Source organism: Phalangium opilio, unplaced genomic scaffold, assembly GCF_054372755.1.
Source record: "Phalangium opilio isolate 3A_F unplaced genomic scaffold, DU_Popi_V2 ptg000352l_1, whole genome shotgun sequence".
Taxonomy (NCBI): Eukaryota; Metazoa; Arthropoda; class Arachnida; order Opiliones; family Phalangiidae; genus Phalangium; species Phalangium opilio.
In genome coordinates, this window is record NW_028324228.1 from 5,081,731 (window position 1) to 5,150,148 (window position 68,418).

Genomic DNA, 68,418 nt, shown 5'->3' on the forward strand with positions numbered 1-68,418 from the left:
AATGACATTGACAGATAATAATAATTTTTGGACTAGCGAATACGATGTGGATAGATTTCCAGAAGATCCCGACTATGCTGACCAACCGTATTTACCCGGGTCTCAAGCCAGACGAGTTGATAATTTCGCGTGCGAGATACCTCCCGGGGTATATTATCATATTAGCGATGTTTTAAGTGCTATGAGCGAAGCCATGTCGCCGACGCATAGAAAAAGTCTAAAATTTACGCAGAATGTAGACGGAACCGTGACGGTTTCAAAATTAAACGATACGGTCTCAATTTTGTTTCCCAAAACAACACCCGGGAGGGGGCTGGGGAGACTGCTAGGCTTTAGTGCCAATCAATTAGATCGGTATCTTAATAACGAGACTTCGGAGTATCCCGCTGATATCATGAGAGGCGTCGATGCCATGTTTGTTTATACCAATATTATCCGTCAACAAGTAGTGGGTGGTGGTCAAGCTCCTCTGCTACGTTTCATAAAAATGCCGGCTTTTTCGCTGCTAGACGAGGAGAACCAGGAAATATTTAATAATATCGATTTTTATCCAATTTCAACCAGCGATATACAAGAAATTGAAATTGAATTGAAATCCGATTACGGGGAAAATATTCCGTTTAATTTGGGCAAAGTATATATTAAACTGTTTTTTAGGCGTCGGCGTCAATAGAACAGGAGCAATGGTGCCTAATAGATACACTCTGTATTTCCAAAGAGGATCCTCCCTTCCGGCTTTACACGCAAACGTTTTCCAATCGGGGGGTCGTTTTAGTGTTGGCGGCATCTTTAATTCTTTATTGCGCAAAATAACACCCTTTATTAGGCCGGCCATTAGTACTTTAGCGTCCGAAGCTGTTGGGTTAACGAGTAGAGTAATTAGCGATGCACAAAACCCCGGAATATCACCTCGAGAATCGATTAAACGAAATGTTAAACAATCTATAAATTCCCTACTACATAAAGGCGTGGACCGGTTCGTCAACACTCAAAGCGGGACGGGCCGAAAACGAAAGAGGACTGCTAAAACAAGCCGGAGCAAACGTGTTAAGCAACGCACTAAACGCGATTTTCTAGACTAAACATGTCGACCTACGAAAGTGTTCTTTCCGACTTTGAAGTATTTGAAAAGCCAGTGGTGAATAATAATATTGTTGGGACTAAAACGACTGCTCATTATCCCATTGCCCCACTAACTAATGCTAAATATATAGAATTTATTATTGCTCCCTCTAACAATTATCATGATTTGACTAAAACTCTTTTGAGATTAAAATTTCGCGTTTTACACGAGGACGGCACGGTCGTTCCAGATGCGGAAAAGAAAGTCTCGGTAACAAATTTAATAATTGCCTCGCTATTTTGTCAAGTAGAATTATTTCTCAATGGCGTCGCCGTCCAGCAACCTAATAATATGTACCCATATATGGTCTATTTTAAAATACTTTTAAATTATGGACAAACGGCGGCCAATTCCTGGTTAACTTCTATGTTATATTATTTGGATACCATTATCGATCCGGCGACGGCTTTAGCGGACGCCGATATCAACAAAGAAGATAATGGTATTGGTCGTCGCGCTAAACGCGTGGCCCAATCAAAGACGTGCGATGTAATTGGCGAATTATTTTTGGATATGTTCAAAACGCCCAAATTCTTACTAGATAATATCGAGGTGCGAATTAGGCTTCATCGAAGCTCCGCGGATTTCGCTATTATTCACAATGAAACGGGCAAAAAGTATAAGATTGATTTAACGGAATGCACCTTGTTTACGCGCGAAATTGAGGTTAATCCCGAACTGCAACTAGCGCACGCTCAGATGTTAAACTCGGGAATAAACGCTCGCTACGAAGTAAACTCTATTGTTATGAAAAATTTCTTAATAACCACCGGAACGCAAGATTTTATTAGGGACAGCTTGTTTACGGGGCAATTACCCTCGCGAACTGTTGTGGCTTTCGTTACTAATAAAAAATTTGTAGGGGAAGCAACTTCCAACCCCCTGGATCTCCAACACTTCAAACTCGATTTCATGCAATTCTCTTTAAATTCGCAAAATTATCCCGATATCCCCTTTACGCCTAATTTTGCCGACGATCAATACGTTAGATGTTACAATTCTTTATTCGAGGGTCTCGAGATATTAGGTCTTGACCGGGGAAATATAATTTCTTACGATTTATATAAGAAGGGCTTTTTTGTCGTTGTTTTTGATTTGAGTAGAGAACATCTCGCTTCGTTAGGTCTAAATTCCATGCCCCAGACTGGTAACTTGCGATTATCGTTAAGATTTAGCTCCCCGCTAACCGAAAACGTCACGTGCATTGTCATGGCCGAATTTCCAAACAACCAATTAATAATATCTAAAAACAGAGAAATTATTTATAATCACCCCAACGTATAAAAAACTAAAACTTTATAAATACAATATCAGTCGCGAGCCAAGATGCACCAAGTACACACCGTCACGCCAAAGCTCGACATTTGCGTCATTGAATCGATTGAACCTAAAATATTAATTCAAAGATCGGATACGCGTACAAAAACTATATTAAAACCTAACGCCTGGTACGCTTTGTTTCGGTTTCAAAATGAACTCACGTCCTTTTTTGACGGAAAAATACCTCGCTATCATATTTGGTTGCCCGTCAAAGAGCGCATCAAGCTGGAATGCTTCGTCAACTCGAAAGATGAACGTCTAATCGATCTTCGATACTATGAACGAGGCAGCGGCAGTCGTTATTTCCTCAACTTTAGCACCAGACAAGGATTCAGCCTGAACAAAACAGGATGGCAGACATTGATCGATTTAAAACCGTTGATTGACGAGGATCTCAAGGCTAAGGGGATAGCTGTCTGTCGCATGCGCGAATTAATTTTAAACGAGCTCACTACCACTTTGTTTGACGTCACTTCCACTTGCGCCAACGTCGAGTGTCGAAAACAAATATGCCACTCTCAAAGCTGCTCGGAATTTGACACAAATTTCAGCGATCGAGTCGAACGTAATTTGCACGAAGCGTTGCCTCAATTGGATCGTGAGAAAATTTTGCATCAATTTGAGACCGACCATGGATGGATGGATGGATGATCAAGAGGATATTTACGCTTATTTTGTCAACAGTTTTGCCGATTTAAAGAATGCCTTGATTTATGGCTATTAAGATAAATGTACTGATATAGCGTATTTGTTTAACTGATATTGTTTTTATAAAATACCTTTGCGTGTATTAAATAAAGTTGTTTATTGGGAAACCATTTAGTCGTTATTTATACTTGTTAAGACATGGACGCTAAAATTAGAAAAACTTATTACGACGTGGCTAATCCGGCCGCCTATGGGTCGCTAGCCAGGTTACAAAAGGCCTTACCGGACGTGCCAAAAGCCCAATTAATCGCCTTTCTCGAGAAACAGCCCGCCTACACAAAGCATAGGTTTCGACGTTTCCGATTCAAAACCAACCAAGTGTACGCCTCGACTATCGATGACGTTTTTCAAGCTGATTTGTTGGATCTACCGAAATTAAAACGTTTTAATAAAAATGTTCGCTATGTTTTGTGCGTCATTGACGTCTTAAGCCGCTACGGATGGACAGTACCTCTTAGAAACAAAACATCTGGCGAGGTTATCGAAGCTTTTAAAAAAATATTTCGAGAGAGAATCCCTTTAAAAATATACACCGACTACGGGGGTGAATTTAGTTCGCGCAACTTTGCCTCCTTCTTGAAACGAAACAATGTGCAAATACATTTTGCCCGGAGTCAGCATAAGGCCAGTTTAGCGGAACGCTTTATTAGAACAATTAAGGAACAAATTGCCCGGGTTATTACAGCCACGGGGAATAAAAATTACGTTAAATATTTACCTTTAATTACTCAAGCCTATAATGAACGGGTTCATTCAACTACTGGAATTGCACCGGCTCATGTTAATATAGATAACGAATCAATCATTTGGAATAAACTGTACGGGAAATCAAACGGTCTTACTCGATACGCACCGAGGCTTAAAGTTGGCGACTACGTGCGTCTCTCTATAGCTAGTAGAGTATTTAGAAAAACCAGCTCGGGAGGCACCTTTACTGACGAAATATTTCGAGTTGTTGACGTCATACCCAGGTCACCACCCGTCTATCGCGTAGCGGATTTAAAGGGGGAGCAAATTTTGGGTGTTTTCTACAGCGCCGAATTACAAAAAGTCTCGTTACCCGAGACGGGTCTTGTCAAGAATAAATTATGAACACTTCGCAAATAAACGCTCTTTTAACTTGCGACAAAAGAACGCGACCCTACTATTTAGGATGCTTCCCAGTAGACAGACTCCCAGAACGGCCAAAAAGGTCCAAATTTTGCTTTATATTCAATAATGAAGCAGCTGGAGAGGCTGGAGAACATTGGATAGCGTGCTTTTCTAACAATGACACGGTGGAAATGTTTTGCACTTACGGAAATTCGCCGCGATACTATAAAGTTAATTTAAAACGATACGGGAAACGAGTTGTTTACAATAAACAACAAATTCAACATCCATTTTTTCAACTGTGCGGTATCCATTGTTGTCTGTACCTAGCACTCCGCTGTCAGGGCGTGGCTAGAAAGACGATATTAGACGCCATCTATGACCAGAATCTTAAACTTAACGACTATGTCGCTTTATTATATTTATCTTTACATTTAAAAAAACATGTACACAGATATTGTTCGCAATAAAACAATTTTTTATTTGTCTAAATATTACATTTTTTTTATTAATCAATATCGCGCCATTTATTATGCCTCTTTCTCCTCTCGTTAGATGGAACCAGCGGTCCTAAGTTTTGAAGTTCGTCTTTCTTTTTCCGAGGTTTTTTCTTTTTTTTCTTGTTCTTCTGTTTAGCGGAGGCCGTCTCAAACAGGTTTTCCAAGTCCGTTAAATTGTCCCCGTTTTCCTCCGCTAAATTCTCTTGTTCATCGACAATTTCCTCTTGTAAATCGTCGTCACGATTTGCATAACCGACAGCTCCTTCTTCTAGCTCTCTTTTTGGCGTGAAAAATGTGTTTTGCAAATGATTTGCCAGGACTTCGGCTTGCCGTTTCACCATATCTCCAACATAGGTCGGCCCATATTGCTGGTAAAAATCTTCTCGTGTTGGTGTCCCCGCAGCCGTTTCGCTTTTTAAAACCTTTTGCCGAGGCTCGGTTCGTTTAGGCGTAGTAAAAGAACTGCCCGAAGCGCTTGTTGTCGGTGATGACGTGGCATAGCTCGGCCATGACAATTGTTTTTTTCGCGGGGGCATTTTAGGGGTGACCGGTAATGGCGGCGTGGGGACATTTGGCATTGTTTGTGTTACGACCTCAAATTTAGGTAAAGGAATTTGTTTCTCGATACTTAAATATTTCTTAAAAGCGTCTAAATATTTATATAATTTATCGTAGGCATTCAATGGCGATTTTAAAATATCCTCAATCTCTCGGTCCAAAGCAGAGTGTTCTTGGGCAGCTGTTGAAGTTACTGCGCTAGCGGGCACAAGAACCATTTGTTTCATAGTTTAGCAGCTATGGCTTGGACAATTGAAGGCAAGATTGCGGCAAGCAACGTCGTAAGAAAACCACCTGATTGCTGCAACAACAGCTTTTTTTTGCTTTTCTGCGACAAGGTACTTGATCCGAGTTGTCTAATAATTTTCTTGTACTTTGCTAGCTTTTTCTTACGGTCTTTACTCAAATAAATACCTCCGCCCTTTAAATTCTTACAAATTGTCTGAATGCTCTTTAATTGAGGCGCGCTACTATTGTTTAAGAGGGTTCGCCGTTGTTTACAGCTAGTTTGACGCAAACTCTGTAAATAAGGGACAAATTTGGCAAACTTGGTCGAGGGACGCGCTACGACGAGCCGGGAGCGTTTTGCTGATCGACGTTTAACGCGTGGGGCCATTATTCAAATGACAATTAAATTTAATCGACATAGACATACATAGGTGATTCGTGAGGTAGAACTCGCGACCTTAATCGTAAATTTTCCGGAGTTTCTTGTTTTAAATCAATTAACAAATAGCTATAGGGTTCTCTAGTGGCTAGTCTGTACGCCTCCGTAATACGCTTCGGGTTATCTGGACTTATTTGTTGCGCCAAATATCTAATAGAGGCGACATCTCGAGGATTTTTCATTATTATAAAATAGGAAGAGTTTTGAGAAATTATCCGCGATTGGCTACCCTTGGGAAACAGTTGTTGAGTAATAATAATAACCGTATACCCTAAATGATGCGATGTCACGCACACTAAATCGGCAATATGAGTTTGTTTAAATAATTGACTAGCTAAATCGTCTAGTATCAAGTAGGAGTCGCGATTCATTTCCCAAAAGTCCGGATCCGCCGTTGGCAAGCCTTGAATAAATTGAATTCCCGGAATCAATTGTTTCAATTTTTCATAGTTTGGCTGCCAGGCGGCGTAGCAATAAATAACCTTTTTATGCGGTGGGTCAAACATAAGTTGATGATTTTGCAATAAGTTACTTAAAAGAAAACTCTTCCCCGCTTGCGTTGGCCCCACGATTAGAAACTGGGCGGGTGTTTGGAACTTTAAAGAATGCGAGACTGACTCGGTTAGCTTCATTTTAAATAATAAACATTTTATTATTGTTGACAGGTTATTTATATTAAAAACATAGATATTTAAAAAACATTAATAATCAAAAAAAATTAAAACACTATAAATCCAAAAACCCCAAAAAAACCCTTACATATTTAAATAGCATTAAAAAACAATATAAACAAAAAAAACCGTTTTACCCCAAAAAAAAAATCCCTATTAATTAATTGTTTTTAAAAATTTTTTTTCAAATTCCGTTATCCTTTGGCGAAAGCGTTGGTCGTTGATGAGGTCAAAGTTCACGCGAGACTCGGAGGGTAGTTGGTACACACGCACTACAGAAGAAAACACGACGGATTTATGCGCACGCGCACTTTTTCGTTTCCCGACCGCTCGTTGTTGGTGGCTGGGCATGTTTGGATTAGAGGCTCGCAAACATCCTCGCCCTCGCTGGTCGGGAAGTCGGGAAACCCCTGACGCAGTGGTTTGTTGTTGCACGGTTTTTTGGAAACCATCGGACACGATGGGCTGTGTTTCCGATGTTCCCTCGATGGATGGTCCGTGCAACGCCACTGGTACAAGGCGATGCCGCAAAAGGCGCAGCGCGTCGTCTGTGTTTCTACATCTGCAAGATAGAAACCGTCTTTGGCCAGGGCTTCGATAGGAACGCAAGATTCCCACAAGCCCTCAAAAGTATGTCTTCGCCTAGCCTCGTAATTCATGCGAAAGAGATGTTGAAGCGGGTGTTGCCTCTTTGAAACCGTAGGGTCGACTGGTTGTCAAATCGGCGTTCAACAATCTCTTATTCGAGGTTTGGCGAAATCTTTTGGTAATTTTAACGGCCTCTAGCTGCAGCTTGTATTTATCCCGTTTAAAATTAAAAGGGACATTGACTGTAACTTCCTTTTCCGGATTCATCGCTACACTTTCAAAGGTTTCAAAGTCAAGTTTTTCAAGATTTTCTCGATTTAACGTCAACCCTTTAATTTTCTTGACTTCTTTTCCTTTGCTAGTGCGAAACGAGTAACTTTTGGCACCGGTACTACAAAAGGAAGTTATATAATCACCGCCGAGTTCGTCCGCCCAGCAACCAATATGATTGCCAGTTGGAATGTCAAACTTTCCCGGTAGATGGCGGTAGATTATCGAGTCGGTGTCACAATACAAGGCTGCGTGGTCTAATTGAAGCAGCATCTTGTTCAATTCGAGTCGTCCGTAGCAAGAAACAAAGCTCCCCACAATGGCCGACCCCAGTTTGTAGTCCGAAACGTAATCGCTTTTGGCTTTGTACGATAAGAGAGCGATCGACTCCGTAACTGGCCGTAAGTCGACTAATTCCAGAGTGTAATCGCTTGCGTATCGTATCAATTCGTAATAATTGTTGATAAAGATGCTGCGAATCTTTCCCGTATTTAACGCCATGCGACCCCAAAGAGAATTTAAATTAATTTTAGCGATATTACGCAGTGAAGGATTTGATTGAATATCCGCCACGGTCAGAGAAAGCTTTTCATTCTTGTTTATATCAGCGATATACGCCTCTTTTTGCAGAGGCGTTTGAGCGTGAGCGGGAAATCCGGAATTCTTCACTTTTAGGGCGATAAAATCAGTCATGTACTGGGCGAAGAAATATTCCGTTTTTGGATAATGGTACACCTCGAATATATCGAGGAGTTTATATCCATGCTCCATAGCGGCATAGACTTCAACCGTTGGCCAGACTGATTCGAAAGCCCTTTCGTTGACAGTGTGATCGCAGATTTCCGCTCGCAATTCTAGACACGTGCGACAGAGGGCGTAGGCTAATTTACCACCGCTGCGGAAGGGAATTAAGGGGATGTGGAGATCTTGAGGGGGAAGCAGACGACAACTCATAACGCCAAAATACCACCCTGGCGATTTGTCAAAATCTCTGCTATAGATTATGGGGTGGCCGCTAGGGTACGGACAATCGCGACAAACTTTTGGGTACAAAGAAATAATATCCTTGTAGAAAATTTTCTCCTCACCTTGCACGTGGCAGTTAAGAACAAAATTTTCCGTTCGTCCCCCATAGAGAGCGCTACGGGCTGATATTTGAGGTCGAAAAGTTAAACTTTTGCAGAAAGCCTTTGCTTCGGCGTTTTCTTTTAAAAGCTTAGCAAATTGACACTCAAAGATCGAGGTATATTCATACCCGACCATCTTCTCTTTAATAAACAGCTCTCTATCTAGGGTCCGCTCGTACAGAAATCTGTTGCTGGCTTTGAGTTGGGTATTGTAGGCATTAAGTTTTTGGCATGGACAACCGTGAAAGTAGCAACCGTGGAAATCGTAGATTTTGGGAGGAGTTTCGCTATAGCCGTCGACTAAATAGCGACCCACGCGGTACTCGCCCCCGTAGCTTAAAGCAGTGCGCAATTTTATATTTTCAGTTTTCTCCACCCAAGCGAGATATTTTAAGCTAATTTGACTGTGATTAAATTTTGCGTTATAGCCGTTAGAAGGAACAATACCCATGCTGTAAGGTTTATAGTAATTGTTAAGATAAATAGTGGTTAGAGCACCCGCCAAAGTAATATTTTTTAAGCAGAAAGGGTCTAATTTGGTTAGATCTACGTAAATTTTTCTAAAAGCTTCGACGCCTTGTCTTAGGACTTTGACGTCTTGAATGCAATATTTAATAAGCTCCTCTTTGATGTTGTAAATAGATCCTTCCATTGACGCGTACCAAGTTTGAAAATCTCGATAATCATTGGCTTTCATTTGAGCTACGTTAAAGTACGAAGCTTCGGGGATGACACCAATGTAATTAAGATTTTCTTCGGTATGAAAATCAAATGGAAAGAATCCTTTCGCCACATCGCCGAGGCTAAACATGCTAGTGAAATTACGCAGAGGTTGACTAATGTAATTAAAGCTATCGAGGAATCTAATTTGCGGTCCCTCAAGATGAATCATTAAAATTTTACTACCGTCAAAAATAACGGCAGGGGTGACGTGTCTATGGACTAAAGCGTTAAGAATTAAGAAGTTATCAAAAGCTTTCGCGTAATGAGCTACGACTTGAGTGTTAGTAAAGCGCGGTTGGTACGTTTTACGCTTCTGTCCAGTCAAAACTACCTGCTCGACGCTAAATAAATAATTTAAAAATTGCTCGACGCAATTGGCGCCGTAAAAAATTTTAGTTTCAAAGCCCGCTTCAGTCTCTACGTCGCAAACTAGTAAAATGGGGACATGGATATTATTTCTCAGAATAGTCTCAATGTCGTAATAAATAAACCGCGAGGCTTTCATTTTGGTTTCCAAAGGCATAACAAAATGTTCACCTGGCGGATGAACTATTTTACACTGAGAGCATTCGGGATTGCAGTCGTGATCGTCACCCATCAGTCGCCCACACTCTAAACATCGTTTTTGGCTCGCGCAGGTGCCATTAAGTAAATGAGTTTCGTAGCAGGGGCCCGGGAAAAAGTAGCGGTGGCATTCGTCGCAACGTTTTAAAACATCCTCGTTGGTTAAATGAAAAGATTCACCTTGGCACCGAAAACATATATAGGGCTTTGTATCCTCGGGGCATTTATGCTCTTTTAACAATTCGTATTTGTAAAAAGATTTCAAGCATAAATCGCAAGAGATAACACCCCCCATCATGCCGTGCCAAGTTTTTGCAGGGTGGATATGGTCACCAATTTTAAGGAGATAGATAAATTTAGGAGCTTGGGGTCCTTTGAAAAATATGGTAAAATTATTCGCAGCATCAACTATCACTATTCTATAATGGGGAGCTAAATAATTTTGAAATTTTTGAATATCTTCTAGAGTAACGTAGCCCTCGGGGACTCCCGCTTTTCTGTGCAAGATTTTTGCAATATTACCTTGAAGGTCGCTATTGCGTCTCAGTTTGTCAAAATTGTTCCGGTTAAAGGGCGGACCTTGCTTATTTTGTCGATAAAAATTGCGATCGGCCATCTCTTTACCCAGAACTAAACTACGAGCAAAACAGAGATTATCATTATTCTCCATAAAAATAAATTGGTTATTTTGTTTAACGAAATAATCCAAATTAACCAAAGTTCTATTTTTTATGGATTTATAATAAACTCCTATATTCGCATCGAGGTTTAAAAAAATAATGTCAAACTGAAAATCTTCGCCATTAAAGACAAAGTCCCGACTAGATTGCGTTACTCTATAGATGGTGCGCATAATTCGCTTACTGGTGAATTTGTCAATTTTTATAAATTTAATATTTACGGGGGTCGTCAATCCGGGGGAGCTTAAAACAAATCGAACCCGATTATACCCGGGGTTCTCGGTTACTAATTTACGTATAACTTCGTCGAGAATTTTTCGAAAAATTCGAAAAAAATCTCTTGTTGCGATGTCATTCAAATTTTTAAAAGCTATACGCAAATCGATTTGTTTACAATGCCACTTGCGACTCGTTTTGTCAATCTGCCGCTCAATTGTGTAGTACCGGTTTACCTGTGCGTGTTCTTCTCCCTCACTACCCTCCGAGTCACTCCCGCTGCTGCCGCTGCTCGAACTCATTTTTTGAATCTCTATCAGAAATAAAAAAAATGGAACAAAATTTTGGTTTGTAAATTTATTATTAATAAGATACTTACTTTGCTTGGCGGCTGCTGCGTGGCCTGCGCGTCACCCTTTATGTCTTCCACCAACCGGTGGAAGGCGTTGAGGAGCTTGACCGCCTCTTTATCTTTCCCGTCAACGACTCGTTTCAGCCGCTTGTGGCTGCACTCCCAAAGCTTGTCGGCTTGGGAGTCTTTTATATCCTTAAATTTGTAGACACTTATGTCTACAAAATAGTCCCCTTTTCGCGGGGGGACTCGCGTCTCGAAGTATTGGCCGTCACTCCTCAGCCGATACGAGCCTTCAATGCCGTGAATGCCCACGACGTGTTTTTGTAGTACGTCTTGGACGAACGTCTCGTCGTCCGAGTCGATTAACACCTCGACAGGGTCGGGCTTCAAAAATTGAGTTATGGTCCGCTTACCACTGCTGGTTCCGGCTCGATCCCCAGGAGAAGACGGTGGAGAGTCAAACATAGACTGTGATTCTTGAGGATATTTGCTACTCATGGCTGGATTGATTGTGAAAACCCTATGCCCATGCTCGAGCTTTTATACCCAAAATCTCAGGGGCATTTTTTTTAAAATACAGGCCCAGACATGGTTTTTTTTTTATAGCACAACTTTATTCTATTCGTATTAAGAGTTTAAAAAATATAATTATGTCTGATACGCTATTTTTTAATTTAACCTAAAATACATTTTTCATTGTGGAGTTGATACTAAAGATTAAAGAGGACATTAATATATCTATCTATATAAAAAATAACCTCTTTAGTTTAATATTAATATACATTTATTTAGATTTAAATCATGTTAAAAAACAATTTCCGTCCCGCCCAAAGTAATTAGTTTTAACCTTCACTAATAAATTGTTTTTCTTATATAAAGCGATCTCGTGAGAATTATTCAAATTATTCGAAACACGCCTAAACAAGCTTTTGCATATGAATAATATTTATCCCCTTAGGCATTTATCAAAGTAACTTCTTTTTAACCTTCGCTAAAGGGTTTTTTTTATATAACACGATCTCGTTTGAATTATTTAAAACACACCTAGACAACTTTTTTGCATACGAAAAAAATTAGACCTCGAAGAGATTTTGTAATTTTATGCTTATATATCTAATTAACTTTTTGCTATTTATTGAATTTTAAGAATCTTGAAAGTATTGCCTAGACACTATTAGATTTGACCTCGCTAATTTTGTATATAAGCCCCAAGTTTCAAAATGAAAGTTATCAGTTGTTTAACTTCTGTTTCTGAAACACTATCCCAAAAACTTTAAGATGTCTTTCTCTACCGCTCCTCGTTTGCCCTGCCTGCCCGTGATCAAAATCCATCCGGCTGCGCTTACTCCCCGTCGTGCCACCCCCCAGTCGGCCGGACTGGACTTATATTGTCCAGTGGATACCGTAATCGACCCTCACGGTATCAAAATCGTGTCGACTGGGTTAGGCGTGATGCTGCCCGAGAACAGCTACGGCCGCATTGTTGGCCGTAGCAGCTTAACAGCCCAAGGGCTGTTTGTCGCCGAGGGGACGATAGGTATGTTTATTAGTTATTTTATAGTGCGTAAAAGTATAATAATTCTTAACACTAATAGACGCCGACTATCGCGGACCCATAAAAGTCGTCGTCGCAAATGTCGGGGAAACCCCCTACATTGTCAAGCGGGGTGATCGTTTCGCCCAATTGATCGTGACGCCGGTTATATTGCTAAGACCGGTGGAAACGGCGGTAAATATTTTCAATTTTTTAATTTAAGTTTTAACATGTGACACATTTTTTAATTTAGAATTCAACTTGTAACATGTTTTTATGTTGTTTCTAGACTTTGACCCCGACGTCACGCGGCAGTGGGGGGTTTGGGTCGACCGGTGTTTAATCTTTTTAAATGGTGGTGGTTTTTTCATATAAATATTTGTTATTGTATATATTATATTGTTTGTTATTAAAAATTTTTATTTCTATATTTGTTATTCTTGTCAGACTTATAATTATAGGCTTATTTTCTAACTCCACCTTAATTAGCCTATCCAATGATATTATCTCTTTACTTACGCTCCGCCTAATGTGACAAATAGGATCCAATTAAAACTGCCGCTTAACTCTCTAGTATGTTACATATAGCACGTACTAGCAATTTAAATATCATTTGTTATCATAGCCCTCGCAATATGTTGTGCCTCATTTTCTTTTTTGTTTACGGGTTAATAGTCAACGTTTTGTTAACTCTTTACGAAATTGAACGGCGAAGCAGAAAACAATTAGAAAATAAACCCAAACGTCCCTCCGCCGATTGCACTTCCGAGCCAAATAACGATACAGGGTCAACGTGAAAAATGAACTCTTTAAAACATGTTTGTTTATCCTTGTTGGTTGTTGATTATTTTGTAATATATATTCTGTATTTATTTATCACCCATATCTGTACATCTTATAAAAAGTAAATATTTGATGTCTTAAAATCTGTGCTTTTATTAACTTTAGGCTTACAGAGAAAAAAGGGTAACACCCAATGTCAGCAAGCCAGGGATGACGTCAAGGTTGACTATAGCTTTTAGTTTTAGTTTAAGTTAAGAAGATGATGTCATGAGGGTTGAAACTAACAGCTCGGGCTAGTCCAGACTTGTCTGAAAAGTTTGGTTTGAGTCTGGTGGATGGGGAGAGGGCGGCCATCTTGGGGTGGCGGCCATCTTGGATCCATGCGTATTTGTATAGTCCCTACTACTAAAACCAATAAATGTTGAAACCAGCATCAACCTATTCGCTATCAGTATGCCATTCTACTTGATGCCAATTGGATTTGCCATATCGGTGGCCGTGCTGATTCTTGAAATTTGGGCTGGAAATGATTAAGAGTAAACATTTTATAATAACAGAAGGGGATAATAGAAAAGGATGACACACACTCTGTATCCTCTTAATACTTTAGTTATGTAACGTCATTCTTTCCAGGCTCACCCTGTTAGTTTGCTTTCCTGCTCATCAAACTATAGATGGGCATCGCACCGTGGGGTCAATTCTATAACTGTTTGTTACTAAATCTTAGGCAATCAACCCACAAACCTCATCTTGACATGGGACGAAAATTCACAAGCATACGTGGCAAATAATCAAGCGTAATAGAGTAATGATGAGTCAACTATTTATCGCGCATCTGATTTGGTTTAGTAACCTAGCTCCAAATGTTCTGATGTTGGGAACAATGACGTTACACTTACCCCGCTTTGTGGTACACTTCTCTCGAAGAGAAGTATTATATACTTCTGATTATAATCAACTATAATTCTATTTACCCAATTTGATATCACTTGGTTGAAACATAATTTGATCATACTCAATTTGTTTTTACTTGGATGCAACATTACTTGATCAAACTCCATTTGATATCACTTGAATGAAACACTATTAGATCAAACTCAATTTGATATCATTTAGATGAAACATTATTTGATCTGACTCACTTCCTTACACTCTAAGAAAAAAAGGTTCTACTTTGTCGAGAAAAGGGTTCTTAACGCTGGTCCCCTATTTTAAACCCTATTTTGATCTACATAGAACCCTTTGATATGAGTTCTCTATAAAGCCCTAAGGAGTACGATCCGAGCTGGGGTTTTTCTTTGAACCAAGTTAGTTTCTTTTGGAACCGTATTAGGTGCCTACCTGAATCATGTGGCGTGTGCTTCAAAACCTTGTTCAGTTGTAATCGGAACCATGTGTAGTTTGACTGAGAACCGTGTTGAGTTCGACTCTGAACCTGGTTTAGTTCGACTCTGAACCCCACTTCGTACGGTTAAGAACCGTATTGCGTTAAACCCAGAACCCGGTTTATTCGACTCAGAACCCTGTTTAGTTCGACCCAGAACCCTGTTTAGTTCGACCCAGAACCCGGTTTAGTTCGACCCAGAACCCGGTTTAGTTCGACCCAGAACCCGGTTTAGTTCGACCCAGAACCCTGTTTAGTTATAATCCGAACGCTGTGTAGTTTGACTCTGAATCATGTCGAGTTTGGCTCAGAACCCTGTCGAGTTAGCCTAAGAACCCTGTTTCGTACGGCTAAGAACAGTATTGAGTTAGACCCAGAACTCCATGTAGTTTGACTCTGAACCGCGTTGCAATCAACCCAGAACCAGTGTAGCTCGACTCTGAACCAGGTTTAGTTCAAATCAGAAACTGATTTATTTTCACTCAGAGCCCTCGTTTGTTTCAACTCCGTTGGAATTATATCATATCATATGACCACCCTATAGAGGTTCTTATTTCGACAGTGTTAGGTTGCAATCATAACAATGATTTTCAATTTTTCTCTCTTGGTGACTTTTTTAAAACTCTTCACCGTGAAATATAAGTTTACACTATATATAAATGTAGTAAAGCTGAATTAAAGAGTAAACACCAAATTTGAAATATTAATATAAAAATAATTTCTTGGAATATTGAAATGAAACAGAACTTTGTAGCTACAAAACTACAAAAGGAATCGTAATGCCAAAACATATTTAACATATTTTCATTTAATATTCAGCAATAAAAAAATGTTTTGATTTTGTAAGAGATCATTTCATCCTACTCGCTTTATATTAACCTTGTGTTTCTATTCATATGCAATCATCATTACTCGTTCTATATAAACTTGCACTTGTGTCGTTCCGTAGAAAAGAAGATTATCTTAAATAATTAAATAAATATAACTGATATAATTTTTTTAATTGTCAGTATTTTTCCTTAATTCTAGTTAAGCCGTTTTAAGAAACGTTATTCTTAAAATGAATCTATACATAGCTATTTTTGACGTTTGACTTCTAGCGTACACCGTTTTCACAATTTTTGAAAATTTAGGGTATATAAGGCGATTCATTCACAAATGATAAGAATAAGCGCAATTGCGTGAGCATTTGGTGGATGCCCTGCCATTGGGAGGCCAGACGTTTCTCGTAATACTAGCCGCTCGCCGCGTACATCTTAAGACTAACGACGATGATGGAGTAGAAGCCAATGTTACAGATTGGTGTCTATGTGGTATAGACGAAAGACCAGTAGATGGTGGTGTTAGAAGCCAATGTTGCAGATTGGTGTCTATGTGGTATAGACGAAAGACCAGTAGATGGTGGTGTTAGAAGCCATTAAGAACAGATTGGTGTGTATGTGGTGTACACGAAAGACTAGTGCATGGTGTTGTTGTTAGAAGCCATTAAATACCGGTTGGTATTGGGTGAAACAATTGGCGGTTAGACAGCAGATGAAGGTGTAACGGCTAGTTAATGATTGGCGTCAAATAAGATGGATAGAGCAATGAAGTAAAATTTTCCGAATTTTTGTGTACCGCGAACGCGGTCCGGAAATTGCGAACACGTTTGCTCCGATTTGCACACTGCGAACGCGGTGACAGACACACACACAGACACGTCCAGTGTAAAGCCTCTCCGTGACGTCATCGTCACTCGGAGAGGTAAAAACCTAAAGGTGTTTCTACGTACCAGTGAATCGCCATTTCCTTTAAAAAATACCTAAAAAGAGTCAACTAGCACCTTTTTACGGAGAAAACACCATCTCAGTTACAAAACACTCTAAAAAGAGTATATAAACACCTCAAGGTATTTCCAAACACCCACGAAACACCTTTTTTTCTAACAGTGTTCTTTCACGAACCTTTAAGGATCTTTCAAGAACCCGTATTTTTTTCATGAACCCTCAAGTATCTATCGAGAACCGAAATGTTCTTTCACGAACCCTCAAGGATCTATCGAGAACTTGAATGTTCTTTCACGAACCGTGAAGGCTCTCGCAAGAACCCAAATGTTCTTTCAAGAACGTTCAAGGATCTTTCAAGAACCCGAATGTTCTTTCAAGAACCTTCAAGGATCTTTCAAGAACCTTCAAGGATCTTTCAAGAACCCGAATGTTCTTTCAAGAGCCTTCAAGGATCTATTAAAACCCCACACGTTATTACAAGAACAAGAACCCTTTTAATTAGATACGATCTGCTAAGAACCTTCCTGTTCTACTGTGAACCTTCATCCACCTCTGGGAACCTTTAGCGTTCCAACAAGAACGTAAGAGTTCTTTTGAAAACCATCGAAGAACCCTTTTTTTTACAGTGTATGACTTGGAAAAAACATTATTTCATAAATTTTATATCTGTTGGATATAGTTGGTTTAAACACAATATCACCCAACTGAACTTGATGTCAGTTTGATTCTCATTTGATTTAAACACTGTATGAACACATTTCAAATTATTGTTCAATAAAACACTATATGATCAAACAATTACATCATCAACCGTTGTAATATTTACGCAACAAATATTGTTTCCGCATATGTAATACACTCCTTGAAATAAATACACGCTAATATTATATATTGATAGATTTTTAATAGCGATTCTCAATCTAATGATCACGAATTCTTACTGTCCAAAGCAACGCAGACGCTGAATATACTCATTAAAAAATAATAATAATATCATGTTAAAAAAAATTCTTAAATAAAAATACCTTCTTTCATTCCAATCTTTTCTAACCGCACTGAATTCAATTCTGTGAAGTTTCGGGGTCATCCGTGACGCTCAGAGTCCACTCTAGCGATTTCTAATGACCGGGACAATTTCTCAAAGTGAAGTATCAGTCTATTATGAATTGTTGCGAGTAAGATTTCGAAGACAAAGTTTTCTGTTCAACTGGAAGAGACCAATTGGTTCCTTAGGCTTGTAGCCAGTATATGTGATTTATCAACATTTGAGGTTTGCGAAGGTGGTGACGGATGCTGAATTTAGTGTAAGTTACCAATGCGGAAACGGAGCACTCGGCAACGAAGGATAATCTTCATACACATTGTGGAAAGAAACCTTCTGGCCATAAGAAAAATCATAAACCAACCCTTGTAGTAACAAATTTCAGACTTTTAGAAATTTTCCTTGTGGTTTATGCGTGTTTAACCGTTCTTCCGAGCTTTCACACTATTAATATTATAGTCTGTCAAACGAAAGAAGAGCCCTGAGAAATTTGTCCAAATTGGTGTCGCCACCATCGACCCCATAGTACTTTATCAACTTGTTTTGTTTTGTCAATTGTCGTCTGTAATAAAGTCTGCTATTATGTCATTAAAATATATTGCAATGCTAGTTCAACAAAGATAAAACTGGTGTCTTGTCGTTAATTTTGTTTTATATTCTTTAATACTCGATGATCGTAAAAAACCATGAAACATAAACATATTAAATATATATTGCAAAATGTATTGGTTCTATAGCGATTAAGCCTATCTGTTTATAGTAGACTATACTACAGCCGACTATTGACAAAACAAAACAAGTTGATAAAGTACTATGGGGTCGATGGTGGCGACATCAATTTGGACGAATTTCTCAGGGCTCTTCTTTCGTTTGACAGACTATAGATCTCCCTATAAGTACTGGACGGTATAACATCGCTGTGCATCATCATTATTTTCTCCCAGCACTGAACGAAATATGCGAAACTCAGTGGTGAATGTCTGAACAAAACCAGAGGAATGATTTTGGCGCGAATGAATTTGTTAATAAACGGGGCAAGCAAACGGAAGCAAGTAGTAGCCAATAAGGAAAGGTTTGAGAGATATGAGTGTTAGGAAACAAGTTGTCCCGTACCTAGTGTTGGATTGCGAGGATAATAGTAGTAGTCTACCTCTGTTTACCTCTCCGAGTGACGTATGTCACGAAGAGGTTTTAATTTCGACGGGTCTGTCTGTTGTTATACCCCAGGGAACCGCGTTCGCAGTTGGTAAATCGGAGCAAATGTCTTCTCAATTTCAGGACCACATTTACAGTTCTCGGAAATTCAGAAAATTATATTCCACTTACACTGGCTCTAACTCCATTGTCAATCTAACAACACCATCCTCTGTTCGTTTGTCCAACACACATGGACACCAGTCTGTACTTACTGGCTTCTACCTCCATCATCATCGTTAAGGTTAAGACATACGTGGCGATCGGCTAGGGTTCCGAGAAACGTCTAGCCTCCCAATGGTGGGGCTTCCACCAAAAGTTCACGCAATTGCGCTGTTCTTATCCATAGCTAAGATTTGAAACCTTTATATACTACCAGGAATGAATGGAGGGGAGTTGGAATGGCTAAGGTCAAATCAAAATAGGCGTGAAATGATCTTGGAAACATCTGGCGTGGCTTATTTTATGTTAGCGACGTCATAGACTGGCGAAATACAATTATTTCCAGCTTAAATATTTTCATTGCTTACCAAAAAAGTGAAAATTCTTCCGCTAACTCCACCCTCTATCCGCTCGGTCCCTAGTTTGAAACGACTAGACATTTACCGCCTTCAGGAGATGGCTAAGCCGACGATGGGGGAGGAGCTACACTTTTCCAAAAAAATTAAATAAATTAGGCCTCGCCATATGTTTCCACCATAAAGGAACACCGGGAGCCCCTTTAGCCATTCCAACCACCCTCCATACATTCCTGATACTACCGATTTGAGTAGGCCGAAACAATTGGTGTATCCTTCATTTCAAACTTTAATATTAGTTTTTATTAGGCTTTCAAAGATGTCTAATTATTCTTTTTTAAAATGATGTAACGCTCAATAAAGTGAATCACTAAGGAAGAAAATATATAATATTAATTATATTTATTTTTGTAATTAAGGTAATCTTGTTTCTCAACTCAAAAATTAATACAGAATGAGTTAAATAGCAATCTATGTGTTTGTCTGTGTGTGTCCGACCATTGTTACACTAGTGCACCGCGTTAGCAGTTCGCGTTGTGTAAAGAAATCCTACAAAACCTTAATATTATCTTTTTTCGTAATATAAAGTGAATATACGGAAATATTTTTCGTAATTTCGATGCCTTTAAGAGTTTTGTAGCTTTAAAGCTCTGATTCAATTTTGATATTATTTATATTATTATTTCAAATGTCTGTTTATATATTACTTAAGCTATACTTCATCTGTAATAAAATAATCCTTGCTTTAGAGAAGAACGCGAAGGCTTAGACTTTGTCGGTCAAATCAACTATTATCCGTAATAGGCCTAAAGAATCAAAGAGTACACAATTGAGGCCCGAAGTGAATTAAAATATGGGCTTGGATATTCGTGTCTGTAATGAAGAGACATTAACGGTTCAGTGTGAGCCGAAAGTTAAATACTCATTTAAATAATCGGGTTTAGATTTTAAACATAAAAAAGCATTATGGTGGCCATCAGATCAGTAAAAGGTCTGGTCGTAATTGGTTTACAGCTATTATGAATATAGTTGAGGTGAAACGAGAGGATGGTGTTTACACGGCAATCCAGGTGTGAATGTAGCTTTGATCATAAAGGCTATACAGTTGAGGCGTGTACAATTGGACCTTTACCAACACAAAATGGTAATATCTCTCCAAAATGTATACTCTTCATTTCCTGTTTTTTCGCATTGTCTGATTTTCATGTGTACAATGCATATCCTTATTGGATGTAAAATGTCGTCTGCTTTAATGTATATTCGCAAAGCTTTGAATGCTACTTTAATAATTCATAAATTTTAACTTCTGCAATTGCTCTTCACAAAAAAAGAGAGAAATAATTCCATATATCGGTAAATAAGTTTGTAAGTAGTCCTCTTGACTCGGAGAGGTATAATTTTGGTTTTCCCAACTTGTTTCATAATATAAAGTGAATATTAGGAAATATTTTTCGTAATTACGATGCCTTTAGTAGTTTTGTAGCTTTAAAGCTCTGTTTCATTTTGATAATCCAATCATATTTTTTAATATTATTATTTGAAATGGCTGTTTATATATATTACTTGAACTATGCTACATCTGTATATAGAAGAATCTTTGCTTGAGCAAGAGACCTAGTGAACCAAAGAGAAAATAATTGAGGCCTGAGGTGCAATAAACTTTGGGTCTCGATTTTAGTGTCTGTAATGAAGTTTTTAATATAATTGAAACAAAGTTTCTATTTTTAAAATCCATTGAAAAATCACGAAAACTCAGTTTCGATATATCAATAATTTTGTCTTGTCGAGCTTGTTCGCCCGTTTGATGACATCACTATGACGTGAGGAAAAACGGGCGGGAATCCTATACGTGTCTCGAGCTTCTCGCCCATCTAAACTCTGGGTCTGAAAGCAGCGAGAGTGCCACCATCTCACGTGAAAAACATATCTGTGACGTCAGCCTACGACAAATGTTTTAGTCTTTCAAAAAGTGGATTTCAAATAATTTCATATGAAGAATTTTCAAATGCATATTGCCAAATAACCAGAAATCGGAAAATTAAAAGCTTGATATTTTTGAATTCACAGAAATTAATTTACTCTTTTGTTATATAAATCAGAGGTTTTTCAAACGAAGCTTCTCATTCCCTTTAAAGGAAAGCGCGAGTCCAGTGGATCCCCTACAAGGCGACTTTCCTCCTGTACTCCCGTTTTGGCTTGGCAAAGCCTAGTGGGCGGGATTTATATGAGCACTTATAAATCCCGCCCACAAATGCCTCTTGCCTTCGCCAAGCCAAAACTGGAGTTCGTAAGGAAAGCCAACTTGTAGGGGATCCACTGGACCCGCGCTTTGCTTTAACGTTAACACTCATGCTGGAAAACTAAGCATATCGTTGAGGTGAAACGAAACTATAGTGTTTACACTGCAAACCAGTTGTGAATATGGGGTAAACAGTTGAGGCGTAGACAATTGGGCCTTTACAAACACAAAGGTTATATATCTCTAAAATTTATACACTTCATTTCCGGTTTTTTTCCCGATTGACTGATTCCAAGACATCCTCATTGGATATAAAATGTCGTCTGCTTTACTGTATATTCGCTAATGAATCGCTATGCTTGGAATACTGCTTTAATAATTCTTAAATTTTTACTTAAAAAAAGAGAGAAATAATTCCATATCTAGGAACATAAGTTTGTAGAAGTAGTCCTCCTCTTCACTCGGAGAGTTGATTATTCCAACTTGTTAATAATTATATAAAATTTTTTATTTTTTATAAAGATTTTGGTTTTTCATAAGATATCCTATAAATGAAAACATTTTTTTTCTATATTTCGGGTTAGATAATGGTTGATTATGAGGGGCTTTTAAAAAATGTTTATTCTAGAACTTAATGATTAAAATTTAGATTAATTTTTAGCTTAGGAAAAAATGGTGATAAAGAAGAGGTGCTTTGAAGAAAAAACGAACATTAATAATAAAAACTTACATAAAAATATGAAATTAATTGTATTTTCTATTTATTTTAATTGAGCTAAAATTGATAATCGAAATCCTATGCATCAACGTAGAACTAATTAATCCTGACAATTTACTAGCTGTAATTGTAGAGTTTTAATTAATAAAAGCAAAATGCCACTGTAAACTGGGTGTAATTGATAAGACTTGATTTTGTGGGACACGATTGACAATTTAAAATAATAATATTTCAATTCTTTTTCAGGGAAACGTTATATAAAGTCTGATTTAAATCGATAACTGAAAGCTATTTTCTATATTTAAAGCTATATTTTATAGGTACAGTATCGATTGGCCTCCATTGGCTTTGCTCTGCTACCAAGTGGTTATTTATACAAAAGAAAACTTCACTCAGTTGGGTACATATTAAAGCTTTTAAGGGAATGTGTGAAAACTTGAAATGAAATTCATGTTATGGAAATTAATATATTTGTCACACGAACGCAAAATACAGAAAAATCGAACGGAAGGTGGAAAATACCCCTAAATAAAGTTCCTATCGGAATTTTGCTATTTACTTCTGATAGATTGTATCATGAGTGAATAATATGCTAGCTCCCTATAAGTTACTCAGGCTCCATAGGCGTAATGTATCCAGCGATTTCTTCTCATTTCGCCCGCGCGGGAAAAAAATCCGAATGTTGCGCTCTCTCTCTTGTCGAAAAAAAAAATTCCGCTCGTACGGCTCCTCGACCTCGAGTCGTCGGCTGCTTTTTCACCAAGGGAGTGTTTTAGTCCTGAATGGCCAAGGAGAGATAGGTGGCTATATGATTAAATTCCTCCGTGTTCTTAAAGGTTTTGACAATATCAAGTAATAAAATTTTGAGTCAGTTTTCACGTTGTTTTTGCAATCCAATAACCACATTCCTCAACATATTTTGACAGCGTTACTATCATCCCCAGTACGGAACATAGTTGGGGTGCAAAAGTTGGTAATTCGTGGAATGGGGTTCTTGGTATGCTCCAGAGAAATGTCAGTCGTTGTGTAATTTGAAATACGCGACCAGCTTCTTATTTTAATACAATGAACGCTTTCCTATCACAGGAGGGAGATTTTTCTTTAAACCCATTGGTCATGTCCCAGGATCGTTTCAATGGCTTTAATACTTCACACCTGTTTTTGATTGTGAGGACGGAAATATTATTCGGAACAAATCAATCAAACGAAAATGACCTTTACTCTGTTGTTGACAAATGGGTAAATTAACATTAGTAATTTCTAAAAAATTGTAAAAGCTAATAACGACACGAACTGCCGTAGACTAAACAGTTTAATATGTTACCTTGAAATTTGAGGTCATAATAAATGATCGTTGTTTCATGCAGATAGTTGTGGTTCTCTTTGGGCTGGCTCTGCTCATTTACATTGCGGGGAAACTAAGCTCTAAATACGGAAAAGTGAAATCGGAACTTCCTCCCATGTTTTTGTTGCAATGCCTTCTGGGAACGAGTAAATACCTTAATAGAAAATCTTCGTCCGTTTTACAATTTTAACCGTCTGTTTTCTTAAGGTCCCCAAGGTTTGAAGGGCGAGGGAGTTACTCGGTTTCTTTCAGTCGTGTGGAGTCTGGCTTCTTTCGAAGTATTGGTTTTTGTGTCTTCGGAAATGACATTGCAATTTTCGAACAAAACAGAAGCCCTTCCCTTCGATAACATTGACGATGTATTTCACTTTCCGGATGCAGATCCTTTATTCACGAAAGGCACTGCAATTTCCAGTTTTGTCCAGGTAATTTTAGTAAGCAATGGTTTTTATGAACATTTCACTGTTTGTGTCTTAGAGGATGAAACCTTTTACTGAAGTGGCCTAAACTTGAACACTCGATTAAATAAACGAAAGAACGAAAACTATCAACTTTCCACAATCCTCTCCCTTTAATGGGTGTTTGTAATCACGGCATAAGATATATTGGGAAAGAAAATTTAGAGACACAGTTAGCCTCTAAGCTTGTACAATATTTACGATTAGGCTTAAAAATTAACAGGTTAAAACTTACTTGTTCTTCAATGCTCTATACATCAAACCGAACTCCATATTTTTGTCTTGGAGGACCCATCTTTTTTCTAGAGTTTAATTTGGTACGTAAAACACCATATCCACCTGTCAACTAAACCTTGTAGTAGGGAACGCTGCCAGCCGTGCTGCCAGCCTGCTAGATATAGCCAGGAACTAGAAATTTGGTAGTTTTTCTGAAAACATGTCTCCTTTAAAATGGTTTTAAGAAAAATTGAGCATTATAGACTAATTTTTAAAATTTCCCTTTTAGAAAAATGCATTTACTAGCACCGCATTTGCGGAAGTAACAAAGCGAGCTGACGCGAACCCACATACGTGTTACCAGAAATTAAGCAACTTACTAAAAAATGGCAACATTCATGCCGCAATTGAAAATCGTAAGAAATTCATTATCCATTCTGGGACCTTTCTGTGGAATGTAATCAAAGCCATATATCCCAAGACAGGAACTTGTAAAATGAAACTAAGCAAGCCTTTAATGACATCCTACATGGCGATGCATTTCAGCAACAACATTTCTCAAACCCTGATTGCGACAGTCAACAAAAGGTTAGTTCCCACCCTCTTTAGTTCTGCGTTAATTATGCTGCAGTTAAATTTCTCATTTGTCAGATTGCGACAGCTGACTGAGGGTGATTGCTACGAGGACCTGAACCCATCTCTCAAAGTGGAATCTTATCCTTGTCAGACAGTCGAAGAACCAGATGCTTTCGTCGTAATCAACTTGAAAGCTTTTACGGCCATTTTTAGCGTCTGTATCTTTGGTTTCTCCGCCTCCTTCATCGTTCTCTTTTTCGAAATATGCGTGAACTCGTTGAAAGTTCACATGTGTACATCTTAAAAGATCTATTTCGTCTTTGACAGAAAAGCTGATGATATCCGCATTTCATTAGTTTATTCTCCAGGAAAGTACTTGTTACTTTTTAATAATACTAATTTCACCCTGTAGAAATTGGGCAAAAGTGTAAATATGCCGGGCTCATATAGTTTTAAAAGTGCAATATAGAATACATATAATAGCGTTAAAAATAGTTATTGTAGCCCAAAATAGGAACTACTTTTCTCATTTCCATGTTGCCTTGCTGGCACGTAATAGTGAAAGTTTAGACCAAATTAAAAGAATCAAGAATTTTTAAAAATTCAATGTTGTTTTCTTATGTATCTCATTATGGCTTAAGGGGATTCTGGTTATGTTACTGACCAATGAAATTACTCGATTTCCTCTTTGCACAAATTAAAATAGCGTTCCATCGATTGTCACGCCATCTGTCCAATCGGAAACTAATTAAGTTTCAAAACAGACAACTATCCCATTAGAATTTACGAACTTATTTTTTTTTCTGGGCTAATTGTGGCTTAGATCTCCGTGGAAAAGAAAAATGGGGACTATGGTGGACGTAATTCTATACAGCGAATAAATTTTTCCAACCATTTTAAAACTTTAGAAGCAGCAAAAGAGAAGCTTCGGCTACATTTCAAATAGTCTTAGAGTTTGCGAGTTTCCGACAAACTAGCGTAAAATAGAAGAAACTCTAGTAGTAAGTTAAGCCAATCCTCTTTGTTTTGTTTAAAAAAATTTGATTATATTCAAGTTAGGCCTTTTCTGTTGTGTCAAGCCATATTTCACGCAACAAATCAAGGGGTAGAAGACGGCTGACGTACCGTACCACTTCGGTTTTTGGTTACGATAGGTTATGTTCGCCTTATTCACATATCCAAAAGCCAAGGCTTAATTTCAAAGAGTGTATTTTTATTATTATTTGTGCTGATAACGTTTAATAATTTGATTTGAGCAATTACTATTCAAGTATTATAGATATCTTAACTAGTTGAGACACCAAGTGCTCTTTTAGTAATGAACTAAATGCAATAAGTAGTTAATAAGACTCTTAACGAACTGTACATAGCATTAAACTTAAGGTATAGTGCGTAATTTTAAGCTGACTTAAACTATGTTAGCATCTTTGGCCAAATCGTAGAACATTGTCTGTTTATTCCTCAAGAGAACATGTGGGGAGTCGAATTCCGTAATTCGTCCCTGATCGAGAACCATCACCCTTTGAAAAATTAAAAGACATCACATTAGCCAATCGTTTTAAGCTGATTTAAGTGGTTGGTAAACTAACTTGTCGTAGTCTAAGATAGTGTTTATTCTGTGCGCGATGGTAATAATGGTCGAGTTGGCGAATTCAATTTTGATGGTCTCTTGAATGAGATCGTCGGTGTCCATGTCGACCGAGGCCGTCGCTTCGTCCAAGATCAGGATCTTGGTGTTCCTCAACAAGGCACGAGCCAAGCAGACCAACTGACGCTGACCGACACTCAGGTTGTTACCTCCTTCGGTCACGGGGTGATCCAGTCCCTGCTCGAGTGACGCCACAAAGGTTTTCAAGTGCGAGTGTTCGAGGGCGGCCCACAATCGCAAGTCGTCATGTTGCCCAAAGGGATCCAAGTTGAGTCTGAGCGTGCCAGAGAAGAGTACTGGCTCTTGTGGGATGATAGTCAGTCGCGATCTCAAATCGGATAAGCCCAATCCCTCCACCTCCACTCCGTCTATGACGATCTGGCCGCTCACCCCCTCGATAAGGCGGAAGAGCGCCAGCGTCAGCGACGACTTCCCAGCGCCTGTCCGCCCCACCACGCCAACCTTCTCGCCGGCTTCGATTCTGACATCTATGTCCTTCAAGACCAAATCTAATCCTTCTCGGTATTTGGTGCTGTAGTTCTGGAATATGATTTGTCCTCTTTGAGGCCAGTCAGCTGGCGGTTGACATTCTGGTTTCTCCCATTCAGCCTCGGACTCCAAACGACAGTATTCGTCTACTCTTTCTATAGAGACAACATTTGATTCAAAACCCGTAGTGGCAGCGATGAAGATTTTCAGAAATTGCAGGAGCTAATATTTAAAAATATTAAATTATTACCTAATTTGTAGAAAATAAATAATTGTTCCACATGCTAGAAAAGCCTGCACAATTTATTTTCAAAATTCAGGGGAAATTATCAAAATAGCCAGTTAGATTTAAGAATATAATAACTTTCACAGATTAGACGACTATAATGAAAGGATCATAAATATTAAAATTTTGATCCATGGTTCCTATAACTTTATTTATAAATTAATTTAAATGAGATCTGCTACTTCATGGAGGTTTTTTTTTTAAACTTTAATTAAAAGTATTATCACGGGAGCTTTCGGACCGCGGTCCCTCTTCAGCCGTTGTTAAATTTAAAATGTTTAATTAATACACAACTAATAATTCAGTTTTTTTACATACATATTCTTTATCTATAGACAGTGATACGCCCCCTATTTTTTAAGATTAAACCCCCTTCCAACCATTTGTATTTATCAACCGTTGGTCTAAGTTCAATTTTGCTCTATCCTTAATATAAACTGCTTCTTTGAAGCATCGTTTATACCAATTCGTCTCTTGACATAAAACTTCTATTGAATCCCATTCAATTTGATGGTCGTTTTCTTTTTTAATGTGAGCTGCCAATCCATTATTTTCGTCTAATTTTTTAACACAATTTTTGTGTTCCATTTGTTTTTTTCTTAATTGTCGTTTTGTTTGACCTACATATTTCTTGTTACCTCTCCGAGTGACGTATGTCATTACCTCTCCGAGTGACGTATGTCACGGAGAGGTTCTGTAACGATCGTGTGTGTCTGTCTGTGTGTGGGTGTGTCTGTGTGTGTGTCTGTGTGTGTGTCTGTTGTTACACCCACGTGACCGCGTTCGCAGTTTCCAAATCGGAGCAAACGTGTTCGCCATTTCCGAACTGCTTTCACAGTCACGGAAATGGCTACTCTATGGCGAGTTCTCACACCACCATCTTCTGGTCTTTGTCCATCCCACACGGACACCAGTCTGTACTTACAGGCTTCTAATCACCACCATCTTATGGCCTTCGTCCATCCCACATGGACACCAGTCTGTACACACTGGCTTCTAACACCACCATCTTCTGGTCATTGTCCATCCCACATGGACGCCAGTCTGTACACACTGGCTTCTAACACCACCATCTTCTGGTCTTCGTTTTTGTCCATCGCACATGGACACCAGTCTGTACTTACTGGCTTCTAACACCACCATCTTCTGGTCATTGTCCATCCCACATGGACACCAGTCTGTACACACTGGGTTCTAACACCACCATCTTCTGGTCTTTGTTTTTGTCCATACCACATGGACACCAGTCTGTACACCTGGTTTCTACGCCACCATCTTCTGGTCTTTGTTTTTGTCCATCCCACATGGACACCAGTCTGCACACCTAGCTTCTACTCCATCGTCATCGTTGGGTTTAAGACATTCGCGGCGATCAGCTAGGGTTACGAGAAACGTCTAGCCTCCCTAGGGTGGGTTGTCCACGATAGGTTTTCGCAATTGCGGTTGTTCTTGCTTTTAACTGTAGTTCGACACCCTTATATACTACCTATTTGAATAAGGCGAAGCAACCGGCGTATGCTTCATTTCAAACGCCAATATTAGTCAAGTCTCTCAAGAATGTTTAATTGTTCTATTTTAAAACGATGTAACGTTCAATAAGGCGAATAACTAGCGAAGAAAATATTAAATATTAATTATATTAATTTTAATATTTAAGATAATCTTGTTTCTCAATTCAAAATTAATACGGAAAGAGTTAAAAAGCAGTCTATGCTTTTGTCTGTGTGTGTCCGTCCGTTGTTACAGTAGTGCGCTGCGTTAGAAGTTCGTTTTGTTTTGATGTGTAAAGGAATCCTACAGAACCATAATATTCCCTTTATCCTTAATATAAAGTGAATATGTGGAAATACTTTTCGTAATTATGATGCATTTAGTACTTTTGTAGCTTTAAAGCTCTATTTCATTTTGATATTCCAAAATTGTTTTTTAATATTATTATTTAAAATGGATGTTTATATATTACCTAAGCTATACTACATCTGTTTATAGCATAATCCTTTCTAAAGTGAATTCAAGTACAATGCTCCTATGTTGGTCAAGAGAACTTTTATTTGTCAATAGGCCTAGTGAACCAAAAAGTAAACGCTTGGGTTTGGATTTCGTTTCTGTAATGCAGAGACATTAACGGTTCAGAGTGAGCCGAAAGTTAAGTACACTTTAGGCTTAGATATTATAATCATGGTGGAAATCTGGGCCGCGTTCAGCAGAGCCCAGCGCTGTTAACAGTGTCCTACATAACGGGATTTTGTTTTTGAATTTTGACGTCACGGTGCTTAGCGCTGAGCTAGCGCGGTCCTCAAAGAAAATAGTCGGCTTTTTGGATAACGTGACGTAAAACGTGTAGTTCTCAGCTTGGCGAAAAAACCATGGATGAATTAATACAAATAGCTCTTTGGGACTATAGCTATTTAATTGGCGTGAAACCAGTTGATCACGCGAGAATTTTGAGAGATATGCTAGTTTCCAATTTTAATTATAAAAGTTGTTATCTATCTCTATAAATATGTTATCATACAATTTTTGTTAAGCCTTGGTACCTTGCGCTAGCGTCATTTATAAAACGCCGATGACCGGAGAGAAGCTATGACGACAGAGCTCACCGGTAAACATTTCCAAAATCCGCTGTCTTTTTTGGTGAGCTCTGCTGAACGCAGCCCAGACCAGTGAAAGGTCTGATCGTAATCGGATAATAGCTTCGTGTTTTCATGCTTTTTATGGTACGCATTTACTTTTAGTGTGTGTAGCCACAAATAAGCTTTGGTGTTATGTAACGTTAACAGTCATGTTGACAAACTAAGAAAATCGTTGAGGTGAAACGAGTGGATAGTGTTTATATGGCAACCCTGATGTGAATATGGCTTTGAACATAGAGGGCATACAGTTGAGGAGTAGAAAATTGGGCCTTTACAAACACGTAAAGGTAGTATCCCTCCAAAGTTTTATCTCTTCATTTCCCGTTTCTCCCCCATCGGATGATTTTAATGTGTACAAGTATATCATTATTGGATGTAAAATGTCGTCTGATTTACAGTATATTTGCTATGCTTTGTATACTGCTTTAATATTTCATACATTTTAACTTAAGAAACATTTCCATATCTGGGTAAATAAGTTTGTAAGTAGTCGTCTTGACTCGGAGAGGTAATATTTTGGTTTTCCCAACTTGTTGCAATTACATTGAATTTCATACACCACTCCCGTTTTTTTCATTTTATCTATTTTTGGTCTACATGGAACACAAAATTTGTGTTAAAAAATTGAACTTAGACCAAGGGTTGATAAATACAAATGGTTGGGGGGGTTTTAATCTTAAAAAATAGGGGGCGTATCACTGTCTATATATAAAAAATATGTATGTAAAAAAAACTGAATTATTAGTTGTGTATTAATTAAACATTTTAAATTTAACAACGGCTGAAGAGGGACCGCGGTCCGAAAGCTCCCGTGATAATACTTTTAATTAAAGTTTTTAAAAAAAAACCTCCATGAAGTAGCAGATCTCATTGTAATTAATTTAAAAATAAAGATAATTAAAGGATAATGGTATATCGGATGCCCTTATAAAGGAAGCTCGTCGAGTGGATATTCACAACAGTTTTCTGCACCTTTGTAATTATGAGTTACGTGTGGGTTGCGGGTAATCTTTAAAGCAAAGGTGAAGTTAGCACGTCGATGGACTATACACTATAGTTTTAGGCAATTATATAATAAGAGGTAAACGTGTGGGTTTATAGCACTGTCTCACGTAAGTATATAGAAATTCACAATTTTTCGCTAATTTTCCCATAGGAATAACAAGAGTTTTTTTTGGTATTCCAGCACATTGAATCATTTAAAAACTATAGTAACGATTCGGTATATTGCTGAATTTGTATCTTTAGGGTCGGATAGTTCTGTTTCAGTGGAATCGAATACTTGTGAATTTGTAACTGTGGTGTCGGATACATGTAAAGTTGTAAATCTGGTGTCGTATACTTGTGAATTTCTACCTCTGATGTCGGATACTTGTGAATTTTTATGCCTTTGGTGTCGGATACTTGTGACATTTCTTGTATCTTTGTGGTCGGATACTTCTGAATTTGTATCTGAGGGGTCGGATACTTCTGAATTTGTATCTGAGGGGTCGGATACTTCTGAAAATGTATCTGAGGGGTCGGATACTTCTGAATTTGTATCTGAGGGGTCGGATACATCTGTTTCTTTTGGGGTTGGATAAATCTGTATATTTGAGGTCGAATACTTCGGAACTTCTATCTGTGGGGTCGAATACTTCTGTATTTGTATCTTTTGGGCCGGGTACCTCTTAATCTATATCTATGGGGTTGATATACTTCGGAATTTGCAATTTTAAGGTTGGATACTTCTGAACTTGTATCTGTGGGGTCGGCTACTTCTGAATTTGTATATTTGGAGTTGGTAATCTCTTATGTGTATCTTTTGGGTCGGATACTTCCTAATCTGTATCTTTGGGGTCGGGTTCTTCGGATTTTGTATCTGTGGGATCGGCTAGATTTAGTTTTCACCACCTTCCAATTAGTTTCTTTAGTTACAAACCTCATTCCACTAATGTATTAGGTTCCCAGCCGCCTTCCACTAAACAAATAAGGCTACTAATATATTAAGTAATCTACCGCATTCCAATAGTATACTTAGTTGCCGACAGCTTCACAATAGTACATTAAGTTATCAACCGCCTTCCACTAACATATATTCAGTTACCAACCGCCGCCTTCAACTAACGTATATTCAGTTACCAACCTCCTTCCACTTAAGTTGTCAACCACCTTCCACTAACATATCAAGTTGTCAACCAACTTCCACTAACATATCAAGTTGTCAACCACCTTCCACTAACATATCAAGTTGTCAACCACCTTCCACTAACATATCAAGTTGTGAACCACCTTCCACTAACATATCAAGTTGTCAACCACCTTCCACTAACATATCAAGTTGTCAACCACCTTCCACTAACATATCAAGTTGTCAACCACCTTCCACTAACATATCAAGTTGTCAACCACCTTCCACTAACATATCAAGTTGTCAACCGCCTTCCACTAACATATCAAGTTGTCAACCGCCTTCCACTAACATATCAAGTTGTCAACTGCCTTCCACTAACATATAAAGTTGTCAACCACCTTCCACTAACATATCAAGTTGTCAACCACCTTCCACTAACATATCAAGTTGTCAACCACCTTCCACTAACATATCAAGTTGTCAACCACCTTCCACTAACATATCAAGTTGTCAACCACCTTCCACTAACATATCAAGTTGTCAACCACCTTCCACTAACATATCAAGTTGTCAACCACCTTCCACTAACATATCAAGTTGTCAACCACCTTCCACTAACATATCAAGTTGTCAACCACCTTCCACTAACATATCAAGTTGTCAACCACCTTCCACTAACATATCAAGTTGTCAACCACCTTCCACTAACATATCAAGTTGTCAACCACCTTCCACTAACATATCAAGTTACCACCGCCTTCCACTAATATATTAAGTTACCACCGCCTTCCACTAATATATTAAGTTACCAACCGCCTTCCAATATTAGATTTAGTTACCATCCGCCTTCTACAAACATATTAAGTTTCCAACTGCTTTCCACTAAAATTGACACATCTTCAGTATAATTTTCTTTTCTCGAGGAATATTTTGATTGGTGCATATTATAAGGTTAAGTTTGGCAAGTGAAGGGTAAGTTAGCTTAGGATAGAGATTAGGTATTTATAAAAATACTTGTGAAGATAAGTTCGAATTATTGTGTTCTTGGTAGATGCATTTCTTACGAACGGCAGAACATCGATCAGGGTTTAAATCGGGTCTTCACTCTTCAGTATCAAGAGGTAAACGTAAAACCAGCAGAGATTTCAGCTTGTGGAAATGGATTTTATACACAGGCTCAGTGGCGTAACGACGTTTGTTGGGCCCGCCCGCAGCCCGACAATTACGGCCCCTTATTGAGTGTCGAGCTTTCAGAAACTATGAAAGCATCACGAACATAACTTCTTTTCCCTTTCATAATTTATAGCAATGCGCCCTGTCACCGCTCTCGATTAAGATTTATCATACATGGCTCACTCCCCTAAACTGCAATGCAGGGCCTCAACTCTTCAAAGAATTTTTAAAACAAAAAGTAGGATTTTCTTCGCAAAATTATAGCATTATATAGGACCAGATTAATCAAATTAGAGGATTATACGGGACTCATAAATGATTAGATTTAGAGTGTGGATAATATACTTTTATTGAGAACGTAAGACTCTTCAAATGAGCGTTACATCGCACCAAGATTTAAACAAATACTGAAGGGCTCACGCAGACATTCATTAAGATTTACTTGAAAAAGTGTGACTATTAGTTAAAATGCAACTGTAAGCAAAAAGAGACCTCAGTGAGTGAAAGTGACCAAATCAAGCTCTTTAAAAGGGTCAGGCAGGAAGAGATGTTTTCAGAGATGACAGATTTTCAAAACTCTTTTTTATAATAAAGCATATTTTAAAGGTCTGTGCTATAATTCAGTTCAATCTGTGGGCTTAGACATTTAATTGAAAGGTCTGAAGCAAAATTCAATTGTGGTATTTTGGAGTGCAGAGTGAGCAGCTGAGAATGGAATGTAATTGTTATCATTTCATATAAAAACCTTAAATAATCGAATAAATTCAATTATGTTAGAATTGTAAATTAAAAATTCCTGAGCGAGCGAAGCGAGCGACGCGATTTTTGGATCTGACGTAATGAGATATCACCATGAGTTAATAATATGTTAGCTCCCTATAAGTTACTCAGGCAATTCATTTTTATACTCCAGCGTTTTCTCCCGCGCCGCCGGCTTCCCAATTATATGCGACGCTCTGCGGCCGCCACGTGAACGAAAATCTTATTTACTCTTCTTTCCGGTTTTCCCCCGGAAGCGCGTGTAGTGGAAGCTAGCTAATGATATCGGAGCTATTTAAGCAGCCGAATATTTCGCTCAGTAGCCTCGGTTAAGAAAACAGTTAAGAGATCCGTGGATTGGATTTAGATGTTGTATAACTTTCTCGTTTCAAGTAACAATAACAACTCTTATCTTTAGCATTCTTTATCAATATCGGCAAATTGCATTGAGTTCCTGCATTTTTTTCTCTCAGTACTGACTCAAACGCCATGATTTAATGTTAAATTGTTAAAACATAAACATTCACGACTAAAACGCTCCCTTGGTGAAAAAGCAGCCGAGGACTCGAGGTCGAGGAGCCGTACGAGCGGCATTTTTTTTTCGACAAGAGAGAGCGCAACAATCGGATTTTTTCCCGCGCGGGCGAAATGGGAAGAAATCGCTGGATACATTACGCCTATGGAGCCTGAGTAACTTATAGGGAGCTAACATATTATTAACTCATGATATCACTAATTCTGCGTTGTAAACGTCATACAGCTGGGATTATAAATAATTACTTTGAAATCTCAAAAATATAGGACTTAATTGGACGATTTGTGAAATTATAGGACACTTTATAAAATATTGGACAATCAGTCTATAAGCAAAATTTCGAAAGGGCCCCCAAAAGCCATGGGCCCGCCCGCAGTTGCGGGCTCTGCTCCCCTGTAGTTACGCCACTGCACAGGCTTCGCCTTCAATGGTAGCGCTTACCCGATCGGCATTTGCCAAGATCAATCCTACAAAATCAGCCGACAGAGTCGCTTTGCTCAAAACTATAAAAATTGCGGTGCAAAACATCAAGCAATTGCCCAAGACATTGTAGCGTACTGTCAGCCATCTGGAAAGAAATTGCATTTTATTGACTTAAAGAAATGAGTAGCGACTTGGAATGCCCGCTTTGCTTTGCATCTACAGCACGGTTTTAACTCAAAGGTAAAAATGTACCGTAGATGGTGATAAAGCTTTCGTTCCAAAACCAAAAAGAACAACTGCAACTGAAACCAGGCTTTACTGACGTAATTAACAAAATTACCTTTGAGCCATGTCCATCATATAATTGGCTGCAGTACTTTCATCGATCAGTTTCAGGAAGTGTCCTTCGAAGATCTCTACGGCGTCACACGCCCTGATGACAGTACTGCCACCCGCTGACCCTCCTACGTGCGAAAACAAGAAGGAATTTCTCAAGCTTGTTATCCGCTTGAATTGACGATTGCTCGACATCAAGAAACGCTGAAAAAGATATAGAAAAATCTTCAGTTTAAATTCGATGTAATGAAGTAATTCCCCCGGGAGTGGGCGCGAGCACGACGGTGGTTAACCGTCTATGCTTTCTACAACATTTTGCAGTAAAATATATTATTGCCAAAACGCTTTAAGGTGTTCAATATTTCAAAGATTTGTTGTTATTTTAATTTTGCGGGAAAGGTCTGGGTGAAACAGTTTCGGTTAGTACATTCATGGCACCAAGGCTTCATTCCTTTCGCTTTAAAGGGTGGGTGAAAAGGAAAATCGGGTGATTTTTTTATACATTATTTTACTAATTATAAGACCAAACTTTAAAGTGAAACATAACGCCGAATGATTTTAAAATTACAATTAGTTTGAAATATCATTGATAATTTTGAATAAGTACCTCCGACCAATTGCGTAACTCCCTGCTTTTTTGTTAACAAAATTCTCGTGGCACCCTCCACGATTGTGACATAAATTTGATCAAATATCGCGATAAATTTCATTCGACACGGAGCGTGCCAAAAGAATTTTGTTAACACAAAGGCAGGCCGGTACGCGATTTGTCGGAGGCACTTATTTAAAATTAACCATGGAATTTCAAAATATTTTTTTTTCAAAATCATTATGTGTTATATCTTGGATGTTTCACTATGCAGATATATCTTATGATTAGTAGATGAATCGATAAAAATCACTTGATTTTCCATTTCACCCTCCCTTCAAGAGATTTTCTGAATTAATATCACAATATAAACAAGTTGGGAAACCAAATTAAACCTCTCCGAATCGAGACTAAGGGCTGTCTATCTACTTATTTTTCTGAATTTGCACTAGCGCTATATATTGATAAAATTTTAAATAATGAATTATTCAAGACTTATTAAGAGTTCCATTGACAACTCGATTGGCCTGTAAATACTACCCTCTCGTTACTCCTAAAAAATATTCTTAGTTATATTGCATGTTTGTTAACATTTCTCTACAACGAGAACATGCATCTAAAGAATGGTAGCTTGGCCAATAAAACCTATAACCGGGGCGAACTTATTGAAGTCATCACTCATGGTTCTATTTTAATTCTTTGAAACTGCCTCCTGCACTCTGCTTCTAGGTTAAAACGTGGTTTGCATAGTCTGAAGAACACTGCCCGCCTAGAAAAAGGAAATACAGTAAAGCAGACGACACTTCCAACCAATAATTACATCTTATAGAGTAGAATATTAGTCAATAGAACAAATTCGTTGGGATATTGCCATAAAAGTTGATAACGGAGAGAAGGTTCTACTCTTCTTTTAAGGGGGAAGTCTAGCCTTTTGAAGAAATAAAGGCAAATTTTCTTGAACTAAATACAAGATAACTAAATTAGATAGAACATCGCGGTTTGTTTTAAAAATAAATTTAATGTCTATTGTAGCGATTGATATAGTTTTGAGAATTTTTTTTAAGTATAATTAGAATTCGTCAATTTTAATTTAAAATAGACAACTCCCTGAACTGAAATCTCTAGTTCTAAACGCTCGAATTGCAAAATTCCAATTGTCAGCGGTCCGTACCGAGGCTTTGTAGCAAATGATTGCTTTGATGACTCTAGCTAAAATAGATTTAAATTAAATGCGAAATTTGTAATCCGAAGCCCGCGTTTCAGGTTTTCTAAAGATGGCACCACTATGGCACTATGTATGAGTTGGCTTTTGATATATACCTTATCTCAACCCTGGGCGAGTTCTAGGCGTTCCTCTCAATCATTCGTCCACGCCCTTGTATAACCCCATGCTCTCCAAATTTTACCGTCATATTATCTTTCTCTACACCGTCCTTCTATTGAATGGGGGGGAGATTTTTTTTGAATAGGCCATTCTCGTGTATATAGAGCTTTTACCTTGTGTATCCTTTCTCGAAGGTGGGCGAATTTTGTAGCTATTGATATATGGTTTGGTAGATACCAAACCATAGACCCCCAATTTCTTTGTCCTGTTAGGGATTAACCTTCCCTGCTTTTTCTAGGAAGGTTTCGACAGTTTTAGCCTTTATTATTTTTTCCATAGAAATAGTTTCGCCTGCATTAGCAACTTAGACTGTCCCCATAAAGTTTATTTAGGCATGATATTTTTCGCACCTGACAGTCGACCTTTCACCACCCCCCAAACACCCCTTCTCAAGGGACGATTTTCAGAGCCATCTATATTTTCGATTAGGCAAAACAAAAATGTAAAGTGCTGCCTCTAGTGGCTTATCTGCGTACTTCAAATCGCTAGACTTCCCCCTTAAAGACCTTATGCTACTTATTTATATGTGTATTTAACTTTTGGCTCACTCTGAACCGTTAGGGCCTCCTCAATGAGGACACAAAACAACACCAATATTGGCATCGGCGTCTTTACTCTCCAATAATAGAATCAATCCGAACCGAACCGAAACCTAAGCAATTGCAGGATTAAATTAAAGCTTAACTTTCAATTATTATATATAAATGTAGTATAGCTTAATCTAATATAGCAACTCATTTGAAATATAAATATGAAAAGATGCTCTTTCAATTTCGAAATGAAACAGAGCTCTTTAGCTACACAACTACCAAAAACGGATTTATGGGATAAGAACGTCGGAGTTAGCGAATTCACTCCCCATCCTCGCATACTTTATTGAGAAACTTCGTCTGCTTATATTTTGACTCCATCCACAAATTCTGTATATAGCTACTTCTAGAGATCGAATTTGTGGGTGGAGTCTAAATATAAGCAGACGAAGTTTCTCAATAAAGTATGCGAGGATGGTACTAGAGGCTAAAGCTACGATCCGACGTTCTTATCCCATAAATCCGTTTTTGCAACTACTGAATAAATCGTAATGCCCAAACATATTTACTTAATATTTTGAAAAATGGAAAATATTATGGTTTTGTGAGAATTTTTTCATGCCAGCAGATGGTGAAAACAAGAAGGGAGTATGAACCAAGGGGTGGAATCTAGAAGCTTATTTAGATTTGGAAGGATATTGCTTAGGCTTTTGCTGTGCACCTCAACAGTTCTTTAAATAAGCTCTAAGTGTATCACACTCTAGCTTTCGTTGTTGATTTAATTTATCATGAAAATACAACCGTCTCTATCCTTTATAAACTGTCAACCATGCCATTACTCGTCCTTTACTAACTTTGAATAGTTCCCATGGTTTGTGTTGCAATGAGACAAGTCATAATTACTCGCTTCATATTAAGTATGAAATGCGTAGTGTTTCAACTTCAGATACAATCTCCATTGCTCGTTCTACATAAATTTTGATGGGTGTCTTTCTGAAGGAGGTTTTTCTTAAATAATTAAATGAATATAATTGTTATTAATTATTTTAATCGTCAGTATTTTACCTTAATTATAAATAAAGGCTCTTTTAGACGATCCAACTTATTGATTCAGCTCGATGGGTAAAAAACTTGTATCAACTAAAGGCCCGTTCACATTACCCAACTTTAGTCAGCTGACTAATCATAGACTTGTCAGGCCGACTTGTCACCCAAATTAGTCAAGTCAGGTCACTCGTTCACACCACCCAACCAGTCGGGCCGACTACCTTCGAAACACAATAGGACGTACAAAGCGGTACATAATGATATTAATGATTTGTTTTGGATTTTAAATGAACTCTTATTCTCGAATAAATTCGACTACTTTACGAGCATCAAAGCTATTCCCATTAAATTTCTGCAGTTCAGAACATAATAAAGGTCAATAATATCAGAAGTAATATTGGAAACTTCTCTACTATATTACTTCTGATAATATTCAATGAGGAACTATCATCAAAACGTAATAATTAACCCATGTTAAAAATGGCCAAGGCCCGAAATCATTTTTCAGGTTTTCATCGACACTTAAATAATGGCCGATACTGTCGGTTCTCTCTCTCGAGCTGAAAGAAAACCAGTACGTGTCCCATGACGTAATAGCCAAGGCTTATTGTGATTGGTTTGCTCCCTCTCTGACTTTAGTCGGCCCGACTCCAATCGCCTACCTACCCGATTAAAATCCGAGCTTGAACCTGACAATAGTACGGTTGGGTGAAACGTTCATATTGCCTGACAATCTGGCCTGACTGGTCAGATCGGCTTTGTCAGCTGACTAAAGTTGGGTAATGTAAACGGGCCTTTACCCAACTTTAGAAGGCAAAAGTGTAAGTTCACACGACTAAACTTTTAACGTCAAATGGAACTTTTAAAGCGCCACCTACCTTGGCACTTACGAAATAACCCGCGAAAAAGGCTTTTTTGTAATTCATTTTGATTGACTGAAGAAATGAAATCAAGAAGTTGAGTCAGCAAAAATTGGATCACTGATCCAATTTTTCCTAGCCATCTTTTTTGGTGACTCAACTCATCTAGCGTCTATACACACGATCCAACTAGTTCAGTCAACTCGAGTTGATCCATCTAGCTGAGTCAAAAAGTTCGATCGTCTGAAAGAGCCTTAAGTCGATTTAAGAAACTTTATTCCTAAAATCATTTTAAACATAGCTATTGTAAACGTTTGACTTTTAGCGAACACCTTCAGAATTTTAGTAAATTTAGGGTATATAAGGCAATTGATTCACAGTAAGGGATAAGGAAAAGCGCAACTGCGAAAACCTTTGGTGGCGTCCGGGGCGATCGCACCTTAGGGAGGCCAGACATTTCTCGTAACCCTAGCTGATCGCCGCGTATATCTTAACCCTATCGATGATCATGGAGTAGAAGCCAAAGCTACAGATTGGTATGCATGTGGAATGCGCCAAAGACCAGAGCTCTCCGCTCTGGTTTGGTCTTGGAACAAATGGGTCTCGGGACAAATTGGTCTCTGGACGCAAAAGTCTCGTTATAAAAAAATTATCACCCCTTCAGCATTTACTCAACCAAACCTATTCCAACCTTGTTTGGAGGTAAGAAGATTATTTATATAATGAATATGAAAAGTCAGCCTCTTAGCACGAACAATTTATTAAAGGAATGGTTCACCCATAAACTTTTTTTGTCTCTTAGCGTCACTAGTACTTTTATAAAGAAGTGCTTGGCCAGACCTGCCAGATAACTTTTTTTGTCTCTTAGCGTCACTAGTACTTTTATAAAGAAGTGCTTGGCCAGACCTGCCAGATGACTGGCTGGTTTAAATAGACGTTTAGCCAATGAGATTTTAGCACTCCAAGCAGAAGAATTTAGCCGGTCGGGTTTTTTTGTCTGACAATTTAGTCTTCAAGTATGTTTAGCTCTCGTTAGTCGTTTCGTTGATCAATTTGAATCAAAATTAATTACCGAAATGCCAAGTTGTATTATAAAAGACTGTCAGAGTGTTAACTCTAGGTGTGCGGTTAGTTTTTATACTGTTCCCGATCACTGTAACTACCCTTATAGTGCATCAAAATGGTTACGATATGCCACGATTCGCTAGCGTACTATGGGCCTTGGCTACGGCGATCTATACGGGCTTGACTACGGCTCTCTCTACGGGCGCTGCCAACGTACCTTGTCGCCGGTCTAGCGCTCAACCGCGTAATAGTCGAGTTTACTTTTTAGTAGAAGCTTGTTCTATAGATCCCTCGGTTAATAAGATGGAGGACTGAATTAAGATATGAGAGTGACGTATCGCACTCTCTCTGGCTTTGCGGAAAAGCACCATACAGGCGCTATAAGGTCCTCCATGCAATTAGTTTTTCTGATTTAATTTAAAATATACTTAATGTAAAATTTTTTCAACTCTCGAAATCATGGTTTTGGGTGTAATTAAAGGGATTACAGCAAAAAAAGGTTTATGGGTATACCATTCCTTTAACTATAATAGAAATATTATAAAAGGTGGCAGCTAATTAATAGGACAATATTTTGAAAATTGTGGCAACGGATTATTGGGACTATTGTTTTGGAAAAGGTGACAGCTAATTAGGTAACCAAATAATCACGAGACCAAACCGTCCCGAGAACAAAAAATCACGAGGCCTAATAGTACAGAAACCGTAATATTCCGAGACCAAATAGTACCGTGTGATACTGAATAATTACATATGACGGAACACTAAAATCGAGTTCCTACCTGAAGTAAAAGGTATCCAACAACAACAGCAATGCAGGGAATTAGAAACAATGGTAAATATATTGCAATTCCTAACGGGAAAACAACTAAAAAGATCAATCCCCAATTGGTTAGTCTTAACATTAACGGTAGTTGCTGGTCAAGGGAATCAATATCTTGGGAGAAACGATTGAGTATCCTTCCTACGGGAGTCGTGTCGAAGAAGGACATGGGAGAATGAGATACGCTGTCGAGCATTTTCTCATGTAGAAGGTTTGCCGCTCGTAGACTGCGAAAGATGTTCATGGTTATCGAGTTAAATGTGGTAACTGCTTGAACTAGACCTAGAAGGAGTATGACTGCTATACGGGTTGCTTTTAAGTCTGGGTTCGCTTTATAATCTTCCTTGGAGTCCGCGCACCACAAAGACAGCCAGTATATTGACACAAAATTTAGGACTGTAGCACTGGTGGTTATTACTGAGAAGATCGCATACCATGTTATACCATAGGCTTTAAAATATTGTTTGTATTTTGATACGGATATCTGCAAATGCACAATAAAAATATCAGGAGGAAAAACTTGTCAAGAGATTATTAGAAGAGGCAAAGAAAAGTCCAAACTCTCTACGTATATTAAAGAGTACGTACGTTTCCTTCTTTAAGCGTCTCTTTAGTCATGAGTTTTGCCTCATCTTCATTTGAGACCTTTCCTTGGGATGCAAGATGAAATCTCTCAGCTTTGATATATAAAGTACTGAAAAATTGCATTACCAAAATCCATAAATTAGCAAAGAGTGTTAACTTTGACAGAATCAGATCAAGAAATTTGAAATAAGGTCAGAGAAATAAATTCGCTGTTATTTTGTAATGAAAGTGAAAAGTTCAATAACTTAAAGCTTTTTTTGGTTTTATACTACGTACTGGCGGTAGAAAGTGTTGATATATCTCCAAATTACTCACGACGGTTCTTCTTTATTCTCGTCGCTCATGTCATTCATGTGTTGAGTGAAATAATCTTTCGCCATTCCATCACGACTCATAATTTCGTCATAGGTACCCTTTTCGATGATTCGTCCGTTGTTCATAAAGAAGATCTCGTCCACTTTTCGGATGAAGCTCAAGTTGTGCGTCACCAAAACTCTCGTCTGTAGGAAATTGAATTAAAAATTGTTGAGCGAACATAGAACTACCATATACAGAAGCAACTTCAAAAGCGAGAGACTCGTAAGGGTTCATTTGCTATAGCTTCAGACTTAAAGCATCAATATATTTTGATCAATTTCGATCCGCTATTAATGGAGTTGCACAGATTGAAATCGAAATTTATTCCATTTAAATAACTAAGTATATACGAGATGTCAGCTGAAATTATTTTCAAGGTAAAGACACTGCATGAATACTTTCCGTGCTGCGTATTCAACTACAATCGGGTCGGAGCCTCCGAAATGATCTAAGCCCGTGCTTATCGCGAAGCGAGAATATTTTTTTTAACTAATTTAGTTCGCCGTGTTTTCTCGCTTGGTGGCGCATTTAGTACCGTAAAATAAGGAACTTCAGCATCGTGATCCCGTCGACTGCTACAATATTTGGGCAAGGCATAGACGTAGAGCGGTGAAGCCGAGGTCGTGGATAGTAAAAAAATATTTTAGATAATTTCCGTAGACCTTTATTAAACAATCATGCCAAAGAAGTAAAGGATAAAAAAGCTAAGGTTAAAAAAATTAAAGGTTACGAAGGGTACAAAAAATCCTCTTATGGTATATTAAAACTGTGAATTAGCAACTTCAAGAAGAAAATCTCGTAATTAATTTTGTTGTCCATACAATCTAACCAAAAGATTCAATAAAAAGTGAATATCTCCTAAACAAAACAACGTTAATTTATGTGTGAAACGTTTCTCTTTCATAAAATTTTTATAATTGGTTCCTAAAATATCAACGATAACTTATGGAAGACCCCGGTCGCAACGGTAATAACAGCGCCATCTAGAACACATATAGGGTAAAAATATTTCCTTTATGAAACTGGATATTTCCCCACATAAAGATCGACACGCACGGACCTAGATCATTTCGGAGGCTCCGATCGGGTTTTAATGGAAAGTACCACCACTTTTGCATGTCTAAAATATGCAAGTAGTTTGTGTTTCTGAATTAATTTTAGTTAATTGATATCCAAATGAAAAACGGAAAGATATGAGGCGTTGTTTTAAAAACAGTGATGTTCTACGCGATTTAGCTATTTATAGGTCCTCGACGTTTCTTGGTCACGCTATGGCGCTATTGCTGTATTATTTTTCTTTTTCCGAGATTATTTTTGAAACAGCATTACCCGCATGGGTGTGTTTATTTAAAAACAACCAAAACCGGAGAATAGGCCAAGGGAGCTTGAAAGCATAGATTTTAACAGGGCCGGATTAAAGGGGGGCCGAGGGGGTACTGGCCCCCGGGCGCAAGGCTTGTTGGGGGCGCATTGAGTTAAACTATTCCCCCTTAGGGACATTTTCTGTTCCGTTTTTTCCGACTTAAGGGGGCGCACACTATATCGGCCCCCGGGTGCAAAATTGCTTAATCCGGCCCTGGATATTAATAAAAGTAACGTATAATGGATTCCCATCTCTTAGCTCCCAGAAGGCATTTCGCTAAGGTGCCCGTCCAGAGAAGGAAATATAAGACTTGAGCCCCTCCGCTAACCTGTTGAGTTTTTGCTCTCTGCCCATGGACGAAATTTCTAAGGCACCACTCAAGATTCTCCGGAGAGATACAGTTCCTTTCCCCATGTGACCTTCCGCGACTACCTACTCATTCTCTCGAGTGTAGCGCATATTTGTTACCTAGATGGGTAATCCATAATACGTTAGTATTTATATAGTATGTTGGTAGATGATTCGTGTCTGCCGCGGCATGCCAGAGAGAACCCAGCTCTTTCCTGTCACTGAACGTAATGATAGGTGAATCCGAATGCTATATACATGTGACATGACAGTCTCTTCAAATTATTTGAAAAATGGTGCTAAGCTGAATGGGTTTTTGGTATGTTAAAAATAATTTAAGACAGAAGACTAATTATTATTTCCCTTCTTGTAAAAATAATGGTCTTTCACTTAAAACAAAACGACCACTCATTAATGGTGTCTTAGCACTTTCGTAGAAAATATAAGAGGAACCTTTTTTACTTTCTTTCGAAGAAATCCCTTTGGTCCGATGACTTCGCTGAATAGATGTTTAGCTACGTGCGAGTCAACCGCTCCCAACGGGTCATCGAAGAGATAAACATCGTCATCGCGATAAATTGCTCTGGCCACGTTGACCCTTTGCTTCTGACCACCACTCAAGTTGATACCCTATCATGGGGAGTTTATCATAGAATTAGTAAACGAACGCATTAATAACGAAAGCAGCCATCTATGAAACTGCAACTATCGATATCATTGATAAGCTACTGCTGGCGTTAATATTTTAAATAATGAGTCATTCAAGCATTATTACGAGTTCTATTGACCATTCGATTGGTCTGAAAAGACTACCCTCTCGTTACCCCTTAACAATATTCAAAGTTATCCATCATTATTGTTAACGTTTCTCCACAATGAAGATAAATTATCCGTAGCCACTCAAAAGGAGCACATGCAACGAAGAAAGTAAGACCTATAACCGCGGCGATCTAATAACGGACATGAAGTTATACAGTAGATGATTAGACAGTTTTTGAATTCAGTTCTCTTTAGATTTTTACCTCTTAGAGTGACGATGATGTTACGGAGAGGTATAACACTGCCTTGCTGTGTGTGTGTCTGACACCGCGTTCGCAGTTGGCAAACCGGAGTAAATGTGTTCGCAATTTCCGGACCACGTTCGCAGCTATCTACATAACAACAACACCATGCACTAGTCTTTCGTATATACCACACATGCCAATCTGAAATTATTGGCTTCTAATAACACCATCATATACTCGTCTATACCAAATAGACACCAGTCTGCAACATTATAATCGTTAGGATTAAGATATACGCGGCGATCGGCTAGGGTTACAAGAGACGCTTGGCTTCCACCAAAAGTTCACGCAGTTGCGCTTTTTCATATCCATTGATGTGAATCAATCGCCGTATAGCCTAAATTTACAACAAGTCACGCAAATAAAATTTACGTGGATATAACTAGGTGTGGCAGGAGTGGGGAGGGCGTGTTAGTTTCGAATATGCTAGTATCAAGATGGCCCAACAGTCGGGGTAGATTAAATTTTTAGATAAAAACGTCTTTTCGTCTATCCAACATCCCCATGAAAACCACAAACACACACACTCACAGAACATAATCAAAACTCGTAGCTAAAAACTGCTTACAACTATATACATATTGAAGTTTTCAACGACGACTACAATAAATAACAGCAACCCAGCCATTACAAATAGTACAGTTAGTACTCTTTCCGCCTGAAACTGAATCTCTCATTCTAGCTACCTGGACAGTATTACCCATCCCCATCTCGCTAACTCCAAAACCGGACTTAAGAGAAAAAAATTTAATTTCAAACGCGTTCAAGTCAACGAGCTTCGATACAGTTGTCCATCATATTAAAACCAAATTTGAGGGTTACTGCAATATAACAGTGTGAATGTTTTAGCGATGTCAACATTGTTTCTTTCCCAACACTTTCAAAAGCCTGAAGCGGATCTTTTCTTAACAAGGCGACCCAAGGGCTCGAAATAGTAGCCACATCGTACCGTACTTAACAGGCGTACAGAAAAAATTTGAGTGAATAGCCCCTCGATGCGCTACCTTTAACTGTTGTAAAATTATTACTTAAATTTTTTTACTTCTGTTATAACAAGAAGGAATTTACTATAGGAAGACCTAAGTAACGAGATTTTACGCTTTTATTCTTACGCCGGTGTTAGTGGACAAGTAAGCCCCACCCCTTTCATGTCCGTCATTGCTCTGCGCATTCCTATTGGATCTTGTGGGGATAGGTCATACAGACGCAAATGACATATTCGGACTAGATAAAAAAAAACCTCGAAAAAAGTAAACAAAAAATAGAGGCTGCCAGCGGTGCAGAAACGGTACGCGAATGGTTTTTAATTGCCAATAACAAGTTAGTTAAAGGTTTTAAGCCTAACTTAATGGATTTTGAAAACGTGAAAATCGTTCGATCTATAATTGTTTCTAAATCGAATCAAGTGTGCTATACTTATGATTTCGTGAGTTCCAAAAACCAAACAAAAGCTTAAAGGCCGACTTCCAGCGAAAAGGGTTCTAGCGAGCATCGAGACTAACAATGAAGCGACCGTGCCGATTTTCGAAGCCCCGCTGGGTCGAAAGCTGGAAGGGTTCTCGCTAACTGAGAGCGGTACAATGTGGTTCTAGCGAACTGAAGATGAACAATAGAAATCCTTTTCCTCTCAAATTTTTGCTTTCCCCTGAAGGAAATGCTCTATTGTGTATCTTCAGTTCGCTAGAACCACATTACACGGCTCTCAGTTAGCTAGAACCCTTCCATATTTTACCCCAGTGGCGATTCGGCACCAGTAAATTCGGCACGGTCGCTCCATTGTTAGTCTCGATGCTCGGTTTTCAGTTCGCTAGAACCCTTCTCGATGGAAGTCGGCCTTTAACGAGATGGTAAAAGAGATAGATGGTGGAAAACATAGAGTAAGATAAGATATTAAGTCCCGCCTCCGTTTCCACCCTTCCCCCACACATGAGGGGGGATTGTCAACTATCACTCGCGCACCGGACTCCTTTTTAGGCCTTCTTATAGTAAATTCCTTCTTGGTTATAATTATAATAGTGTGACACGAACGGAAAACGTAAGTACCCCACGATTCACATCCTTCAATAGTGGTAAAACGATATACCAGAAAGCACCCATTAAAATAAGTACTGAAGATCAGAGTGAATAGCCCCTCGATGCCCTAACAAAAAATTATAACCCTTAATCCTTTACTTACGTTATAATTGTAATATCTGAGGCCCCAAGCTAGTACCTTCTTTTAAAACTCTTCTCGATTTCTGGAGAAATAGACGTAACTTGCAATAATAAACACCGCCTTAAAACCATTCTAAATATAACGTCGGTATATACTTCCTTTTGCTTCTTAAAAATTCCCGTTGATTTCTTTGAATTTTTCAATAGGGGAGCGGGATAAAAAGGTGACAGGAATTTTAAAGGCAGTTCTCTTTCACGACGCCACCACCACCAACAGGCCAGGTCAAACTAAGACCCACATCTTAGATGTTCATCATGCGATGTGGCTAAAAAAGGGTCCCGAAAGGAAAACTACTGTAAGCTCGTATAATAGCGCTAAATACTTTCTTTCGCAATCCAAGGAGATAGTAGATCTTGTCTTGATCGGTTTCTATCCACGCTTGTTTCTCGTGTAGCCTGGGCCACAAACACGCACACTCTCACCCACCCACAACACCATCGCAAAGCTAGTTCTGGTTACATAACCACACCTAGCAAAAATTGTGAAAAACGTTTATGCTAGAAGTCAACGTCAACAATATCTATGTTTAAATGATTTTAAGAATAACGTCTCTTAAAACGACTTAACTAGAATTAAGGAAAATACTGACGATTAAAATAATTAATATAAATTACATTTATTTAATTACTTAAGTTAAACTTGAGTATTAAATGAAAATATGGTAAATATGTTTCGGCTTGACGATTCTTTTAGTAGTTATGTAGCTATAAAGCTCCATTTCGATATTCCATGAACAGCTTTTGATGTTAATATTTCAAAGTGCGTGTTTACTCTTTAATTCAGCTTTACTAAATTTATGTATAGTTTAAAAGTAAATTTAAACCTGGGAGTCTTAATTTAATTATTGTCGTCAACACAAAGTGCACTAATTTAAAACAAGTTGGGAAAACCAAAATATTACCTCTCCGAGTCAAGAGGTCTACTACTACAAACTTATTTACCTAGATATGGAATTATTTCTCTTTTTTGAAGTAAAATTTATGAAATATTGAAGCAGTATTCCAAGCATAGCGAATATACAGTAAAGCAGACGACATTTTACATCCAATAAGGATAAATCTTGGACACATGGAAATCACTCAATGGGGAAAAGAACAGGAAATGAAGTCTACGCTTCAGCTGTTTACCGTTTATTCTGATAGCTACATTCACAACTGGTTTGCAGTGTAAACACTATCGTCTCGTCTCACCTCAACAATATTCTTAGTTTGCCAACATGAATGTTAACGTTAAATAACACCAAAGCTAAATTGTAGCTAGACGCACTAATAGTCAATGCGCACCATAAAGAGAATAAAAAGTCTGTAGCCATTAGCCCTTTCACTATTCTAATTGCCACCATGATCTTTTCTTCTATTATAAAATCTTAACCTGATTATTTAAAAGTGTATTTAACTTTCGGCTCACTCTGAACCGTTGATGTCTCTTCATTTCAGACACGAAAATCAAAGCCCAAAGTTTACTGCACCTCAGGCCTCAATTATTTACTATTTGTTTCACTAAGCCTATTACTTGATATACTCGCCTAAGTCTAGGACTTTGTTTTCTTCGTGAAATCACTAAACCAAGGATTATTTTATATACAGATGTAGTATAGCTTAAGTAATATATAAACAGCCATTTCAAATAACATTATTAAAACAAATCTTTGGAATATCAAAATGAAACAGAGTTTTAAAGCTACAAAAGTACTAAACGCATCATAATTACGAAAAATACTTCCAAATATTCACTTTATATTATGGAAAAAGGGAATATTAAGGTTCTGTATGATTTCTTAACACATCAACACAAGGCTAACTGCTAATGCGACGCACTAGTGTAACAATGGATGGACACACACAGACAACAAGTTGGGAAAACCAAAATATTACCTCTCCGAGTCAAGACGACTACTTACAAACTTATTTACCCAGATATGGAAATGTTTCTTAAGTTAAAATTTATAAAATATTAAAGCAGTATACAAAGCATAGCAAATATACTGTAAATCAGACGACATTTTACATCCAATAATGATATACTTGTACACATTAAAATCATCCGATGGGGGAGAAACGGGAAATGAAGAGATAAAACTTTGGAGGGATACTACCTTTACGTGTTTGTAAAGGCCCAATTTTCGGCTAAATTCAAGAATAGCTCCCGGTAACGGATTTTAAAATTTTTTTTTTCTTCTGAAAGAGAAAAATGCGACAAAAATTATGGTGCAAAAATTTTTTGGGGCAAACAATTATTAAGGAAGATACAGCTAGTTTTAATTTTAATTGCTCTGGACAGAAAACAGCACAATTTAAGCTATATTACCTTACTTTTATTACCTTTTCCAAAACGTTCATGTTTACAGTTGGTTAGGTTAGGTTTGGTTAGGTTAGGTTAGGTTTGGTTAGGTTAGGTTTGGTTAGGTTTGGTTTGGTTAGGTTAGGTTTGGTTAGGTTAGGTTAGGTGTGGTTAGGTTAGGTTAGGTTAGGTTAGGTTAGGTTAGGTGTGGTTAGGTTAGGTTAGGTTAGGTTCGGTTGGGTTAGGTTAGGTTACGTTAGGTTCGGTTGGGTTAGGTTAGGTTTAGCCGAAAATAAGCAGTCGACATTTTTTATAGCATAAATTGTGCCATCTTCTACCCAGGGCAATTAAAATTAAAACTAGCTCTATCTTCCTTAATAATTGTTTGCCCCAAAAAATTTTTGCACCATAATTTTTGTCGCATTTTTCTCTTTCAGAAGAAAAAAAAATTTTTTAAATCCGTCACCGGGAGCTATTCTTGAAAACTCCCCAATTTTCTACTCCTCAACTGTATGCCCTCTATGTTCAAAGCCATATTCACAACAGGGTTGCCATGTAAACACTATCCTCTCGTTTCATCTCAACGATTTTCTTAGTTTGTCAACATGACTGTTAACGTTACATAACACCAAAGCTTATTTGTGGCTACACACACTGAAAGTAAATGCGTACCATAAAAAGCATGAAAACACGAAGCTATTATCCGATTACGATCAGACCTTTCACTGGTCTGGGCTGCGTTCAGCAGAGCTCACCAAAAAAGACAGCGGATTTTGGAAATGTTTACCGGTGAGGTCTGTCGTCATAGCTTTTCTCCGGTCATCGGCGATTTATAAATGACGCTAGCGCAATAAAGCGTGCAAGGTACCAAGGTTTAACAAAAATTGTATGATAACATATTTATAGAGATAGATAACAACTTTTATAATTAAAATTAGAAACTAACATTTCTCTTAAAATTCTCGCGTGATCAACTGGTTTCACGCCAATTAAATAGCTATAGTCCCATAGAGCTATTTGTATTAATTCCTCCATGGTTTTTTCGCCAAGCTGAGAACTACGCGTTTTACGTCACGTTTTTCAAAAGGCCGACTATTCTCTTTGAAGAACGCGTTAGCTCAGTGCGAACCACCGTGACGTCAAAATGTAGGACACTGCTATCAGCGCTGGGCTCTGCTGAACGCGGCCCAGATTTCCACCATGATTATAAAATCTAAGCCTAATTTTTAAAAGTGTATTTAACTTTCGGCTCACTCTGAACCCTTAATGTCTCTGCATTACAGAAACGAAAACCATACCCAAACGTTTACTTTTTGGTTCATTAGGCCTCTTGACAAATAAAAGTTCATTCGACCAACATAGTAGCGTTGTGCTTGTATTCACTTTAGAAAGGATTATGCTATAAAGAGATGTAGTATAGCTTAAGTAATATATAAACATCCATTTTAAATAATAATATTAAAAACATTCTTTGGAATATCAAAATGAAATAGAGCTTTAAAGCTACAAAAGTACTAAATGCATCATAATTACGAAAAATATTTCCACATATTCACTTTATATTAAGGATAAAGGGAATATTATGGTTCTGTAGGATTTCTTTACACATCAAAACAAAACGAACTTCTAACGCAGCGCACTACTGTAACAACGGACGGACACACACAGACAAAAACATAGACTGCTTTTTAACTCTTTCCGTATTAATTTTGAATTGAGAAACAAGATTATCTTAAATATTAAAATAAATATAATTAATATTTAATATTTTCTTCGTTAGTTATTCGCCTTATTGAACGTTACATCGTTTTTAAAAAGAACAATTAAACATTCTTGAGAGACTTGACTAATATTGGCATTTGAAATGAAGCATACGCCGGTTGCTTCGCTTTACTCAAATAGGTAGTATATAAGGGTGTCGAACTACAGCTAAAAGCAAGAACAACCGCAATTGCGAAAACCTATCGTGGACAACCCACCCTAGGGAGGCTAGACGTTTCTCGTAACCCTAGCTGATCGCCGCGAATGTCTTAAACCCAACGATGACGATGGAGTAGAAGCCAGGTGTGCAGACTGGTGTCCATGTGGGATGGACAAAAACAAAGACCAGAAGATGGTGGCGTAGAAGCCAGGTGTACAGACTGGTGTCCATGTGGGATGGACAAAATCAAAGACCAGAAGGTGGTGGTGTAGAAGCCAGGTGTACAGACTGGTGTCCAAGTGGAATGGACCAAAACAAAGACCAGAAGATGGGGGTGATTAGAAGCCAGTATGTACAGACTGGTGTCCAAGTGGAATGGACCAAAACAAAGACCAGAAGATGGGGGTGATTAGAAGCCAGTATGTACAGACTGGTGTCCAAGTGGAATGGACGAAGGCCAGAAGATGGTGGTGATTAGAAGCCAGTATGTTCAGACTGGTGTCCATGTGGGATGGACGAAGACCAAAAGATGGTGGTGATTAGAAGCCAGTAAGTACAGACTGGTGTCCATGTGGGACGGACAAAAACCAGAAGATAGTGGTGTGAGAATTCAAAAAGAGGAGCCATTTCCGTGACTGTGAAAGCAGTTCGGAAATGGCGAAAACGTTTGCTCCGATTTGGAAACTGCGAACGCGGTCACGTGGGTGTAAAAAGAGACACACACACACACAGACACACACGATCGTTACAGAACCTCTCCGTGACATACGTCACTCGGAGAGGTAAAAACATAGACTGCTTTTTAACTCTTTCCGTATTCATTTTGAGTTGAGAAACAAGATTATCTTAAATATTAAAACAAGGAAGGATTATAAAATTTGAAACAAGGAGTGGAAGCTGTATCCTTATTACTCAGTTTTTTATTAACGTTATTATCATTACTTGTCCCATATTAGCTTTGTAAAAGAGTTTCCGTGGTTTGTAATACAATGGAGTAACGTCTTTTTTACTCGCTCTATATTGACTATGAAATGTGTATAGTGTTTCGACTTCATACGCAATCTTCATTACTCGTCCTATATAAACTTAGACTAGAAATTTTTGATTGATAGAGATTTTTCTTAAACAATTTCTTAAATTTATTTGATATTAATAATTATCTTCGTCAGATATTTGCTTTAGTTATACTTACATCGTTTTAAGAAACTTTTTTCGTAATATCGTTTGAACTTAAACTATTATTTTGGTTTCCCCGCTAGCGTACTGCCTTTGCCAAAGTTTTGGAAATTTAGGGTATATATAGCAATCGTCTCCCAGTAAATAATAAGAAAGTACGAATTTGCGAAAACCTTCGGTGGTGATCCCACCTTAGGGAGGCTAGACGTTTCTCGTAACCCTAGCTGATCGCCGCGTGTATCTTAACCCTAACGATGATGTTGGAGGTAAATAATAAGAAAATGCGCATTTGCGAAAACCTTTGGTGGTGATCCCACCTTAGGGAGGCTAGACGTTTCTCGTAACCCTAGCTGATCGCCGCGTAAATCTTACCCATAACAGCGATAATAGAGTAGAAGCCAATGTTGCAGATTGGTGTCTATGTGGTATAGACGGAAGACTAGTGCATGGTGGTGTTAGAGGCCATCAAGTAGCGATAGTTTTCCGAATTTCTGTGAACTGCGAACGCAGTCCGGAAACTAAAAATTCGTTTGCTCCGATTTCCCAACTGCGAACGCGGTGACACACACACACACACACCCATACATGTCCTACATTGCTTATGAGGACCGAGTTTAAAAAGTCACTTACGGGGACATTTAGAAAACGCAATATCTCCTCCGCTTTTATCGTAAAATCGAAAATATATTTCACTTTTATGACTTGTTTCAAATTGCATCTTAAAATGAATTCCAAATATTTTTAAAGGAAACTTTTACATAATTTTCTTTACATTCTTTATGGGGACCAAAATCTATGACGTATTTCCGGTTAACTTTGTCCCCGTAAGAATAGCAATGCACTTATATTCTCTAAGCTTGAGTTATGGGTAACAAAATGTCTCAATTCAAAAGGAAACGGAATTTAATACGTTAATACGATAAGAATAAGCCGTAATCAAGCAGCTGATATTGTCAAGATTCATTTTGAAAACTTAAAAATAATACTTGTATAAATTTAGAAAAATCATAAATAGTAAAACAAAACCTCAAGAAACAAACTATTAAAAACTTAAAACTTGGAACAATGATCCACCTACCAAATGTCAAACAAAATTCAATTAAAATGGTATATATCAAAATTTTCATCAAGAACAAAAATCATTAAAGAACGTTGGAACAATGGCCTCATAGAGGGTGGTAAAATTCAATTTTAGAAACAATTAAAAAATATATAGGCCCTATTAAAAATAAAAATTATTTTTAGTGCTTTGTACGATATCTTACGAACTTTACTAATTCAAATTTACTAATCCAAAATTAGACGCAAATTGGGTAAATTATAAATTTGAAGTAAAAGATTTTTTTGAATAATACTATACACGACAACCTTCGAAGTTAACTTTTATTCATCCATATGAAAGATAATAAAAAAATGTTGGGAATGGGGTCCCCATAGCGGATGTATTATTTCAAACTTAAACACAAAATGTGATTTACTACAGATTTCAATTTAACAGAAGGAAATCAAAAACACGAAGATATTTCTACTTCGTTCTACGATATCTAGATAAATCGCATTATTTTCACTAGAAGCAAAAAACATGAAAAACCGTTGGCTCAAAGGTCCCCGTAAAGGGTTTAAAAATCCAAAATTAGACACAAAATGGTGTAAATTTTAAATTTCAAGTAAAAGTTTTTTTTGAATAATACTAAACACGACAACCTTCGAAGTTAACTTTTATTCATCCATATGAAAGATTATAAAAAAATGTTGGGAATGGGGTCCCCATAGCGGATGTATTATTACAAACTTAAACACAAAATGTGATTTACTACATATTTCAATTTAACAGAAGGAAATCAAAAACACGAAGATATTTCTACTTCGTTCTACGATATCTAGATAAATCGCATTATTTTCACTAGAAGCAAAAAACATGAAAAACCGTTGGCTCAAAGGTCCCCGTAAAGGGTTTAAAAATCCAAAATTAGACACAAAATGGTGTAAATTTTAAATTTCAAGTAAAAGTTTTTTTTGAATAATACTAAACACGACAACCTTCGAAGTTAACTTTTATTCATCCATATGAAAGATTATAAAAAAGTGTTGGGAATGGGGTCCCCATAGCGGATGTATTATTTCAAACTTAAACACAAAATGTGATTTACTACATATTTCAATTTAACAGAAGGAAATCAAAAACACGAAGATATTTCTACTTCGTTCTACGATATCTAGATAAATCGCATTATTTTCACTAGAAGCAAAAAACATGAAAAACCGTTGGCTCAAAGGTCCCCGTAAAGGGTTTAAAAATCCTAAATTAGACACAAAATGGTGTAAATTTTAAATTTCAAGTAAAGGTTTTTTTTGAATAATACTAAACACGACAACATTCGAAGTTAACTTTTATTCATCCATATGAAAGATAATAAAAAAATGTTGGGAATGGGGTCCCCATAGCGGATGTATTAATTCAAACTTAAACACAAAATGTGATTTACTACAAATTTCAATTTAACAGAAAGACATCAAAAACACGAAGATATTTCTACTTCGTTATACGATATTTAGATAAATCGCATTATTTTCAGTAGAAAGAAAAAACATGAAAAACCGTTGGCTCAAAGGTCCCCGTAAAGGGTTTAACAATCCAAAATTAGACACAAAATGGTGTAAATTTTAAATTTCAAGTAAAAGGTTTTTTATGAATAATACTATACACGACAACCTTCGAAGTTAACTTTTATTCATCCATATGAAAGATAATAAAAAAATGTTGGGAATGGGGTCCCCATAGCGGATGTATTATTTCAAACTTAAACACAAAATGTGATTTACTACTGATTTCAATTTAACCGAAGGAAATCAAAAACACGAAGATATTTCTACTTCGTTAGACGATATCTAGATAAATCGCATTATTTTCACTAGAAGCAAAAAACATGAAAAACCGTTGGCTCAAAGGTCCCCGTAAAGGGTTTAAAAATCCAAAATTAGACACAAAGTGGTGTAAATTTTAAATTTCAAGTAAAGGTTTTTTTTGAATAATACTAATCACGACAACCTTCGAAGTTAACTTTTATTCATCCATATGAAAGATAATAAAAAAATGTTGGCAATGGGGGTCCCCATAGCGGATGTAGTAATTCAAACTTAAACACAAAATGTGATTTTCTACATATTTCAATTTAACAGAAGGAAATCAAAAACACGAAGATATTTCTACTTCGTTCTACGATATCTAGATAAATCGCATTATTTTCACTAGAAGCAAAAAACATGAAAAACCGTTGGCTCAAAGGTCCCCGTAAAGGGTTTAAAAATCCTAAATTAGACACAAAATGGTGTAAATTTTAAATTTCAAGTAAAAGGTTTTTTATGAATAATACTAAACACGACAACCTTCGAAGTTAACTTTTATTCATCCATATGAAAGATAATAAAAATATGTTGGGAATGGGGTCCCCATAGCGGATGTATTAATTCAAACTTAAAAACAAAATGTGATTTACTACAAATTTCAATTTAACAGAAGGAAATCAAAAACACGAAGATATTTCTACTTCGTTCTACGATATCTAGATAAATCGCATTATTTTCAGTAGAAAGAAAAAACATGAAAAACCGTTGGCTCAAAGGTCCCCGTAAAGGGTTTAAAAATCCTAAATTAGACACAAAATGGTGTAAATTTTAAATTTCAAGTAAAAGGTTTTTTATGAATAATACTAAACACGACAACCTTCGAAGTTAACTTTTGTTCATCCATATGAAAGATTATAAAATAATGTTGGGAATGGGGTCCCCATAGCGGATGTATTAATTCAAACTTAAACACAAAATGTGATTTACTACAAATTTCAATTTAACAGAAGGAAATCAAAAACACGAAGATATTTCTACTTCGTTCTACAATATCTAGATAAATCGCATTATTTTCACTAGAAGCAAAAAACATGAAAAACCGTTGGCTCAAAGGTCCCCGTAAAGGGTTTAAAAATCCAAAATTAGACACAAAATGGTGTAAATTTTAAATTTCAAGTAAAGGTTTTTTTTGAATAATACTAATCACGACAACCTTCGAAGTTAACTTTTATTCATCCATATGAAAGATAATAAAAAAATGTTGGCAATGGGGGTCCCCATAGCGGATGTAGTAATTCAAACTTAAACACAAAATGTGATTTTCTACATATTTCAATTTAACAGAAGGAAATCAAAAACACGAAGATATTTCTACTTCGTTCAACGATATCTAGATAAATCGCATTATTTTCACTAGAAGCAAAAAACATGAAAAACCGTTGGCTCAAAGGTCCCCGTAAAGGGTTTAAAAATCCTAAATTAGACACAAAATGGTGTAAATTTTAAATTTCAAGTAAAAGGTTTTTTATGAATAATACTAAACACGACAACCTTCGAAGTTAACTTTTGTTCATCCATATGAAAGATTATAAAATAATGTTGGGAATGGGGTCCCCATAGCGGATGTATTAATTCAAACTTAAACACAAAATGTGATTTACTACAAATTTCAATTTAACAGAAGGAAATCAAAAACACGAAGATATTTCTACTTCGTTCTACAATATCTAGATAAATCGCATTATTTTCACTAGAAGCAAAAAACATGAAAAACCGTTGGCTCAAAGGTCCACGTAAAGGGTTTAAAAATCCAAAATTAGACACAAAATGGTGTAAATTTTAAATTTCAAGTAAAGGTTTTTTTTTTTGAATAATACTAATCACGACAACCTTCGAAGTTAACTTTTATTCATCCATATGAAAGATAATAAAAAAATGTTGGCAATGGGGGTCCCCATAGCGGATGTAGTAATTCAAACTTAAACACAAAATGTGATTTACTACAAATTTCAATTTAACAGAAAGACATCAAAAACACGAAGATATTTCTACTTCGTTAGACGATATCTAGATAAATCGCATTATTTTCACTAGAAGCAAAAAACATGAAAAACCGTTGGCTAAAAGGTCCCCGTAAAGGGTTTAAAAATCCAAAATTAGACACAAAATGGTGTAAATTTTAAATTTCAAGTAAAAGGTTTTTTATGAATAATACTAAACACGACAACCTTCGAAGTTAACTTTTGTTCATCCATATGAAAGATAATAAAAAAATGTTGGCAATGGGGGTCCCCATAGCGGATGTAGTAATTCAAACTTAAACACAAAATGTGATTTTCTACATATTTCAATTTAACAGAAGGAAATCAAAAACACGAAGATATTTCTACTTCGTTCAACGATATCTAGATAAATCGCATTATTTTCACTAGAAGCAAAAAACATGAAAAACCGTTGGCTCAAAGGTCCCCGTAAAGGGTTTAAAAATCCTAAATTAGACACAAAATGGTGTAAATTTTAAATTTCAAGTAAAAGGTTTTTTATGAATAATACTAAACACGACAACCTTCGAAGTTAACTTTTATTCATCCATATGAAAGATAATAAAAAAATGTTGGGAATGGGGTCCCCATAGCGGATGTATTAATTCAAACTTAAACACAAAATGTGATTTACTACAAATTTCAATTTAACAGAAAGACATCAAAAACACGAAGATATTTCTACTTCGTTATACGATATTTAGATAAATCGCATTATTTTCAGTAGAAAGAAAAAACATGAAAAACCGTTGGCTCAAAGGTCCCGGTAAAGGGTTTAAAAATCCTAAATTAGACACAAAATGGTGTAAATTTTAAATTTCAAGTAAAAGGTTTTTTATGAATAATACTAAACACGACAACCTTCGAAGTTAACTTTTGTTCATCCATATGAAAGATTATAAAATAATGTTGGGAATGGGGTCCCCATAGCGGATGTATTAATTCAAACTTAAACACAAAATGTGATTTACTACAAATTTCAATTTAACAGAAGGAAATCAAAAACACGAAGATATTTCTACTTCGTTCTACAATATCTAGATAAATCGCATTATTTTCACTAGAAGCAAAAAACATGAAAAACCGTTGGCTCAAAGGTCCCCGTAAAGGGTTTAAAAATCCAAAATTAGACACAAAATGGTGTAAATTTTAAATTTCACGTAAAGGTTTTTTTTGAATAATACTAATCACGACAACCTTCGAAGTTAACTTTTATTCATCCATATGAAAGATAATAAAAAAATGTTGGCAATGGGGGTCCCCATAGCGGATGTAGTAATTCAAACTTAAACACAAAATGTGATTTACTACAAATTTCAATTTAACAGAAAGACATCAAAAACACGAAGATATTTCTACTTCGTTAGACGATATCTAGATAAATCGCATTATTTTCACTAGAAGCAAAAAACATGAAAAACCGTTGGCTAAAAGGTCCCCGTAAAGGGTTTAAAAATCCAAAATTAGACACAAAATGGTGTAAATTTTAAATTTCAAGTAAAAGGTTTTTTATGAATAATACTAAACACGACAACCTTCGAAGTTAACTTTTGTTCATCCATATGAAAGATTATAAAATAATGTTGGGAATGGGGTCCCCATAGCGGATGTATTAATTCAAACTTAAACACAAAATGTGATTTACTACAAATTTCAATTTAACAGAAGGAAATCAAAAACACGAAGATATTTCTACTTCGTTCTACAATATCTAGATAAATCGCATTATTTTCACTAGAAGCAAAAAACATGAAAAACCGTTGGCTCAAAGGTCCACGTAAAGGGTTTAAAAATCCAAAATTAGACACAAAGTGGTGTAAATTTTAAATTTCAAGTAAAGGTTTTTTTTTGAATAATACTAATCACGACAACCTTCGAAGTTAACTTTTATTCATCCATATGAAAGATAATAAAAAAATGTTGGCAATGGGGGTCCCCATAGCGGATGTAGTAATTCAAACTTAAACACAAAATGTGATTTTCTACATATTTCAATTTAACAGAAGGAAATCAAAAACACGAAGATATTTCTACTTCGTTCTACGATATCTAGATAAATCGCATTATTTTCACTAGAAGCAAAAAACATGAAAAACCGTTGGCTCAAAGGTCCCCGTAAAGGGTTTAAAAATCCTAAATTAGACACAAAATGGTGTAAATTTTAAATTTCAAGTAAAAGGTTTTTTATGAATAATACTATACACGACAACCTTCGAAGTTAACTTTTATTCATCCATATGAAAGATAATAAAAAAATGTTGGGAATGGGGTCCCCATAGCGGATGTATTATTTCAAACTTAAACACAAAATGTGATTTACTACAGATTTCAATTTAACAGAAGGAAATCAAAAACACGATGATATTTCTACTTCGTTAGACGATATCTAGATAAATCGCATTATTTTCACTAGAAGCAAAAAACATGAAAAACCGTTGGCTAAAAGGTCCCCGTAAAGGGTTTAAAAATCCAAAATTAGACACAAAATGGTGTAAATTTTAAATTTCAAGTAAAAGGTTTTTTATGAATAATACTAAACACGACAACCTTCGAAGTTAACTTTTGTTCATCCATATGAAAGATTATAAAATAATGTTGGGAATGGGGTCCCCATAGCGGATGTATTAATTCAAACTTAAACACAAAATGTGATTTACTACAAATTTCAATTTAACAGAAGGAAATCAAAAACACGAAGATATTTCTACTTCGTTCTACAATATCTAGATAAATCGCATTATTTTCACTAGAAGCAAAAAACATGAAAAACCGTTGGCTCAAAGGTCCCCGTAAAGGGTTTATAAATCCAAAATTAGACACAAAATGGTGTAAATTTTAAATTTCAAGTAAAAGGTTTTTTTGAATAATACTATACACGACAATCTTTAACACGACAATCAAGTTAACTTTTATTCATCCATATGAATGCTTATGCTTAAGGTCTGTTGGAATAAATAATATAAAAGTAAGGAATAGAAACTTTTCCTGATCCCTGCCTTCCGCAGTATAACAAAAACACCTGAAGACCCAAAAGGATTCAAGAATTAAGGATTTTTCTGAAACTGCCTTCCAGTAAACTGTCGTTGCTACATTCCTACTGCCTTGTTAGCGCCACGTTTTCTTACTGGAAGTTGTTATCCAAACCAAACCCTGACTTCCGACTCCATTCCTTTCTTTTAACTTCTTTGTTTGGAAAATACGTACTACACATCGTGGGAAATATTTCAGAACACAGTGATGCCGTTTTCCATTATAGATATACTAAAAACATAAAGCTCCAGATTCACAGTGCTGGATTTTGCTTAACGGAAAAATGCGGGACAAATAGCAGACACCCACTATTTTATGGTGAAGATCAGTATATATTATAATAAGTTTCAGATAATTTAATGACAATCGAAAACTGCATAAAGCCAATGCTACGGTACTTAACGAATATAGACCGATATCAAAAGGGGCGTCAAAGGGGGCCGCAGTCCTCAGTAGAATGATAGAGAGATAGATCCGGTGAGAAAGGGGGTAATACGTCGGCGGAAAGGGGTACACTCTGTCTGCTTAAACCCCCTTTTTAAATCGGTCTGTGGAAGATAAGTTTAAAACGTCGCGCTTGCGCAGAGAGAAACATAAACGAGCTTCAGTCTCAACTCAGAAGGTCGGGACGGGGGGGGGCGGAAGGGCTATAAACTCGTCTCGTTTGCTCACCGTAACGCGCGCCAGAGAAAAAATGAATTGTGGAAGCTAAAAATTGGGAGTTTTCTCATGCAAAGAGAAATATCAATCCAGCTTGAATCCCTTTTCACTCCCGCATTAATATTTTGAATTTTTTTATAGCCAAAAATAGAATTTTGTGAATATTATATAATATAGCTTAATGGATTGAGAGGAAAAAATTCGGTTCGATATTCGAATCAAGAATTAAATTTGTACAGAACTATTTTTTAAAAGAAAGGTTTTTTATGCATTTCCACAGTAAAATAGGTTAGAGCACAGGGATTTTCTATTTATGCTGAATCCGAAATCGTAATTTTAATCACTTTGAAGCTTAACATTACGAGGTGAATAGTTTTTTGCGAGTTAGACGTTTTTGTTGTAAAATTTCCAATCATAGTGAATGCTTGAACTACGCAATTAAAACCAAATTTCTCGTATTGATTAAACTTATATTCAAATTGTAATACAGTAATAATTTCTAAATTCTGCGAATTTGTGGGTTTGAAAAAGTGTCGCCAAGGATTGTCTATATGTACAGTTTTTTTTAAGGACTGCGAAGAAAAACTCGTTTTTGTATAATATATTTAAATTTTTATAATCTAATACACTCTAAAGAATGACAAAGGCTAGAAGGATATATTTACGAAAGGCATCGTTAATTAAACTTAAAATAGGGTTTTTAACAACTTCCTCTTATATTAAATTATTCAAAGAGCCCATTTCAATGCTAATTTTTTACTTCCTTAAGAAAGTGCAAAGTGTTCCAATGGTTTGCTTTTCATATTTTTTATTTAGGTTGTAGCTAGATATTATATATTGCACTTAAAAAATCATAAATTTGATAAATACCTGTTTAATTGATATTTAGAGTAAATTCTATTTTGTGTTTCTTAGATTTATTACATCTATAATATTTTAATTCCAACAATTTTTGACTTATCTTGACTTACACTTTTTGTATCTCCTTAATTTATAAGAATTAAAAATAAATCCAAATTTTCAAACCCGAGATGGGCATTGTTCGTCTTTTTTCTTTTAATGAATATTAAAAACCTTCCGCAACTAAACGCTAAAAAAATGATTAGAATTTTTGATATAAACCTGTTTAATAAAATCCCATATTTTGTCCAATTGTGACTATTTACACCTGTTTTACAGACCCTTCTTCCAATAGATTTTTATATTTTTGCTTTAGATAAAAATTGGATAATTTCCGATGGTATCGTATAACACATTAAATGAGCCTCGAATATCAAAACTTGCTGAGGTTAACGGTAATAGTTAGTATAGGGCGCTGTAGGTTAGCTGTGGCAAAGGGGCTAGCCACCACCCCTCTATGCGTTGTAAAGGGATCCACCTGTAAATAAGCCAAAGGCTTAGTGTGGAAATCCCTTCGTAGACAACAGTGCCGTCTTATCCATTGGGCCCGTTGGGCACTGGCCCAGGGGCCCCTCAAGAACAGGGGCCCGATAATTGTCACGTAATACTCATTTTACATTTCTTGTCATAAGAAAATCCAATTGTAAAGGAATTTTCAAGAAAGTGCGCAAATGTTTCTGATTTTGCGTTGATTGTTTAATTTGTATACTTTTTTGGAGGAAAATTAATTAGTTTTGCATAGGGGATTAGGGGGCCCAATATACTGCACTGCCCAGGGGCCCATATAACACTTAAGACGGCCCTGGTAGACAAAGCTTAGATTACTATTATTATTATCTATCTCTTTTATTGAAATGCATAATGCATCTCATTTTTCTTTAACTTTAAACTTTTATTTCCGTTTTCAAACGGTTTTTCATTATTTTTCTTACTGATGAATATTAGTAGTCAGGGTCTGATTAAGGGGGGGGGGCAAGGTGGCACTGGCTCCCGGGCGCAAGGCTTGTTGGGGGCGCATTGAGTTTAACTATTCCCCCTTAGGGACATTTGCTGTTCCGTTTATACCGACTTAAGGGGGCGCATACTATCTCGGCCCCGGGTGCAAAATTGCTTAATCCGGCCCTTTTAGTAGTCATTGTAAGTAAATAAAATCAATTTTCGATATATCCCTGTTAAATTGTAATTTTAATCACCCATTATACACTATTTTTCAGGTGAATAGTAAACTTCGTAAGGTGTCGTATCTAAAATTTTTAATATATACTTTTTTAATTGAAAATTATAATTTACACCATTTTGTGTTTAATTTTGGATTTTCACATCCTTTGTGGGGACCCTTGAACCAACGGCTTTTCATGTTTTTTGCTTTAGTTGGAAATAATACCATTCCTTAAGTTTTCGTATAACGCAGTAGCAATAGCTTAGTATTTTTGATGTCTACCGGTTTAATTGAAATTTGTGATAAATAAAATTTGAGTTTAAATTTCACTTACTACATCCGCTGTAGGGACCCTTTTTCCAACGGTTCTTTATTATTTTCCTTGTGGAATAGTAAACTGAGTAAGGTATGGTGTCTAAAAGTTTTGATACCAACGGTTCTTAATTATTTTCCTTGTGGATGAATAATAGTAAACTTCGTAAGGTATGGTGTCTAATAGTTTTCATATATACCTTTTTAATTGAATATTATAATTTACACCATTTTGTGTCTAATTTTGGATTTTAAGCCCTTTACGGGGACCTTTGACCCAACGGTTTTTGATGTTTTTTGCTTTAGGTGAAAATAATGGGATTTTTCGAGATATCGTATAACGAAGTTGAAAAAGCTTCGTGTTTTTAATATCTTCCCGTTTAATTGATATTTGTGATAAATAAAATTTTCTGTTTAAATTTGACTTACTACATCCGCTATGAGGACCTTTTTTAACGCTTTTTCATTATTATTCTTTTGGTTGAATAATAGTAAACTTGGTTCGGTGTCGTAACTAAGATTTTTGATATATAATGCATTGTATATAAGGGCAGTGCGAGCCTTGATTTTTTGGATTTCGAGCTACATGTTCAAAATCTGGTTTCGGGCTTTTATCGCGCCTTAAGTTTCTATGGCGAGCCTTAACGACTTCCAATTTTAGCTCTTAATTTTCAATGCTACTGTTTTATACATTCAATTACTTTCCTTTGGAAAGAACAGTATTAAGTCGTAAATATAACAGATAGACTTTTTTTGACTATAAATACACTTGAATAATATAATCACTTATTAAAAGTACTTACGTGAACTGACAATCGCATTGATAATTCAATTCAATCGTATTTTTCTATACCCAAAACGGGCCAAAAGTAAAAGTAAAAATAAAACTCCAATTATTTTATATTTTTTTTCTATGCACAAAAGTGGAAGTAATATTTACACCAGTCAAATGTGGGCTTGCAAAAAGGATACGAGCCTTACCAAAAAAACCAGAATAATTTTCTTCATCGCTGCGTTTGGGCTATCAGGCAGCAATAGTGCAGCAATGAATCCAATATATATATATATATAAACTGCAACTCGGTAACCAGCTGGCTAAAATATAGCAGAATCGGGGTCAGCGCTGCCTCTGCTAATTGAAGTCCAGTTGAAGCCCTCTCACTGACTATTGCCCGTACGAAAATGTTCTATGAAATTTCCATAAAAATACATAAAATTCAATAGAGTGTAGTGCGTAAGGGGCTCTATTCCAATTGATATATCTATAGACTTATCTATAAACTTTCTATATCTTCATTTTAAAGATTTTATATAAAACAGAAACCATGCGTTTTTCTGTAAGTGTTATGTTAATATTCTATAAGCATATTTTATAGAAATTTTATAAATTATTTTAACTTATTTTCCACAACTTTCTATACGAGTTTTGCTAATTTTCTATTAAAGTTTTCAGAAAATCTTGTAAAGGCGTTTGAATTGTGATTCTACTGTTTTCTACAATACCTTAATGGAAAGTCTATAGAATATATATATATTGTACAATTTATACAGTTTCTTAACATAAATTTATAATATGATTTACTTTTCTACTTAATGATCGCTCCAGCCCACTTTCAGTTCGCTACACACTGTAGAAACTAGAGGTCAAAAAATGGTCTCTTCATTGTTTAAACTAAAACATCATACCCGTAATAGTTTAAATTTCGGTGTATTATGGTTTGAAAATTGATTCAGTCAAAATTAACCATAAATGGTTTGTCCATAAAGCTAGATTAAACCAACAATGTTCTGGAATTAGACATGGAACCGTTATGTTCTACTATCAGACCCTTTAACTAAAGTTCTGCTTTCAGAATATGATTCAGAAATGGACCGATTTTAAACTATATCTCGTTAATTTTCCGTCTTTAAACCATATTCTGTTAATGTTCAAATAATAGAGGTAAAGTTTAAATGTTCTAGAATGAGAATGAAAAATTTACTATTCTGATATCAGAATTATAGTTTAAACGTTCAAACACCACCTATGATAGCTTTCTAATAAGGTGTCACACCCCGAAGCTCTTTCTACTGCCAGTTCACTTAAGAAGAATAATCCTTACTATAAACCCAGTGCCCGGTTAAGATGGGATGAATGAATGTAATGAAAACTTGTCTGTTCTGCAGGATTCTTAGGGCACTGCAGTATTCCATGTAACAATGAATTACATTAAGTAATACACGTTGGTACAAGTGCACTTAAACATGCAATAAACCAAAGCGGCTAAAGACCACTGACAGGTATCTCCACCCAAACTGCAGTCTACTTACAGCCCTTTTGCAACTCACTTACAGCTAATCACTGAAGCCCCATTGGAAGCACCGTTATAGTTGTTCTATCCCTTTCAGGGCCCTCATGTAAACGAAAAGACACAAGATCACATAGAAGTGTGTTTATAGTGATAAACTTTAATTATAAAACTTCATGTAATTTAACCTATTTTAGCCCTTATACCGATCATTTTAATTGGCTGACAGATATTACGTGCAGAAATTTAGCACAGCTTCATAAAGTCTGTTTTTAAGATACAGCATGTGGAAAAACGTATAATTTACGGTCAAAATTTGAGCTTTAGTGCATTCTATTATTTATTTATATTGTAGTTGAAATCATTGTATATCGTTGTTGTCACCTTGTATATATTTAAGCCTACAAAAATGTATTAACCTTTGAACCTAAAGTAAATAAAAATACCCAAAAGCGAGGCTAGGTTCTAAGGATTAAAGGGTTAAAGAAGAGCTCTTTTGAAATCGAAAATAACCTTTCAAAAAGAGTTCACGGAGGTTCCAATGAACCTGCCACCTGGGAGAGGCGTTCCCAAATAATTGAGGAGCGTCAACCTCTGACAAAGATGGTCAGAGGGTTAAAAAAAGAGAAAATAATCAGAACGATTTCGAGCTACGAAAAGATAGGACGCGGGTAAAGAACCTAGCACCGAAATAGTGGGAAAAAATATCTAAATTTCGTTTTCAATCCTTTAACTAAATAAGGAAACTTAAAAAATACTTAGACAATAATTTCACGTGAGCAGTTTATAATTGTTTCAGTCCGATTATAAACTGAAAAATTAGCTCTCCCAAAAAACAATTAACCGGAAGATTAGTTACAAATTAAAAGCGCTAAGGAAAGTTATCCAAAACGCAGGAGCCTTCTTCACGGTCATAGAAGCTTTTCTTCACAGCATCTTATTTTAAGGGCTGCTTACAGATGTATTTGTTGTTATATTCCAGTCAATGAGATTTGCAAACTCCTTCCTACTGAGCTTGAGTGCATCTATATTATGGCATATCACATGGGCTACCATTACAGTTTGATTTCAGTCATGTTGTAGTATCATCAATTTGACTTATTTGCAAAGCTTTTCCAACCATCTAACAGCGATAACTTGAAAATGGTCCAAAGAAACATTCAATTTACAGAATTTTAATACCTGCAGCTATATGGCTACTTTTGCAGCTAGATTTAAGTCAGTTAAGCTGAACTAGCAGCTGTAGTGCAGCTCTTAATCAACTTTAGCAGAAAAATGCAGATCGATTTTTAGCTAAATAATTTGCGGGATTAGTCTGCAGTCAAATGTAGTCTAGGTTCAGAGAAGGTTCAGCCAACTATTCTAAAAACAGCTATAGTTTACACCTTTTTAACAGCGCCAAATTTATGTTCGGGAACGGTTTTCAATAACCTTTGTTTTTGATTCAAATTAGTCATATTCCTAAGGTATCGCATAACGCACAAAATTAAACCTCATACTTTTGATATATACCTGGTTTTTCATGTTTTTTAGTTTCGATGAGTCTTGATAATTTCTTAACGTATTAAATAATTATAAACGTATTAAATAATTATAAACGTATTAAATAATTATAAACGTATTAAATAATTATAAACGTATTAAATAATTATAAACGTATTAAATAATTATAAACGTATTAAATAATTATAAACGTATTAAATAATTATAAACGTATTAAATAATTATAAACGTATTAGATAATTATAAACGTATTAAATAATTATAAATTATAATCGTAATCAGAGATTCATTTATTTGTAATAGAGAATATATCTCGATTTGTGTTTTATTTGAATTTTTACGTTCGATGTGGGGATTTCACTTCCTACAGCTTTTTGTGGTCTTTGCTTTAGATGAAAATTATACATAATAATACATATACATACAAAATACGTATTTTTCGCATCTTCCTAATTCATTAGACTTTAAAATCAATCCAATATGTTTTTGGTGTGAGTTTTTAAATTCGATTTTGGGACCCTTTTTCTTAATGACTTTGGAAGTTTTTTTGTATTTGATGAAAATTCTTAAAATTCCAAATGGAGATGTTGAGCTCTCTGATGACATTACTCAACAAACATTACTTCCTGGAGTCAATGATCGAAATTATGCAAAATTGGGAAAGAAAAATTGACAATATTACTATTAATGAGGAAGTTTATTGCTTATGTGGATTCCGAGGAACCGCTTCAAATTAAGAG

The 68,418-nt window shown here is 36.7% G+C and overlaps 1 protein-coding gene and 1 long non-coding RNA gene across 2 annotated transcripts; both read right to left on the bottom strand.

Annotated features, from left to right (window-relative positions):
* Positions 1-6,822: 6,822 nt before the first annotated feature.
* Positions 6,823-11,413, bottom strand: LOC149607117 (uncharacterized). Its single transcript, XR_016376988.1, has 3 exons — positions 11,187-11,413; positions 11,044-11,120; positions 6,823-7,201 (listed from the first exon to the last, which is right to left on the bottom strand). It is a non-coding gene; the product is annotated as an uncharacterized LOC149607117 (long non-coding RNA).
* Positions 11,414-26,343: 14,930 nt separating this feature from the next.
* On the bottom strand, positions 26,344-47,122 carry LOC149607118 (ATP-binding cassette sub-family C member 2-like). The gene is made up of 11 exons (XM_089860427.1): positions 47,078-47,122; positions 45,977-46,076; positions 45,474-45,547; positions 44,744-44,911; positions 42,529-42,713; positions 42,217-42,322; positions 41,588-42,112; positions 35,335-35,534; positions 35,013-35,139; positions 26,525-27,294; positions 26,344-26,455 (listed from the first exon to the last, which is right to left on the bottom strand). The coding sequence occupies exons 1-11, from the start codon at positions 47,120-47,122 to the stop codon at positions 26,344-26,346; spliced, it is 2,412 nt and encodes an 803-aa protein (XP_089716553.1).
* Between the last annotated feature and the right edge of the window lie 21,296 nt (positions 47,123-68,418).

Bases quoted from the DNA above. Each gene is read 5' to 3' on its own strand.
- LOC149607118 (XM_089860427.1), bottom strand. From the start codon at position 47,122: ATGGAGCGACCGTGCCGAATTTACTGGTGCCGAATCGCCACTGGG. The intron at 46,077-47,077 runs GTAAAATATGGA...TTTTCTCTTAAG, and splicing joins GGTGCCGAATCGCCACTGGG to TCCGGTTTTGGAGTTAGCGA. The intron at 35,535-41,587 runs GTAGGAACTCGA...TATCTTTTTCAG, and splicing joins TTGGATACCTTTTACTTCAG to CGTTTCTTGATGTCGAGCAA.